Below are 72,089 nucleotides of genomic sequence, written 5' to 3' on the forward strand. Positions count from 1 at the left end.
GTGGTCTCTATTATACTGGCCAACTTCTTTTTAATGTTAAACATTTTAACAAACATCAGAAATCTTATATTGAGTAGCTTGTGTTAAATTGACAATTTACAGTTTTATATTATAACTATGAAAAATGTTTGAGGTGATCAAATTTGTCTGACTCTGTAGTGAAATGGTTACTAGCTAATATGTTTCGTGTCTGCTCCATACACCTCTCAGCTAACGATTGTTGTATTCTGTTTTTAAAAATCTTTGTTAGAACTGTTTTTTTTATTTGCTTACTGACTTATTTAATAGTAAAAATGCAAATATCAGTTTAAAAGTTATTCGGCAACATTAGACAGTACAAGCTTGATCTTTAGCCGACTTTAGATATTAGCTGTTGCTACTTTTAAATATTACATACTATGGGGGGAATTCAATTGGCTATGTTACTGATGAATGTAATGTGGCCTGCGCACTATTACTGCTAATACGGTAATCTTAATGCTGTTTTTTTTGCTCGCAGCTCAGGGAGCCGCAAGCAGAAATCAGGATTAAAATTACCGTCTTAACGGTAATAGGTTTAACGTTGTCCTACTTGTGTTAGAGGAAGATCTGTTCCATATGAACTTCTATCTATACACACAAACCCCCCCCCCCCCCCCCCCCCCGATGGTAAAATTCACAATATTTGTAGAAGCAGATTATATTTGCTCCCTGACAGCAAGTTTAGGAGTAGAGATGAGCTAAATTGCAGCAGAAGGTGGGGTAAATACAGTTTTTCAGTTCCACAGGCAAGTCTTCAAGTTGCAAATTGGTTTTGCAATTTTTCAGAAAACCATTCTGCACTGTATTTTCAAATATGTATTACACATTATTTGTCTGAATAGAGCAGTGACAACTCTACTGTATGTTATTGTAGGCCTTGGAGAACCGTTAAGGCCAATTTCCATCAGTGGAATGTGCAAAATTTCACTACCATATATGTAATAAGGCAACTATTTCTTAGAATAGTCTTAAGTAAGCTTGTCTATGAATTATTTTTATGCAGTGCCACATACAATATTGCACTTTATTTGTAACTTTATTTTAGCTTAGAGAGATGAATTGTAAAAATCTGTGGAGTTCTGTTTGAATTTCAACTTTTTGATGCAATTTTCATTTACCTAGTAGATGCCTATATTTTCTCCATTACCTCTGTTTCCTTGAGTACCAGAACATATTAGGGATAAGAAGCAGAAATTATATGGATTGCTTCCTGGTGGCTGAGAAGGTTCTGGTTTCCAGTTGGCCATAGACCACCCACTCGTGCTTCTCCTAAATCTGCTCCTGTAGGCTGCAATCTGTTATCAGGAGGTGAGAAGAACTTAAAGTGACAGTATGAAGGTAGAGGTAAAATATATGTCAAAGGGTTGCACAATCCATCAATACTTTCTTGGCAGTAAATTCCAATTCAAGAAGTTACAAAGTATGGAAAGTGCTATGAAGAGAAAAGCTACCAGATCCAACCTCCTCCACCTGAATTTGTCATGAAATTCCTGTAAGCAGGATTAGAAGGGTCTTAAGCTTCAAGATATTGAAAGCCTAGGTATTGGCTATATCAACACTGTCTAAGAAGAAATGGTCAAAACATTGTCAAACATTTCAAACCTCATATTAAACCAAAGGTGGCGCAATAGCATTGATACTACAAACTGACACAGCCCTGTTTAGAACCATTAAACACTATTAGGCTGAGGGTGCGAACACTGAAGAAAAGTACAATTTTAACCAGGATATAGAACCTACGTAACCTGAGACAATAGTCAAGAGCAAGTTAATGGTGTAAGATAGATAAAGATCACTATTTACTTGGAAAAGGAAAACAAACCCAAGAAAACCAGATGCTTTGTTCATTACATTTAGTGGATTTAAGTAAGCAGAGCCTGCCTTGAAAAGAACCATCACTTGGTGAATCACATTTCAAGAAAGTCTACATGCATAAAGCAATGTCAATAATGGCTCGCTCCCCCAGAGCTATATCACATTAAACAGATACTGGGTAAGATAGGAGTGTGGTCCTTGCTTAATACATTTGCCAAGTGCAACCATCTAGACATAAATTCACTGCAAGAACAGTCTGGCATTAAAGTCCTCTATGCAGCTTTTGTAAATAATTAGTCTGTGCAGCATACTTTCCTTAAGGTACTTACCGTTCTATATCCCATCAGTGTGCCATTGTCATGTTAAAATTACCAGTAAATGGGGAAAATCTTAATTCTTGCATCCTCTTTCCTTTTGTGTACTGGGAAAGGTGTATTTAACATCAAGGTGGAGTTAATACTTCAATGTCCTACAGTCCTGGCTCTAGTCCCATGAAGGAAAGTTACAGTCAGTATCACATTTTCCCTTAGAGCCCAGGTATCTGCTGTGTCTAAGAAGAAATGGTCTGGTAGAGGCTAATACAGTAGAGCAGTTTAAACATAAAAATATCCTTATAAAGAATAAGGGATCAAATAAGGTTTAAGGTTACAATAGGTTAATAAAACAATGGGCAGATTAGATGGACCAAGCCGTTCTTATCTGCCATCAAATTCTATGTTACTCACTGGTGTTTAAATGCTGCAAAGCATGTGTCCATACTTGTGTTTGAATGTGTTGTGTTTCTTTGGCTGCTGCTTACTTCATTTCAGTATGGTCAAAAACACTACCCCAAAACTACACAGCACATTTTTTCATGATTGTAACCCTGCTAAACAATGGTTTAAAAACTCCATTCAGCTCTATGGGAGACCATTATGAACATATCCACTAAGAAGTAACAAGAGCAGTCACTCCAGCATTATATCTCACCACCCCACTGGAACTGGGGAAAATGCAGCATATGTAGAAACCTAAGATTATTAGGTTATTGACATGAATGGAGCTGCACAGCATTGTTAATTGCTTTCCCCTATCCCCCATTAATGAATAGTCTTTTACGGACATGTGATTAACCAAATCAGATTGCAGCTAGTATGAAAAGCCACTTGTGATTGTCAGCTTGGCAACTGTTAAGGGTCCTGACTTGGTTAGAGGATCTATATTGCTTTCCTGATGTGAATTTGTATTCGCCAGTATTGGTGTGGCAAATTACCACACATTCCCCCTTTGCTGGACTCAGGCTGTCAGGCCAACGCTCCCCTGCAAGAGTTGAAACATGTACATTTTATTCCTGCCCCTTCCAATACTAGTACACTGCATTCAAAGTCAATGTAGTTTGTTTAATGCAAAAGACTTACAATAGTGATGTCCTGCCACTATTATTATTAGATCCACAGTCAATGGATCTAATGGCTGTTTACATCTAAAGCTTCTAGTAGAGCCAAATAACAGTGGAGATCTTTCAGGGCCTACCCTCAACTTTGGGGCTCTCGAAAGTGTTAAAAATATATTTTTAAATGTAAACAAAAATGTTAAAACACTTTAAAATTATTTATAATTTTTTTTTCTTTCCTAAGAACCTCCCCATCTTCTCTAGACCCTGTCCTGCATTGTATGCGAGACACTAATGCATTTTGCATCAAAATGGTGAAGGAATGAAGGTCATGGTTCAATTTTTTTCTTTCCAATAACAGATCCACCTACCATTTTTCATTTTACCTATTTTCAAATAAAATATTATAAGGCAATACCAAAAGATAGTCCTAACTGTCTTAGAGAAACAATAAATTAAAGGACATGGATTAACAAATATAAAAAAGTTACAGTGCACAATGTCAAATAGGAGATTGAAGTTGGGTGTGTGTATAAATGTATTATTATATTACTACAGTCCTTTATTGAGGGAAACATTACACACATCACCATCCTCCACTTTATTGAGATTCAGTATAAAATTACTTTATTTTGTCTTGAGCACTGCAAGAGCTATAGGAGTTACAATATGTACATTAAAACAATCGCTGTATATTTCTTTAGATAATGCTGGAAAAGTGACTTTATCAAGGAACATCGTAGCTTCTTGCTGGCACATAGAAGGGCAGGCTGTAGATACTTTAAATGACATTTAGTTCTATTTTCTCATGGAAATATAGCAAGTTCTTAGTGAAGAGAATAGAGTATGAGATCACCAGCATCAGTCAACAATTTGTTTGATGCCTGGCTGGATTTATTATGTTTCCTACTGGCACAGGATACTTTTGGTCTTGTTTTCATCAAGAACAATAGAGAATTACACTGGGCATACTATGTATCCTTCATCTTCCTTTCCTTTTTAGCTCTTGCTGCCATGAGAGAAAAGAATATTTTAGGGGCAAGAGCCCTCAGGTACACAGCCAATGTAGGTACTAGTCCAGCCACAAGAACCTCTTTACTCCTTTCCTCTACAGCACTCAAGACGATTTTTGCTACCTCTTCTGCTGTTCTGCCTTCAGCTGTGGTCTTATCCATCACTAAAGAAAAAGGGAACCAATGAATTAGAAAAATAAACCAAAAAAAGTTACACATATTCTTCAGCTTGAATATACTTTTGCCAGTTAATTGAGCTCTTTTAAAAAAGGTGCCTATTATTTAATTTTTTTGAATTTTAATTTAAAGCTGCAATGTCGGGACCCATTGCCGCTTTAAATTAAAATTCATGCAGGTCGCACTGACGTCAGACACTACTGCCGGAGAGCTGTCCATTCGGAAGGAGGTCCGGTCAGCCTTCTGCTGCCATTGGATATCTGCAGAGTCTGTTTTCAGGTAAGTGTGTATATGCCAGACGTTTTTTTTCCCTCAAATGTTTTTTTTTTTGTAGGTCTTATGTGTGTCGGATTTCTCATCATTGTTGAAGCGATTACCACCGATTATTTAGTGGGCCTTGTTCATATTACAGATAATTGCATGCGACCAGGGAGTACACTAGGCCTCATACATGAATAGTAATTTTGGACAAAGAAATTAAACACTTTACTATTTTTATGTACACTGTATTAAATTATATTTTAGAACATGCTTTTTGTGTGAGAAGATTCTGGTACATGCTTCAGCAAGGAAGATGGGCTATGATGGGGTTGGGAGCATGAGCAATGTAATCTGGCAAAAATAAATAATGACAGGTATTTATGGAACATAATGTAGACAATCATTAGGTTTAGTTCAAATACAGTGTATAAATAGTGACATCATTAGTCACCAAAGATAAGGATATTTTCCAACAGTGTAGTCATGTATTTTCACCACTTATGAAAAACAAAACAAAATTTACTTATCGGTAAATGTCTTTCTCTGATTCCATAGGGGACACTGTAAGTCTTGACAATGGGGTATAGAGTGGGTGTTCGCTTGGAGTTAGCACAATAAAGTTTTGTTTGAAGTGCTGACTATATCCTCTCTATGCCCCTCCTACAAGCCAGTGTAGTACTTTGCCCGAGGAGAGACCCTTAACCGATCTTCAGGAAAGAGATTAATAAACCTAATCCCAGATACCGTAACTGAAAGATATAGACAGAATTAGCCACACATAAGTGAAACAGGAAAAGGGGGCCCAGTGCAGGGAGGGCGTCCAGTGTCCCCTATGGGATCAGAGAAAGACATTTACCGGTAAGTAAATTTTGTTTTCTCTTTCATCCATAGGGGAAACTGGAAGTCTTGGAATGGGGACAAAGAGCAACCCTATCGGGAGGGAGAGCCCTGGGACCCCTGCAATACTGAGTGGCCTAATTGAAAGTCAGAAGCCGATAGAGTATCAAATTTGTAAAAACGCAAGCAGGTATGTCGACCCGACCAAGTGGATGCTCTACATAATTTCTCAACAGAAACCCCTCTAGCAACTGCCCAAGAAGGGCCCATAGATCGAGTGGAATGAACAGCGATAGATGGCAGAGGAGTTCTAAATCAAGCCACATAAGCCTGATGGATATTAAGACCTATCCACCATGCTAAGGTCATATAATACTAACAGCGCATCCGTATTGCGAACTGTAGCCGTTCTTTCCACATATATCTTTAGCGCCCTAACCACATCCAGAGAACGGACAGAGTGGTTCCCATCCTGGAGAATAATTCTCTATCGGCTGGTTAATGTGGAAGGCCGATACAACTTTTGGAAGGAATCCCAGCTTTGTTCTTAATTCAGCCCTGTTATTAGAAAATACTAGAATACTAAATACAGAGATCTACATGACAGGGCACTGAGATCTGATACACGCCTAGCCGACGCCAATAACATGACCACCTTCCATGATATTTCATTTCTGTTCATTCCAGAGGCTCGAACAGAAGAAAAGGACTGAAGAAAAGATAGCACCAACTCCAAATCCCATGTCATAGTTGGTGCCACAAATGGAGGTTGCAATCTCAAAACCCCCTGTAAAAAGGTTTGTACCTCCGGGAGAATAGCCAGTTTTCGTTGAAAAAATATAGATAAGGCTGATACCTGCACCTTCAAGGTTCCTAATCTTAAATCTGCCTCAAAACCTGCCTGTAAATACAAAAGAAATCTGGATGTTTTGAAGTCTGAGGAAGATTATCATCATCATCATCACCATCATTTATTTATATAGCGCCACTAATTCTGCAGCGCTGTACAGAGAACTCACGCGCATCAGTCCCTGCCCCATTGGGGCTTACAGTCTAAATTTCCTAACACACACAAAGACAGACAGACACAGACGTTTCGACCCTTGCACCATTTGATATAGGATTTCCAGATTCGATGGTAGTGCTTCGATGGGACCTCTTTTCTTGCAGCAACCATAGTTGTAATGACTGTAGACGGAAAACCTCTGCGCCTTAGGATTGCCCTTTCAGTAGCTATGCCGTCAAACACAAGCGCTGTAAATCTGGATGAACTAGCGGACCTTGCAAAAGGAGGTCTCTTCTTAGCGGCAGGGGCCAAAGAAGTCCAGAAGAAGGTACTGAATGACAGAATACCATGCTCTGCGGGCCCATACCGGCGCTATCAGGAGAATATTTACCCCTGACCTCCTGATCCTCTTGAGAAGACGAGGAAGCATGGGGAAAAGAGGGAACACATACCCGTATTGGAAGTTCCATGGGGCTGTCAACGCGTCTACCGCCACTGCCCCTGGATCCCTTGTCCAAGCGCAATACAGTGGAAGTTTGGAATTGTGTCTTGACGCCATTAGGTCTATTTGTGGCAGAACCCATCAGCTTACTAGAGACTGAGTCACCTCTGGGTTCAATTCCCATTCCCCTGGCAAAATGTCCTGGTGACTTGAAAATTTTGCCTCACAGTTTTCTATCCCTGGTATAAACACAGCTGATATCAGCTGGTCATGATTCTCTGCCCAGTGCAGAATGGGACTTACCTCGTTCATTGCACTTCTGCTGCGGGTTCCGCCCCCTCGCGATTTATATATGTGACTGCAGTCGCATTGTCTTACTGCACTTGAATAGCCCTTCCCTGAAGAAGGGACTGTGCTTTTTGAAGAGCATAAAATATTGCTCTGAGTTCCAGAGCATTTATTGGTAAAATTCTTGCCTGCCGCGACGAGCGACCCTGGAAGGTGTGACCTAGAGTCTCTGCTCCCCAACCTCTCTGACTCGCATCGGTGGTCAAGAGGGTCCAGTCTGACACACCAAAAATCCTGCCACTCAGAAGATGGCTTGACTTTAGCCACCACATCAGGGACAACCTTGTCTTTGGGGACAAGGTCACTAACAGTCCACTGACTTAATAAATCCAGCTGCAGGGTCCAGAAGTGGAACCTTCCATAAGGTATGGCCTCGAACGTGGCCAACATCCTTCCTAGCAGGCGTGTACATGTGTGGACCGACACCCTGTGGTGTTTTAGTATCTCCCCTATCATACTCCGAATGGTCACTGCCTTCTCCTGAGGGAGGAAAATCTTCTTCTGGACAGTATTCAAAATCATCCCCAGAAATTTTAGTCTCTGGGAAGGAATCAATCTTAATTTTTCGAAATTGACCACCCATCCGTGTTTTAGTAACATCTGATGAGTTGGGGAGATGTTTCTGAGCAAGATATCCCGACTGGGAGCTTTTATAAGGAGATTGTCCAGGTATGGGGTAATCGTAACCCCTTGAGTATGATATAATGCCATCATTTCTGCCATTATTTTGGTAAAAACTCTGGGACCAGAGGACAGGCCGAAGAGAAGAGCTTGGAATGGATAATGCCTGTCCTGTATCGCAAACCTTAGGTAGCTTTGGTGGGGCGGCCAAATAGGGACATGGAGATATGCATCTTTTATATCTAGAGATACCATAAACTCCCCCCTCCTCCAGGCCTACAATTACAGACTGAATAGACTCCATTCTGAATCGGATTACCTTTAGAAAAGCATTCAAATTCCTTAAATTGAGGATCGGCATAAACGACCCATTTGGTTTTGGTACCAGGAAAAGGCTGGAATAATATCCAGTGCCCCTTGAGTAATCCGGTACTGGTATTATCACACCTAAGTGTTACGAGCCGCGGCGGTACTCACAGCCGCCGTGGCTCGCTTCTGGCTCTCCCTGGCGTCATTTCCTCTTCCTGCCCGGCCGTCACCAAGGCAACTGGCGCTGCGTCCCAGCGGTAGGCGGAGCATGCGCATTACAGGCAGCCTGTGGGCTGATTTAATTAGTGGGCTGATATTACAGGCATTAGCCTGCATCTGTGTATTTCAGGGACAAGCCCTGATTGGCCCTGCTCTGTATGAGTAATTAGCCTGCAGCAGTGTATCCAACTACTGATTGGTCTGTATTGGTATTTAAGGCAATGAGGTCTGCTGCCTCATTGCCGGTTATAGCTTCTGCTACCCAGTCTGCTGACCTGCTTGTTCCTGTTCCTGTCTATTGAACTTCTACTGATCTCCCGTGTATGACCCTTGGCTTGGATTTGGACTTCGCTTGTGTATCCCGTGACCCTGACCTCTGGCCTGTTTACCCTTTCTCCTGTTTTGCCTGTGACCCTTGACCCCGGCTTGTTTACTGGAACTGCAACCTGCTGCCGGCCCTTGACCTCTGCGTGGACCTCACTCCACTGGCTTGGGTTCTCCCCAGCCGGTACACACTTCACGACCCTCTGTCAGTCTGCAGCCCAGTCTGTCCCCACCATCAGGGGCTCCAGTGAACACCTGATTGACAGAGTAGACTCCGGGTTGTGTTGTGCCGGCTGGAGGGGTTCCTAACACTAAGTCCAGAAATTGCCGAATAGCCCCCTGAAGAACTAGGCACCTTTCTATGGAAACTGGCAGCCTGGTTGAGAAAAACAGACACTGCAGAATCTCTCGGAACTCTATCTTGTATCCATGAGTGACCAGACTCGTCACCTATGCATCTGAACTGGTCTCTCTCTTAATCTGAGCAAAATCCCGAAGATGGCCTCCTACTCTGGGAGCCCCCCAGGTAGGTTTGGAGACCGTCATGCAGAGGGCTTAGTACTAGATCAACTCTCCTGCGAAGAGGATGTGGCAGCAGAACGACCTCTGCCTCTAAATCCTCTAGAAGACATGGTAGCTGCTCTGGATCTTCCCCTGTATTTGGAGGAAGTCCGAAAAGACCAAAAAGATTGTGCCGCATAGCTTCTGCGTGGAGTAGGAGTAGCTGAAAAGAGGATCTTCCCCCTGTAGCCTGGGAAATCCTTTTATCTAACTCTTCCCCAAACAACATCTTTCCGTTGTAAGGTACAGCTTCTACTCCTTTCTTAAAACCTCCATCAGCCTGTCATTGTCTAAGCCAGAGATTCCTGCGGCCCGCCACTGCCATAGCAGATACGCGGGATCCGACCATACCCACGTCTCTAGCTGCTTCACCTAGATAGGAGGCAGCCTCACTAATATGGTCTGTAAACCTTACTAAATCTTCTATTTCAGCCCCCTCAGCTATACCAGTCCTGAGCTAAGAAGCCCATTCCTCTACAGCCTTGTTGACCCATACACTAGCCATAATAGGCTGCAATTGTATTCTGGCTGCAACATATATAATTTTACCAATGGATTCAAGCTTTCTGTCGGAACCATCTCTAAAGGATGTAGCTCCAGGAACTGGTAAGGTAAATGTTTTAGATAACCTAGACACAGAAGAGTCTACTAAAGGGGGCAACTCCCAGTCCTTTCTATTATCTTTAGGGAAGGGACAGAATGCCCAAAAACTTCGGAGCACTGAGAATCTTTTATATGGCTTTTCCCAGGCTTCTGCATAATGCTCATCTAGCTCAGCAAACAATGGAAACGTTATAGCAGGCTTATACCTTTTGGTAAAGAACATCGGCTGAGAAGAACCTGGGTCAGGTTCACTAACTTTAAGGACCTGGCGAACTGCCATAATCAGAGCTTCTAACCCTTGTGACGCTAACTCCGACCCTTCCTGGATCAGGTCTGTGTCTGAATCTTGAAGAGACTCATCTTCTTCCAAAGGAGCTAGCTTCTCACCATCAGTTTCATCTGACTGTAATACGACAGGTAAAACTCTCTTTTTAGTCACTGAAGTGTCGTGGGGTCCCAAAGCTGCCGGAGCCACAGACAGTGCCAAGAGCTCAAGCCTGTGAGCTACAGACTGAGCCCATTCAGGCTCAAGTTGCGACCTAGGCTCTTCCCTTTCATGTCTAGAAGCGGCTAGCTCAGCTGTTAATGCTGACATAGACCCCGCCATCTGTGCTACCCACACCAGGGTCACCTCGATGTGAGGTGGTAACAGAAGTAACACAATCCTCACAGTATTGTACAAGATCACTCTGCCCCGAAATGAACTTAACGTTACAAGTTCTGCATACTATAGATTTTTCAGAAATCTTAGCTGCCCCCTTCCCTGCCATGTCTCATAACATACAAACACAGGGAAAACAATGAAAAAGAAAAAGCAGGAGAAGCAGATAGAGAGGATATGAGCTGCGATGCATATACCTGGTATACAACTGCGTGCACGAACGAGCAGCATCTAGACCTGTGACACCATACTCACAGTTTTTGCAACTCAATGCTCTATCCCAATTATTCAAGGGCTTTGAGGGAGTGATCCGGCTGATGTGGTGAGGAGAGACTACAGCGTGCCTCTCCGGAGCTAGCGTGCTGGAGAGGAACTTTTGAACTTCACAGCCGCGGCATTAAGCTCCGTCCCTTCCGCTTAGCGCGTCATATCCTGCCCCGTCTTGCTAACACTGATCCTCACACAACTGGAAGGAATTGGCTATACTATACCTACTGCCTGGCTTCGCCGGGTTATAGCAGCGGTAACCAGACGCAAGCTTCAGCAGCTGCAGCGCGATACCTAGAGACAGGGTGGTCTCTTTTTGCTGGGATCCCAAGCCTCAATCCACTTGTGAGATGGGCTGTGTCCCTCCCGGCAGATTCCTCGGTGCAGACAAGGTAAGCGGCAGAACAAACCTGCCTGTCCTCAAGCTTGAGCTTCTCAAAAACAAAAAAGCTATTGGAGAAACCTACCGTCCAACTCCTTGGGCACAAATTCTAAACTGGCTTGTAGGAGGGGCACAGAGAGGATATAGTCAGCACTTCAAACAAAACTTTATTGTGCCAACTCCAAGCGAACACCCACTCTATACCCCATTGTCAAGACTTCCAGTGTCCCCATGGATGAAAGAGAAAATCTATTTTATATTTATTACACACACACACACAGTATATATGTCCACTACAATGACTGTAGGATAGAATTTTCTCAGCCCTCAATTTGGTGGACATAACGGCAACGGCTATTATTAACAATCTCAAAAGCTGATCGATGCTCTTTAAGATCTTCTGTCTTTAATTTGTATGGACAAATGCTGCCTTTTGGCAGTAGAGACGTAAAAGTCAAAGGAGAGTTCAATAAATACATATGTAAATTATTATATGGTCTGTAGTTTCAACAGCTGTAGAACTACCACTGCTTATACCAATTATATAGTCTTATTCAATACAAAGAGCAACATGTAAAGTAAAGGACTACATCCTCCTACTAACAAACATCTTTTTCACGCAAACAAACCTTGACTTCTGGAAACTACTAGAAAGGGTAAAGCTATATGCCCCACAGTGGCAGCCAGTTAGCAGTAACCCCCTAGCATAGATCCCTCCCCATTGCAATGTACTCTGCAACCTTTTATACTTAGTTGGTCTGAAGCAGATCTACACAGGCAGAGTCCCAACAATGTAGTGGACTGTACTGTTTTTGCAGTTCCAAATAACGTGCAATCTGTCTAGATGGGTGCCTATGTTACATTGCTGATTATACAAACATCGCACACTATATACAACTACCAGCAATTTTTCTCTTATTTATTACTATGAAAACTTAACCACTTGTTGGCCACTGCTTCTATGCAAATATTGTTGTCAAACTTCAGTGAACTCCAGTAAAACAGCAGTCACAGCTTCCAGTTCCTCTGATGTGCCCAGGAGATATTCCATTTGTTTTCTGGGCACTCGATACACACCATACATAGCATTTATTACGACTATTGCTTTAAGCCAGTGGCAATGTTGTGATGTTTCAGAGAATAGCCTCCAACCAAGAAGAGCCAGACAAGGCCTGGAAAGAATGACTGCCACCCCAAATAACTAAAATTACGCCAAACATCTCTCCCAAGCACTTGTCTTTCTCCCATCCAAAACGAAGAATGAGCAGGGGAAATTTATATCCATGTGCAGTGGTGGTATATCATAAGGGGCATACCAAAATATATACATTAGATCCTGGGTCCTATAGCTGTGTCAAACTTCGTAGATTAAGTTTTAGATTGAATATCTGGTGATTTAATAGTTATGTCAAACAACAGGAAGAATAATGGAAAACATTTTTTTTTTCATATTGTAGCCAAATTTTCCCTATATGACTCCCAAGAAATTAAAAAAACAAAACAAAAAAACATTTATTCAACTGTACTACCAAAAGACAGACCCATCCGTTCTGTTAAAAAAAAAAATAACTTGCATAGCCTAAGACATAAAACAGTTCATATGAATGGACTTATCTGAACTTATCTAGTGAAATATTAAGCGATGTCTACCTCCATATTTGGACCCATCATCAGTCACCGCATTCAGCGACAGGTTAGTTTGAATGTATCCTGGGTTTATCAGAGTGACTGTTATGTCATGTGGTGCCATCTCTGCTCTCAGACAGTCAAAAAAAGCTTGTGTAGCATGTTTAGAGGCTGAATCTGGGAGGAGAAAATAATTATATTATCCATGAAAATCATATATCTTTACAGAAAGGACATATAGATCTGCTTATAACAAAGAATATGTTTGTGATGCAGCCAGCTAAATTAAAAGTCGTCTTAGGCATTATAGTGTAATGTGTTAAAAAATATATATAACTGCTAAATGTAGAGGTCATTTGTAAACACACCCAAACTTTCATTATTAGTATGGACACTAGGGCTATAACAAATTTAAGTGAAATGTTGATATTTTCAAAGTCTTCAGATGGCACACATATGTTAAATGGACCATAGCTCCCAAGGCACGGCAAGTATCAAGTCTTCCAGTATTTCATCTTTCATGTGGCAGAAACCAGGTCTGTGATCTTTTTATGCATAAAGGAAGCTTTTGTCCATGTCCACTTTTTCAGGTCTAATTTCATTTATCTTAACAGGCGCAACACAAACATGAAGTAATGAAATATATGAAAACATTGGTGTTGCTGGGTCCCTCCATTCACTACATGTGCTGTGGAACAGGGGTAACTTTTAAGCCTCTTGGGGGTCTCCTCATCTGTGGTGGTCCAATGTGGCCGGTCCAGACAGTGTTGGGATGCTTTCCCCACTCCAAAGGGCTGGTAGCTGTGAAAGTAGCGGCGGAAGCCCCCACAGCTGCTCTGTGCAGGGTTTGCCTGTGTTCTTGCAAACCAGATCCCTATTTGTGAACCAGACAGCCGCAGTGCCAGTCCTCATTCCAGGACAGATGATAGAATTCATTAGGAGGCCCCAGGGAGCGGAGCAGCACACACTCCCCTGTCCCCCACCATTGTGTAAAATATTAAAAATTGTGACATTGTCCATGCTGATTCTCACTGCAGGATCGGTAAATCAACCTGGACTGGTTAAAGGGAAAAGAGGTTAGATTGCCTTTTGTCAACCTGTGTGTAAAAACTGTGGGAAACTGGGGGAACTACTACAGAGCACAGTTGACACTTACAGTCAGTGAGTGTCTGATGGCCAAGTAACACCATTAGCAGCTGTCTGTAATGGCAGATACTGATGGTAAGAGGAACTATAAGACAAATCTGTAATACCCCTCTCCAAGACAGGGTGACAGAGTAAGTACATTGTGTCACAACTGGGTCACGCTGTAAGGAATGAGAGGTAACGCGTATGAGTATGATAGCGGTGTCAATTATTCTTTATCTGAAATCCTTCTGACCAGCACATCTAAAGCTTGTCAGGTTGGATCTTGTGACCATTTCCAAATACATTTTGTGGTGTAACACATTGTAGTTTAGGAGATCCTGTATATAAACCGTATTAATGTTTTCCCCGAAAACTTTTTCATTAAGGAGCACTTACAAATTAAAAATATATAAAGAAAACACCATATAAAACAGACATTTAATTTAGTAATTGGATATAGCAATATATTTCCAATGTATCTGGAGCATGCAGTTAACCATATTCTGGGCAGGTAAATATTCTTGAGAGTGTCAAGTGAGCATGCTCCTGACATAAGACCTTGTGTGTCAAACTATAAGCAGTGCCAGGTAATGCTACTGCAGGAAGAGTAAATGTTAACAGACACTGTGCCTGACTTACATAGACAAAGGGGTATACTTTCAGCTGTGCAAGTACTTTTGTATGGATTCATTTATACCAAAATTATAGCATGAAGAATGACGATATATCACTGAAGGCATCCAAAGTTAAAGAGGCTACATACATTTCAGGTAAGGGCTTAGCCAGAACCATAAATGCAGTCAGAAGCTTTCAATTGCAATTTATTAAGAGGAAAATAGCAAAACAGATCAGCTGACAATTGTTAGATGCTACTGAACAGAAATATTGCACTTGGAGTAAGTGCTGTATTTGGGTTTCAGTAACTGTTACAATTACAGAGAAGTATTTGGTGGTTATTTAACATTTTAAAGTAAACACGATAATCAGGCAACAAGTAATGCTAGCAGAAGGTATTAGCAATGTAGAGAGAGAAGTCTTGTTTCAATTGTACAGGTCTTCAATTAGATTTCTTTTTTAGTGTTCTGTGCTGGATACCTCACATTACAAAAATATATTTTTTTACTTCGGAAGATAAAAACTATTGTAGCCTAAGATAAAAAGGCACAAATCCTGACAAGTGAAGATGTCAGAAAGATCCTGAAACTCATGAAGATTCACATGTAAACAGACAAATATTCAGCACCCAATTACATGCTGGAAATGCCTCTGAATTAAAATGATAATCCAAATTAGGTCTAATAGTGCCAGTGTTTAGAGTAGCCTGTGACCCAATATGTGTCTTACAAACACCCAAACATAGCCGTCCATCTTGATATTGCGATTATGGTGCTTAATTGCCATGTTACTGAGGTACTACGAACCAAGCCAATATGTGCAGTCTAACAATTGTGATACAGAGTTCTCAATTTTGGAACATAAAACTGAAGTCACCAAATAAAAGCCACCCTATGTTTTCCTCTGGGTGCCAATACTGAAGTTAATGAAATCGCCATGTGCATAAAGCCCAAGGGTCTGGAGACACTTCTTCACAACAAGGATGCCTCATTGCTTCGATTTCTAGGCATTTGTAAAGTGAAGAAATCATGGAGAGGAGGAGATTTCATCCGATCCATGTCATGTGAAGAGAGCAAATGGATCTATATAATGAAGACTTTAGCACCACGAGGCCTAAATATTGATTTTGAGCTTAATAGTTTCCTTTAATCAATATTTGGGTTCACTATTGGCCACATCCATGATATCACTCCTACATTAATCCTTTTTACACCTTGCTACATTTCCTGTTCTCTATATAGTTTTTTTTTTGTTTTTTTTATAAACAGTTTTTATTGAAGTATACAATATCACATATGCAATTGAATGCATTATGAAATAAATACATATTTTCACATTTTTTCAAACAATTCAATAAGTCATTAACATGCCCCATCTCCCATTCTCAAATAATCCATCTTGTCTAGGACTTAACCATTAGAAGGTGAAGATAAGTCAATCGGAGGGTCCGCTGAGACCATTCTTAACCCGTACCACTCAGTATTGTGGAAGCGTTTCCAAAGTTGTGTACGTATGATACGGGGTAAGAGAGTTATAAAGCTCTCCCATGCGTCAAAGAACTGCTTTACTCGAACCTCTTTCTGCAAAGACGTCTCTATCCAATCCATTCGGAATATGTGATAGAGCTTTTCTTTAAAAAGGGAAAACATAGGAGGGGAATCCTGGGCCCAGACCTGGAGTATGCTCTTCCTGGCCGCAGCAGAAACTGCTAATAGTAGTTTATTGCATCCTTTACTAACTTTGCAAGTATTTGGAAGTATTCCGAATATCGCCCATTCCGGAGATAGAGGCGCATAATTTACCAGGTGTGTATTAGAGAATCTCCAAATCTGGGTCCAGAATAGTTTAATTGGGGGACACTCCCAAAAACAGTGTGTCAAATCCGCTCTCGGAGACCCACATTTCCGACAACAGTGTGATTCTGATAGACCTATCTGAAATCGACGAGATGGAGACAGATATGCCCTATGATAGATATTTAGGAACATTTCTGTGTAGGTCATGGCCGGTAATATTTTAATGGAATTGGTCAGTGCCTTTAAAAGAACCTCTGGTGTCAGGTGAGGAAATTGTTCCTGCCACAATGAAAGGCCAGTTTTAGAATGGTTATAGTCAAATTGGGTACGTAATAGGGAATAATGCTGTGAGATGGCTTGACGGGTCAGGGGAGGTCTCGAAAGCATAGCCTCCAAGGGATTATCCCAATCCTCCGGAGAGATTTTACTCAGTACTGTATTAATGTAATGTTGGCATTGAAATATTGCTAGATGATAAGGGGCTAGTTGTGGATAAGTAGAGCTTATTTGAGTATAGGTCATAGGTTTTCGCGTATTTGCATCAATTAATGATCTTATCTTAGTAATTCCTAATTTCGCCCAGTTAGTAAATGGAAAGGAAGCTGATCTGTCCTGAAAGTTAGGGTTGTTTAATAATGGGAGGTTCATTGAGATATAAGGGCTTAAATGGTATATGTGGCAAAGCCTATGCCAAAGTTTACGCACAGTATACAAGATTGGATTATTTATAGTTTGAATTGGAAGTTCTTTTTCATGTAGATGAATAAAGGCTAATAAGCTAAGGTTAGGAATAAAATTCTGATCTAATGTAGTATTAGTATAAGTATCCGTGTTATGCAACCAGTCCTTAAGGTGTCGCAATTGGGCCGCTTGGTTATATTTGGTAGCATTTGGTAAATTTAGCCCTCCTCTATTTTTTGACTGTTGTAATTTGATCAACCCAATACGCGGTTTTTTGGAATTCCAGATAAAACGTCTAAATTCTGTATCCAATTTCATTGCATCTGATCTGGTCAATAATAAGGGTAAAACTTGTAATGGATACAATAGTTTAGGAAATATGATCATTTTAATTATGTTTACTCTACCTCCATAGGAGAGGCATAGATGTTTCCAACCTTTCATCTCATGTTCCACTACATTTATCACCCTAGATATATTAAGGTTATATAGAGAGTGAATATCTTTTGGTAGTTGGATGCCCAGGTATGGCATGGCCGACTTTGCCCATGTAATGGGAATATCCCTTGCCCATGTTGGGACTATGACACCCTTTCCCAGATACATAGCAGTAGATTTTTCAAAATTGACAGAGAACCCAGAGACAGAACCAAACTCCACTATTCGGTCCATTAGGGATCTAAGTGAGACTTAAGGATTAGATATGTAGATCATTACATCATTAGCAAAAGCTGTAATTTTGATTTCCTGATCTCCAATCCTTATTCCCTCCAGTTGCGTCCAGTTTTGCAAGACTCTAAGCATAGGGTACAATACCAAATTAAAGAGTAATGGAGAGAGTGGACATCCCTGGCGAGTGCCTCTATACATTTCCAGTGGGGAACCTGTGATACCATTGACCAATAGAGATGTTTTAGGGGAGGTGTAGAGAAAGGCTACAAGTGCTCTAAAATCAGTGTCAAAGCGCCTACATGAGAGAATTTAGTTTAGAAAAGGCCATGCAACAGAATCGAAAGCCTTTTGAGCATCTAAACTAAGGATCATGTTTGAGGTGGAATTTACACTTGAGGCCACAATCGCTGATATGGCTGTCCTAATACCTTTGACCGAGTGGCGTCCTGCTACAAATCCCAGCTGATGGGATGTTAACAACCCAGGAAGGATACCTTGTAAACGGTCCGCCATGATCTTTGCTAAAAGTTTGTAATCTGTGTTTAAAAGAGTAATAGGGCGATAAGATCCTTCAATCATAGGGTCCTTACCTGGTTTAGGGATAAGGACTGTATGGGCTACATTAAACGATGGGTATACAGGACGTTCCCTATGTATCATTGAAAACAAATCTGCTAAAACATGAGCCAGATCTCCTTCAAGGATCTTATAATACTCTGCCGTAAAGCCATCTGGGCCTGGTGTTTTATTGAGTTTCAAATGCTTGATTGCAATCTCTACATCTCGGGAAGTGATATCTTTTGCCATAACTTCTCTCTGTTCTGGCGTTAATGAAGGCAATTTGGCCTCAGTCAAAAGTTTGGACATTAGCTGGGGATTTGGTGTAGAGCCCTTGTATAAAGGCCGAATAGTAAGCCTGGAAGGTTTCTAATATATCTTCCGATTTGGTAAGAATCTTAGAAGAATTATGGGCTTTAAGAGCAATTATGTGACTTTTACGTTTCTGAGGTTTGGTTATACTTGCAAGTAATTTGCCAGCTTTATTTCCCCATCTGAAAAATTTATTTTTTGAAAAATCAATTTGTTGTTTTGCTTGGGAAGTCAAGAAACTCTCTAAGAGTTGTCTCGCCTCACGATAAGTAGACCATGACATATCCGACTGGTTGGAAGCAAACCTGGCATATGCCTCAGCTGATAATTTGCTCAAATTATCATAAATTTCTTTAGCCTTCTTACGATGTCTAGATACATACGCAATTATGTGTCCCCTCATAACTGCCTTTGAAGCGTCCCAGAATAGAATTTTGTCATCCCATTGGTCAATGTTATCATCTAGATATTCAGCCCATCTGTGTCTTAGAAATTGTTGAAAATGATCTGAATTGTATAGGTAAGTAGGAAATCTCCAGTGCCTAGACCTCCGTCTTGAGTTCGGATTTTGGATTGTAAGAGAGATCATTGCATGGTCCGAGATAACTATATCAGCAATATCTGCCCTACGAACCCACGGCATTAGGGTGTCCGTGACTAATAAATAGTCTATCCTCGAAAAAGATCCATGTACACTAGAATAGAACGAATAGGATCTGTCTGTTGGGTTTAAGAGGCGCCACGGATCAACCACGCCACACCTGGACATCAGACCAAAAAAGCATTCCGAGGCCCTTGGGTTAGTTGTAGAAGATGCGTTTGACCTATCATATTTTGGATCAATAACGGAATTGAAGTCACCTGCTATCACAAGGTTAGGGGTGTCACGTTGTAGGACAAGTTGAATTAGAGACTGGTAGAAGTCACGTTGTGATCCATTGGGGGCATAAATATTTAAGAAGGTATATTTTTCATCATTAATTTGTAAAGAAATTAGTAGATATCGGCCCTCAGGGTCTATGACTGTATCTAAAACTGTATATTGGAGGTGTCTAGCTATTATTATGGCTACGCCTCTGGTTTTAGTTTTATATGAGGCCGAAATACAATCCCCAACCCAGCCTCTCCGCAAGATAAAACCATCATCCTTTCTCCAATGTGTTTCTTGTAGAAACGCTATATCTATATGAGCTCTTTTGAGGTGGGTAAGGACTTTTTTACGTTTAATAGGAGAATTAAGCCCACCCACATTCCAAGATGACAAATTAAGGGTCTGTAGAGTATTAGGTTCCTGGGAATCCAGCTGCGTAGGTTGCATTCCTAACCAATACCCACAATGGGGCAATTAGTCAAACCAAAGGTGTGTAGGGAGAGGTTGCAAACAAACCCCACCAAAACCATCAATAAGTAAACTTGATCCAAACCATGGGATTCACCACCCCACATTTGTAAAATGAGACATTGGATATTTAACCTTTTTGTGAAATATGAAAGCAAAGTATATAATGCATTATATTTTCTGAACCTCAAACTTTTTCTTAACATTTTCCTAACCAAATTTTGCGTGTGATCCCTGGAAGTATTACCAGAGATCACAGAACCTTCAACAATGAACATTTGTAACATAACTAAATACATACACACATACATGTGTATACATATAGAGAGAGTTCACATTATCAACATAATCAGGTATCACATAGTCACTATGTGTTTCATCAACCTTCTAACGCCATGTTATCTAGGTCTAGAATGCTATATCATTCAAGTCAGTGCATTAGAAGGGGAGCGAGCTCCAGCTGGTGACCTTGAGTGCGGAGTAGGCACTTGAAAATGACTCTTTGCCATCTCCGGATTTTCAAAAATTAGTGTACGGCCATTCTCCACTACTCTGAGCTTAGCTGGGTATAGAAGAGCGAAACTTTTGTTATTACCAGCCAAGAATTTGCAAACTGGTGCAAACTCTTTTCTCTTCTGTGACAACATAGCTGAATAGTCTTGAAATATCAGTATTCTATTACCCTCAATCTCTAATTGTTTCTTCCTCCTGAATGCTATCAATATTTTCTCCTTGTCTTTGAAGTTTAAGAACCGAGTCAAAACAGGTCGAGATCTAGTAGAGTTACCCTCTCTAATTGAGCCCAGACGGTGGGCTCGTTCTATTTGTAAATTATCTAGTTCGTCATGTAGATTGAGCAACCACTAGATCTTGGCTAAGGTAAGTGGATAAATCAGGCCCTTTCACCGATTCTGGAATACCTATAAACCTTAGGTTATTTCTTCGACTGCGGTTTTCTAGATCATCAAATTTTTCTTGCATTTGTGACCATCTGCGCGAATCTTGTTCAGATCCGTTTTGCAAGGCTAGAACATTATCCTCCACATCGCTGGTACGTTGTTCCAGCGTGTTAATTCTAGCTGTGTTTTCTGCTATTTTGGCAACAGCTGCATCAAAGGTATCCTGAATAGCTCCGAATTTTTTGTCTATAATAGGAAGGAGAATGTCTAGAATAGTCTGAGCCGTGTCTGTACTTGTAGTATCAGTGCATTTAGTAAGAGGAGTTTGGTTCCCTTCCTCCACGTCCCCCGTTGAGAGGGGCGAGGAAGGAGAGGAAGCATCTTTGCTCGCTCCAGGCTTGTTTTTGCCCGTTTTACTCTGATCCAGCTTGCTGTTTCCATGCTTGGATGAATTTTTGTTACAATATTTTTCCATTTCTAAGCAGACCAAGTACAATTATAAGGCACTAATCTAAGATTCTGACAGAGGTTGTTATATTAGAAATTCAACAATATGCGACTAAGGTTATGTTGTAAACTCTCTCTTTTTACATTAAGCTAATCACATATTAGTGGATGAAAGAAAATTAAAATAAAAGAAATATTAAAGAACAAAAGCATCAAAATTACTTTTTGATCCTGTAGTGTCGATACTATACCACAGTGTAAGGATATTTATATGAACTATTGATTTAGACGTTCACATCAATATTTCAACTCTAATAAGTAATATTTAGTAGTAAGCAACTCAATATATGTAATTATACGTAGCTAATTTCAGGAATGTTGTAATGGTTATCTGTGTTCTATAGGTCCGCTTACGTGACCGAACTCCGAGGAGAGAATGAAGAGATTTGTTAAAACGCGGTCAACTAGGTGTACCGCCCACCGGAAGTTCCTGTTGTTAGATATTTAATCAGTCATTTAGGCAGGGCGAGTTTCGAAGCTTTTAGTTGTTATCAGCCATGGAGAGAACCACTCTGTTATATATAATTTATTCAGTGGTAGTGACGTAGCTTGTACTGAGTCAGATTTGTTGTGAAATCAAAGATGATCTTTTTAGCAGTACTATAGATGACCACTAGGTGGCATAAATCGTTGGTTGTAGACTGCTACAGACAGTAAGTTGCTGTATTGTAGAGCTTTCAAGTAGAGAGGTATGACAGATCTGCTGTGTTTATTGGGTTAGGATTGAAGTGTTATCATGCATCCATAACATTTGGCCCCTTTGTTAAGTGACTGGAACTGCAATGTTATTATCACAAGCAGGTAATCGATTGGTATTTCCACAACTATTCTGCACTGCTGTAAGGTTGAATCTTCGTTACAGTGCAGCTGAACGCATGGGAATTATCAGTATCCACAGTGTGTATCATCTACACTGAATCAGCGTTGGTGCATCATCCCCAAAGTTATTGGGTAAAACATTTAGCAGTTTTGATGTTCACTGTCTCTGTTTGTTATGCAGCAATAATGTGTGGGGGCTGTTCAGGTAGAATGGAAGGGTTTAGTTCCTCCTTACCTCCGCTGTATACCTTTTTTTTTTTTCCTCTCCTCTGAGATTTCCCCTCCGCCGTCAGTCCGTCTCAGCCGTGTCTCCTCTCCGGGTAGTCTCCTTTGCCCTGTCTCAGTCTCAGTCGCTGGAGCGCTTGAGCGCTTGGCAGGTGGGCGCTTTTCCTCTCACAGGACTCAGGGCTGATTTGTGTGATTGGGGCAACCACAATCCGCCACTAAAATGTTTTTTTGGCTCTATCTGTGCGGAGCTCCGTCTAGATGTGACTGTCTCGCTCGGCTTCCAAGCCACGCCCCCCGGTCTAGTAAAATTTTAACCCTTTAACTGCTGGAATAAACAGGGATACTTGGAGACTGTTCATCAACTTATCCGTGAAACAGGGTATCAAATCCACGCTATATATATGTTATATGTATGTCTCTTCACTCAGTAATTCAGTGTGACTAGAGAGGATAAGAGATACCACAACTATACTTCACAATGGTCTCCTAGATGTGAACCAGGCTCGCAACCAAACAGCTGCCGTGTGGTACTTACAAATTGCACTCCACTCTTGTGATATTAACTGGCTAACCTCTGGCTTGGGTATCCGTCCGTTACCAAAACAGGCTGATACTGAAGGTAATTATATGCGAACCCCGCCACCTCCAGGAATCCACTAGGAGCGTGCTCACGCGGTCTCACACCAGCGTCTTCCTCCCTCTGGTGCTGAGGCCAATACCACCTCAACCCAGGAGAACAAGGCCACTCTGCGATGCCACCAGATGGAAGCCAGCTGTTAATTGGAAGTCTGCCTGGCTCCGAGTGCCGGGACTTGAAGTTGTGCAGGCCGTGTGAGCGGCTATTTCCGATTTCGCGCCGAAACTGTTAGTCAATCTAGCGTTGGTAAAGTTGGGTTTCCAAGTGCCAGGTTGTTCTCCGATCCATGCGTGGGGGATCTGCTGGCCGATCAGGTAATGCTCGGGTGTCAGCTGCGAGGCTAAAGATGTTTAAACCCCGATTTATGTTCACGATGGCAGGAGCTAGCAAAATCTGTGTCCGGTCATTATGTCTGCTAGGCCACGCCCCCCCCATATCGTTTTTTAACATATAATGTTGTATAGATTGATACATATTCTTTTAACTGTTCTCTCAGATGAGGCATTTTCTATTCAAGCCTACACATACTGAGAAAGATTTGCTGCTACTATTGAGCCTATTTATTAGTACATCTGGTCTATTAAGACCTCCCATTGGTCAAACTCCGTTTTTAAGACTATAAAAGGAGGCTAAGTTGCCCTTTCATCCCATACATCCCTGAGGAAGCCCTTCATTGGGTGAAACGCGTAGGTTACCTATTCTAAACGGATTTACTGACAATCAGCAGCATCTATACTTTTCACTGACAAGCCGGCTTCACGCTAACACAGACCGGACACAAACTACCGCATGCGCATGCGCGAACAATCAACTTTCACTTGGCAGCTGGATGTATAACAGCGCGGACGGAGACTCGCACAGCGGCTTCCCCGAACGGACACCTGTGGAGCAGATCCTGCAGAAGCGGGGCGAGTTAACTCCTCTCTCTGTTCCTTATCCCCAATGTGGTGTACCGGAGTTGCTAGCATCCTTGGAGTTATTTGTCAATCTATATTGACTTTATATTGTGCTATCTGGACGGAAACCCGTTGTTTACAGCCGATGAGACTACAATACCCATTGTTGTTTGGGCTTTATGCACATGGTGATTTCATTATTGTTTTCAGACTTGGCAACCACTTTCTATTAGAAGGAAATTAAACAGACGGCTGTCTGTTTCTGAGACTTTTTACATACCAGCAAGATTGCTGAATGTTTATTGTGCTTGTTTTAATATTATCGCAGCATAAGAAGGTGGAAGTTTATGCCTTCATTTCACCACCGTGTTTATGTTCAAATAAATACTCATTTATTTATCCACCTTCACTGTTTTTGTGTACAGGCGCCTGGGGCCTACCCCAAGTTTTCTTGGGGTCTTTTTACAGTTTAACCAGGGGGTAGGGGTCTCCCCCGTTTACACTGTCCCCATTTTGGCAGCCATCACCTATCTATACTGGTGTTTGTGCAGATATTTATTTTTCCGTACTGAAGTTAATACTGTTTGTAATTCAATTCACAGGACTATCAGACTACAGTACCCAAGGATGTTAAGTACAATTTTGTGTACTTACATGCAGATCGGAAAGGGATGCTTATTTTTCCTTGAACACTACTGATTGCAACAATATGTCCTCTTTTATTCTTGATCATGGATGGTAAAAGAGCTTAAAAAACAAAAAAGAAAACAATTTCATCAACAGCTAAAATTGTTGCCTGGTTACCCAGTAAGAAATTATATATGGTTTCATTTTACTTCTATACATTTGTTGTTTTTATAACATTGTGCCTACATGCTATTATTTAAGTGTGCAAGATAGTTGTAGTGCATTTTTAAAAATGAGATATCCACCAAAATACATTATTTAATATTAAATACCACTCGAAAAGTATCAGATCGGCAGGGGTCTGCAGTCCTGGATACATGCTGTCAGGGACACTCTCTAAAGGCTAGCTCTTTAGTTGCCATGGGCAGAAGACCTCATGTGCACCTGCACATAGAGGCTTGTCTGGTGTATACATATATATTTATAAAAACCATATAGCATATATCTGGCAGCAGCTCAAAGACTGTGGCAGACTAATTGATATGTATGTGCAATATCGCAGGCTATAGGCGAGTATGCGCAATGCACTAACAATGATATCTGTGGTCTAGTCTAGAATGATCATAATGCCATAAAAACAAATGGAATCTGTGGCACAAAACCGGTTTACTCACCTTTAGTTAAAGCCACTGGTCCAAAATAATTTGTATCCATAAGCATTCTGTCCACACTAACTTTTGTGTTCAGAATAGTGCCACGATAACTGATTCCTGCATTGTTAATGAGAATGTCTACATTTCCCACAAGATGAAGAATCTCCTTAGCTGCGCTGGTTACAGTGTCTACATCCGAGAGGTCAAATATCACCATATGTGGCTTATGCAGCTATAGAACAAAACAAAATAGTTTACAATTAGTAGAAGGTGCTCTCCTCAAAGTACATTTACACAGTCGGTTATACTGCAGAGTCAATATTTTAGAGAGAGGGTTTGTTTTGGGCATAAATCCCCCATTTAGGCATATCCTGTATGGTGAAGTCCACCTCAACAAAGGCAAATAAGTAAGGCACACCTCATACCCCATTATGCTATTTCAGCATGTTAAGTTACCAGATTACCCAGTCATTCCGTGGAAATATTTCCAAGGGAAAGAACCAAAGATATTGCTACAGATACAATATTTGGGGCATTTGTGAATACTGCTTTTATTTTGTAAACCGACAGAACTGGATAAGTTGCCATGGTAATCACCTAATTTTCTTCACTGTTACCTGTAGAACAGTTTTCATAAAGGTGGATGGTACATTAGCAAGTGACTACTTTGCATACCACTAGCTTATACAAATTGGAAATGGAGCATTATTTTGTCCCCGAATAACTGAAAAACAAAACGTTTACACGTAATCAAGTTCTAAGCGGGAGTGTGGTTAAATGGGTTTCTGAACAGCCTGTGGACAGCATAATAGGCTTTATTGGACACTGGTTATGTAAATCTTTAAAGATATGTATCAACTTTTATTTTACTAAAATACATGATAGTAGTTTAAAAAAAACGAGAGATTGGTACAAACACCTAACTACAATAATAAAGTTACTTATCCTTTCTGAAATACCAGAAGCTGAGGACCTTGTGTGCATCTGCGAGTTATCCAAATGATGCCCTTTTGTTATGTGAATATCTGTAATTCGATTTCTATTGTCTTATGAACCAAGCTAAGAGAGACTTTAGAAACAGGGCAACATCATTTTTTTGCCTCAAAGATCTCTGCGCAACCTGGCTGTGCGGTCAATATAGCACGTAAGGGCCCTGACCACGTCCAGAAGCAACAAAAACTGTTCTAGTGACCTAGAACTTTGAGAAAAAGCAGGAACAACAATTTCCTGATTTAAATAAAAGTGGGAAACAACCTTAGGGAAAAAGGGCTTGGTGTGAAGCACAGTCAAGTCTTTGTGAAAAAACAAAAAAAAAAAAGAGGGGACGGGGACGGGGACACAAGATAAAGCTCGGAGACCCGGCATGTTGAAGACACCGCCAGAAGAAACGTCACCTTCCAAGTAAGGTAACAAAGCTCCACAGACTGTAAAGGCTCAAATGGTTCTTTAATCAAAGCCTGGAGAACCAAGTTCAAGTCCCACAGCTTGACAGGATGTGTGAATGGAGGCAAGATATGAAGCGCCCCCCTGTATGAAGGTGTGAACTTCCGATGATTGAGGTACACTAATGCCGTTGCATTGTCCGACTGGTCTCCGACTGGCTTTCCGTGCAGAAACACTTGAGCCTGTACCTGCACCCTGTATTTAGCTCGTAGCTCCAACACGTCAATGTGCAGAGATGACTCCAGCGGGTCCCACCAACCCTGGAATCTGAGGGTTGAAATAAATTCCCCCCCAACCTGACAGACTTGCGTCTTTGGTGACGATCGTCTATTCCCATGTCTGAAAGGATCGTCCCTTGAAGAGATGTGACCTATGCAGCCACCAAGCGAAGGACAGTCGGACCTGAGATGATAGAATGATCATCTGCTTGTCCAGATGTGAGTGAGAGCCTGAACATTTGCGCAGGATTTCCCACTGAAGAGCTCGCAAATGGAACGGAGCATAAGGCACTGCTTCGAAGACTGGCACCAGCAGTGACACCAGAGGTCTCTGATCTTTGGCTGGACCAATAGTGTCTGGTCTTCCGACAGGAACACTGACACCTGGGGGTTAATGTATCAAGCTGAGAGTTTTCCAGCGGGTTTGAAAAACCAATCAGATTCTAGCTATCATTTATTTAGTACATTCTACAAAATGATAGCTAGCATCTGAATGGTTGCTATAGGCAACATCTCCACTTTTAAACCCGCCGGAAAACTCTCAGCTTGATATATTTACCCCCTGGTGACAAAATCTAACCCTAGAAAACGCATCTTCTGCGATAGAATTAGACATGACTTTGGCAGGTTGATTACTCAACCATGCTCCTTCAGGAAGGATCTGGTCAACGTAATGGGCGGTGACAGTATCTGAGCAGACAGAGCCTTCAAGAAAAGGTCATCCAAATAAGGAATTATTTGGAATGGAGCAGGGCCTCCATTACTGCCATCACCTTTGTAAAGACCCTTGGGGCGGTCGCTAGACCGAAGTGTAATGCCTTGAATTGGAAACGATTTTCCTTTACTGTAAAACGTAGTAAGCATTGATGGCCCTGCCAAATGGAAATCTGCAAGTAAGTGTCCTTTATATCCAGGGAAGCTAAAAACTCTCCCTGTTCCATGGCCGCTTTTACTGACCTGAGAGATTCCATCCTGAATCCCTTGACTCTGGCTTGCAAGTTCAGGGTCTTTAAATTTAATATTGGTCTGAAAGAGCTGCCCGACTTTGAGACGAAAAAAAAAGATTTGAGTAAAACCCAAACCTCTCTCTGGTGGCGGAACTGGAATGATGACTCCCATGTCCCAATAAGTTTTGAATTGCTATCTGCATTGCTTTGCGCCCCGTGGTGAAACAACAGTAACGAGGAAACCGAGGTAAGTCTATGACATACCCCCTTGTGACAATGCCAGTGAACCATGGGTCCAACGATGATTCCAGCCACCTGTCCCAAAAAAGCAGAAGACGTGCCCCCTCTACAGCTCTGTGTATGGAGGTCACGTCATCCTGAGGCCGACACGGTCGGTTTGAGATATCCACTGCGTTAAGGCCCCTATAGAAACCACCCCTAGCGGGAGCATTTGGCTGGCCCCTTGGCAGCGGATCCTCTGGGTCTGTGGAAGGGCCAAAAGAACCAAAACCTAGTCTGAGTGACAGGCGAAAATTAGCTTTTACCTCCCGTAATTTACGAAATTAGCTGGTCTAACCTGGCTCTAAAGAGTGAAATGCCGTCAAAAGGTACAGGGTCCAAGGTGCAATCGGAATCCGCATCCGTGGACTATGAGCGCAACCATAAGGAACGTTAGACAGCTATGACTAATACAGAGAGCTTAGCCATGACAAAATTAACATCCAATAATGCCTGCCCTACAAACTTCAACGCCTCTCTAATATGATCGGAAAGTGTCATTAATTTGTCGCAAGGGGCTCCATCCCGGAGACCTGTGGACAACTGCTTTGCCCATACTTGTATAGCCTTGTTGACCCAGGCCGTGGACATGGCCAGCCTGAAAATACTATCAGCTGCTTCGTAAGTCGACCGGAGCAAAATATCACATTTCTTTTCCGTGGCATCCTTGAGAGAAATAGCCCCGTCAACAGGTAAAGTGATTGTTCTAGTCAACCAGGCTATGGGGATGTCCATTTTTGGAAGAGCTGGTCTGCTAAAACGCTGATCGGGTTTTTTCCAGGCGTCTGAAATTATTTCCATTAATTGAGGCAATCTGGAAAAGAAAATAAGTTGTTTCATCTGCCTTTTAAACAGAGAAAAAACAGCTTCCCAGGATACCTCTTGGTTAGTGAAGCCTAATGTTTGGTGCACTGCCAGCACCAGGTCCTCTAGACCCTGCACTGTGGATGAATCTTCGACACTGGCCGAATCCTCTTCCCCAGATACTCTGTGAACCTCACCTTCTTCCTCTGATGAAACATCTGAAGTGGACATTAAATCCCTAGCTTCCCGAGAAGCCTGACGCTTATGAGATTGTCTCTTAGCAGCGTTCAATAAGCCTTCCAGTGAGGAAGTAGCCGCTACTAAACACTGGGCCGAGATCGCAAGAGTCTGTGCTAAAGAGGATTCTACATGGGACGCCCCTGAAGTGGACAGTCAGGACTGTGTATCTGACTGATGTAGTGCAGAAGCAGAAGTAGGTTGACCTACCTCAAGGTGAGATATTACCCTTGTGAGCTCTGCTAAAGTCGAAGTTAAAGGACGCAGCCAAGCAGGTTCAGCCACGGACATGGACGCAGACTGGGTCTGGCTGTGATCCCGGATCTCCACAGGGCCTCCGGGCTAGACTGTCCACACGACAGCTTTGCGTTACATTTGGCATAATTGTTATGCATAACAGACCCTGCTGCAGTCCCTTTCTTAGAGGTTCCCTTGTCATTCATGGTGAATATATACCTATGTATGTACAGGGATGTATCACCAATGCCATCTGAATGACCACTATACAATATATACACCCTCCCTCACAGAGAATATACAAATTATGTGGATAAAAATTGCAGAAATATATTATAATAAATACTCAGTGAGCCACATACATATAAATATATATATCAAAATTGTAAGGCTTAACCTTTACTTAACTTTGTTAATTACCCATCTCTTGTCACAGTGAATATAGAAGTATTTTCCTCACATTGTTTATGAATGAACGTTCAGTTCATTTAAATTTCCTTTTTTGTTTGTGTTTCCCTTAATTAGTAGAGGTAAAATAAATTATTGTTGATGCTCCAGGGAATCTAGTTAACTAATGACTCTCTTATGATGGTGAATTACAAGGTAAGTGCTACACACATGTATTGCTTTCAAAATGTATCCTGTGTGACAATAATGAATTGAGTATGAGCATCACACATTTCTGCAAAAGGAAAATGAATTCAGTCACCAAAAATGCTTGTCTTTACACCACTTTCCATATTTTCCACATTCCCAGTTTATGCATACCTTGCCGTTTAGTCACAGACCATGACCAGAACAAAATTAACTGTATTTGAAAACTGAAAAAAATATAACAATTGTGTCTCCCATGCATTCTCTTTTTAACTTTAACAGCGAAAGGATATATAAAAAGATGCATTAACATATTGAATTATCAATATATAGTTAAATGACAACTACTACATAATCAACTACTAAATAACTAAAAAAATATATATGACAAGACGTGACATCGCATGCAGGATGCTTTTAATAACAGTGGCTGTTAATTATCACTTACAACGGTCACTTCAGGAACTCTCAAAATGATGTTGAAAACTTTAAATGTTTAAAAAGTTTTGCATAAACGTGGTATCATAGCATTCCACTCTTCTACCATCAGTGGACAAGAAAAAATATTGATTGATTGATTAGGAAAAATACATCCACAAAGATGTAGCAAAAAAAGGTCCAAGTTGTATAATGTTAATTGTCCACTTAAAAGCCTAAGTCCTTTAACAACTTACTTTTTTGTTTTCCAAAAATAGGCACAGGTCGATTTTGCAAAGAAAAACCAAAACCATCCTATAAGTAACAATTCGCTCAATATACACAGTGTATATAGAACTTACCTCTTCAGCCATCTTTGGCGGGTTAGCTTTACGGAGTCCTCTACCTGCGACTGGCCTCCGTCATATTACCTGATATCACCAGATTTCAACTGAGTAGCACAAGTTAATTTTTACATTACTCTGTTCAAAGCAGATTATGCCATCAAAGTAACATGGAGGTAAGGGCCAGACATAGACAGAGAGCTCTGCCAAGGCTGCTCTCATGTCATAAAAGCATCAGAGGAAAAAACACCTCGGAGAAATTCAGGCACCAAATATAACTACAATAAAAAAACAACAATATACTGTTAATAAAATAATAATTATGCTGCCTGCTGCTCTCCAAAAGCAAAAATACAAATTTCCCAAGTATGTGGAACCAAAAGAAAAAGTAGAGCGCAGAGCATTAAATATTAAAACTTTTAATACAAACTTTTTACATATACTTAAATGATATAACCAAAATACACACATACAGTGTATGTACTTTTCTGGAAGGCAGTTAATGGGATAGAGGATGTCCAGCGAACACAATTCCAATGAGAAAGTTAAAGCTTCTGGATCCTGTCCCTGGCTGACATAACTACTCATGCGCGTTCCTAAATCCACACATGCACCAATAACTCGGCAGGGGGAGGGATCCCACTCCCCAGTGAATTGTAGTACAACGCGATTAGACTTCACCAACAGATTACAAGCTCAGAAAAGCTAAGTTTTACAGAGTTTGGTAAATTGACTCCAGTTTGCTGTCCCCATAGAAAATTATGGGAATGGCGAAATTCAGCGCTAGTTTGATTAAAGCAAGAGATTTCTGCAATGTCACCTGCTTATATATATCCTGCTTTAGCCTATGGTTAAATAGCCTAGACAGTAATAATTGCATTAATAATGTGGAAACAACTGTTTCCACATGATTTAGGACAAATAAATGTTTGATATATATAGGCCCCTTAAAGTTTACAAAAATATTTTATGCATGAGGTCACCCATGTAAGTGATCATTTACATACATCGTGTCATTAAAAAACAGTTAATCTCTGTACACAGTGTTTGCTACATTTACCTTTACTTTTAATGATAAATGTGAACAAAGACAATTAATTTTGGCCCTTTGGGTAATGCAATTGAAAATGTAATGCTTTGAAGCAGATTAAATATAAACTAAAATAAATACTTGGTGATATGTATATGTGATGAGTTAGCAATTACCTGAACTACTGAGCAAGAGAATGTCTGAGATAATGTTCTGCACATACCTGAGTGGATCCTTTCCGCATCTGGCTTAGTTCATTGATCAGATCGTTCAGTCTTTCTTCACTGCGCCCACATAACACAAGTCGGGCACCAGCTTTATAAAATACTTTTGCGCATTCTGAGTGGAACAGGAGAAAAGTGAAATGTATAACAATTTTATAAATAAAATTAAAGAAATTAAAAATGGAGGGTCAACATTCCTTACTAATAAAAACATATTAGATAGTTACCAAGAACTATGTTGAAATTGACTGAATTCATTTTTAAAGGGCAATTCCCATCGAAAACTATTTTTTTTCCCTTTCCCATAGGCTTTAAAATTTGAAATAGAAATAACTTTGTTGCTATTATAGGAATATCCTTATTGATTTACCCTATTCAGGGCTGGCAGTGATGTGAAGTACCAGGAATGGTGCAGGCCTTCCAGCTCTCCTCTGCATTATGATAGGACTTTTCTGAACACTCATGTTTTAAGGGTGCTGCCTGCCTGTCTCTGTATTATGTGCTATATATCAACATCATCAACATTTATTTATATAGTGACAGCAAATTCCATAGCGCTTTACAATTGGGAACAAACATTAATAAAACAATACTGGGTAATACATAAAGACAGAGAGGTAAGAGAACCCTGCTCGCAAGCTTACAGTCTATGACAGCACATCAAGGTATAGTACAGTGCTGCCACATATAGCACATAACAACAAGGTAGGGACACAGCAAGCCAGCACCTTGAAAAACTAAATGTCTAGATCAGTCACATTGCTGTTAGGCAGAGAAGAGCCAGATGTCCTACTATTTCACATTGTGTCCAGAACTTAATAAGACTGACAGTTAAGCACAAGGGCACAGTGAATTCTGTAATAGCAATGTACTATGAAGACTATGGGGGCAAGAGAAATAGGATTCTGATCAGAGTATCCATTTTTGGATTACTGAAACTACCATCTACCAAATAATACATACGTCACTGACAATGCTTTGATACAAATAAAGACTTTTTAAACCTATATTGCATGGGACAAGACTGTATGTTCTTTTACATATTGCTAAGCAAGAGCTCAAAGAATAAATTAGTTTGTAACGGGTGGTCACACCTTTATTACAGTCCTGCTTAGTATGAGTGCACAACACACCCTGTATTGATTGTTTACCTTTGCCTAGACCAGATGTAGCACCTGTTAGGACCACTACAGCATCCTGAATGTAAGCACTGCTACGTAACTTTTGTAAGACTTTGAACAGGCTGTAGATGCCAACACTGCCAAGGAGGAAAGGAAGGATGACCCATGATGTCAAGTCCATCAGCTTAGTCTTGGAGTAGATGTTCTTCCTGATGAAGAGAAAAACAAAATATAATTTGCTCAAAAGTCTTATGCTTTGTGCAATTGCGATTTGAAGGCAAACTTTTAGAACATCTGACTTTACCGATATGTTCTGTACACAAACAGATCTTACACTGTGTGAACAACCTATGTGTATTCAACTGGGAGTCAATATTCACTATACTATACCGGCGGTTCCCAAACTGTGCGCCGCGGCTCCCAGGGGTGCCGCGGCGCTGTCACTGGGGTGCCGCAGGCCAGACCTAGAAAAAAGAAAGAAAACAGGAACTTACCAATCCGCCGGGCGCCGGGACCCAGCAGCCTCCTCTCTCCCGCAGCTGTCACTGAATATCGACGTCAGTGACAGCTGCGGGAGAGAGGAGGCTGCTGGGTCCCGGCGCCCGGCGGCTTGGTAAGTTCCTGTTTTCTTTCTTCTTTCCATGGCTGGCGCCTGGCGCGGGGAGGAGTTTGAGAGGGATCGTAGCAGAGGAGGGGGACAGAATGATGGCAGAGTAGGGGGACACAATGATGGCAGAGGAGGGGGACAGAATGATGGCAGAGGAGGGGGACAGAATGATGGCAGAGGAGGGGGACAGAATGATGGCAGAGGAGGGGGACAGAATGATAGCAGAGGAGGGGGACAGAATGATGGCAGAGGAGGGGGACAGAATGATGGCAGAGGAGGAGGACAGAGGGCAGAGAAGGGGGACAGAATGATGGCAGAGGAGGGGGACAGAATGATGGCAGAGGAGAAGGACAGAGGGCAGAGGAGAAGGACAGAATGATGGCAGAGGAGGGGGACAGATGGCAGAGGAGGGGGACAGAATGATGGCAGAGGAGGGGGACAGAATGATGGCAGAGGAGGGAGACAGAATGATGGCAGAGGAGGGAGACAGAATGATGGCAGAGGAGGGGGACAGAATGATGGCAGATGAGGGGGACAGATGGTGGCAAAGGAGGGGGACAGAATGATTGCAGAGGAGGAGGACAGAGGGCAGAGAAGGGGGACAGAATGATGGCAGAGGAGGGGGACAGAATGATGGCAGAGGAGAAGGACAGAGGGCAGAGGAGGAGGACAGAATGATGGCAGAGGAGGAGGACAGAATGATGGCAGAGGAGGGGGACAGAATGATGGCAGAGGAGGGGGACAGAATGATGGCAGAGGAGGGGGACAGAATGATGGCAGAGGAGGGGGACAGAATGATGGCAGAGGAGGGGGACAGAGTGATGGCAGAGGAGGGGGACAGAATGATGGCAGAGGAGGGGGACAGAATGATGGCAGAGGAGGGGGACAGAATGATGGCAGAGGAGGGGGACAGAATGATGGCAGAGGAGGGGGACAGAATGATGGCAGAGGAGGGGGACAGAATGATGGCAGAGGAGGGAGACAGAATGATGGCAGAGGAGGGAGACAGAATGATGGCAGAGGAGGGAGACAGAATGATGGCAGAGGAGGGGGACAGAATGATGGCAGAGGAGGGGGACAGATGGTGGCAAAGGAGGGGGACAGAATGATGGCAGAGGAGGGGGACAGAATGATGGCAGAGGAGGGGGACAGATGGATGGCAAAGGAGGGGGACAGAATGGTGGCAGAGGAGGGGGGCAGAATGATGGCAGAGGAGGGGGGCAGAATGATGGAAGAGGAAGGGGACAGAATGATGGCAGAGGAGGGGGACAGAATGATGGCAGAGGAGGGGGACAGAGGGCAGAGGAGGGGGACAGACGACAGAGGAGGGGGACAGACGACAGAGGAGGGGGACAGAGGGCAGAGGAGGGGGACAGCATGAGAGAGGGCAGAGGAGGGGGACAGAATGATGGCAGAGGAGGGGGGCAGAGGAGGGGGACAATGATGGCAGAGGAGGGGGACAGCATGAGAGAGGGCAGAGGAGGGGGACAGAATGATGGCAGAGGAGGGGGACAGCGTGAGAGAGGAGGGGGACAGCGTGAGAGAGGGCAGAGGAGGGGGACAGCATGAGAGACGGCAGAGGAGGGGGACAGCGTGAGAGAGGGCAGAGGGGGCAACGTGAGAGAGGGCAATGTGCCTGGATGCAGAGGGGGCAGTGTGCCTGGATGCAGAGGGGGCAGTGTGCCTGGATGCAGAGGGGGCAGTGTGCCTGGATGCAGAGTGGGCAGAGTATCTGGATGCAGAGGGGCATTTTTGCATACAACTAAATAAGTATTTCTGTCGTGACCTAAATACTTATTACAATTTTTTGACCCAACTACTTCTAAAACAGGACTGCTCAGTAATTATTTTGGAGGGGTGCCTTGAAAAAATTTGGAGACTCTAAGGGTGCCGCGAACTGAAAAAGTTTGGGAACCACTGTACTATACTATACTACACTATAAGGGGTAAGGCATTGGAGCACTAGGGATGTGCTTGTGCAAAATACACAAGTCTGCACAAACCCCAAGTCCTTGTAACACTTCTGTAACGCTGACATTTATCTGTATTCTTCTAAAGTTCAGGTTTCCAGGACAAAATATGCACCTTCAAGAGGGTCTAAATTAAGATCTGTAAGGCAGAATCCAGACATCTCTTGCTAATCCACCTCACGATGTAGCCAAGTGTCCTTACCTACTGCTCTACTACATGATACTACTACATTATGCAGAAGTCTACCCTGTTACAGATCATTCAGTCATTGGTAAGAACACACATTTGCCTTGCAAGTGTTCCATCGCCCTGGTTTCAACTACAGCACATTAACGAATATGATTTTTGTATAGTATATTATATTTTACATGCAACATTAGAAAATAGTATATTGGCTAATACACTGCACTGTAATATGATGTAGTCTCTTTAAATATTAAATACTGTTAGTATTCTACAAAAGCCTGTTAGTGAAACAGTGTTTACTTTACCACTTCTGTCAACTCTTCAACTGGGGAGTCTCACAAGATTCAAATCAAGGAAGCCCTTTCTACTGATTCCTACACACAGACTTCAGATAAGAAAATGACAGCAAGACAGCCAGGAACACAGCATATTTAAGTCAAAAAGATCACAGCAGCAAAGTCCATTAAGAATGATAACGTACGTCAAGTTTATTCCCTTCGCCTGAGTGCTAAACCGCAGACTGTCTACCACTTTCAATGATCTCTAAACAAGGACATAGTAATTTAAAATAGAAAATGGCTGTGTGCCAAAAGGCACAGTCTCCACAAAGGCCTCCAACTACATAGCAGTGATAATCACTGACCTAAAGGATAAAGAACTCAAATAAGAACACATTTCAGACTTCATATTATGAAGTACAGTATAAAAATCTGAATGCTTTTCACATACAAATTTATGTAATTGATTTCATATTATGTATTGTTGCAAAATGAGACATTGTGCATTATATGAATGCATAGAACACTGAGCTCACACCAGAATCTCTCTTCTGAACAGACACCAACAGGTGAACAAACCACAGACTAATTCAAGAACAATATGCAAGGTCTAAAAGGAGGATTTGCTTTTATGTATGAATGCTTAGTAAAACTCCTGCACAGAGTTATATAACTAGGAGCAGCATCCTGAAATGACTTAACATGCTGAAACTCTAACAGAACAGCGCCACATACTGACCAAATTATCATTAGCAATACAATACTTAAATAGTATTACATAATAAACCAAAGTGACATAGACTGGGCCTGATTCATCTTCGGACGCAAGTCAATTTTTGCGACGTATCCTGCGTGAAATAGCTAAACGCATGCATCAGAACAGGACTTGCAACAATAAACGCAACTACATGCAACTCATGTCCGCACGCAAGTGTCATGACTGCCTATGATTTGAAGGGTGGAACAGAGAGGGAAGGGGCAGATGGCTGTAGGCAACGTACAGTAAGGGCATGACAACAAAGATGAGGCCAATTCAAGTTCTGGGATTCCCTTAAGTATGTCTTTTTAGCTGTATCATATGCACCAGCTACAGGGCAGGTGTACGTGCCGACTGATCGTGATGACTATCACAGCATCATCTTTGTATAAAATACTACATGTATGCATGCCACTATAGCACAGAACAGGTGTTTGCAAGTAAGAGAAACTATAAAAATGGATTGTATGTACAGTACGCATTAAGAACATTTTTTTTATTTAAAGTGCATTATATTAGTATAAACAGTCAATATTATGCAAAAGAAAATACTTTCCAATGATTATGTCTATCATTTCTGTCAAGCAATTGGTGCCACCCAAAAATTGTATCAGATACTTCTTATTTTTAGGGATATGCCACATACATGTACCGTTACATATAGTTGTAAAGGATCCTGACCCAAAGTGTACATTGCTCATTTTTGATTTCTTAAGCATACATAATAAAAACATATTGTGATCTCTAAATATCTATATCTGATATATACACACTTACTAGAGCTTAACGAGTTAAAGGAGAATGAGATAGGTCTCAAATATTTTAGATTCTGTGTAAGTTCCTGTACTAGCCCCTTTAAAGATTCAATGGAAATACAAAAAGTAGATAAATTTTGCTTTTGCATACTATTTTATCACAGGTGAGTATTATTTGGTATAGGACATCAGAGGGCAACATATGGTTTTATATTAATATATAGCAGCAAAATGAGTGGTGGGAGAGCAAAGCTATGATTATAACGAAGATAGTCTGTGGGGAAGGATAGGAAGTACTATTTTTTCTCTTATTGTAGGTAACATGGATGTTAATGTCAAGTATCACCAATTCCCAGAGACAGTCCCATTTTCTTAAGAGATTTTTCATCGTTATTTATTTTAATATCCTTCTTCTATATTGACTAACTCCATAGTAAATGCTGATTTGCTCTGTATAAAAGTATTTGTTTTACATATCTGCCAAAGTCACAGTAGCAGTTCTCTAAGCTACGTACTATTTTATTTATTCTATAAACTGGATGATTTTCTCAGGAAGCATTCTTATCATAAAACACATGTATGGAGAACTACACAATAGACCGTACTATAATTAATGCTATTTCAGCAGAACCTTTGTGACATTATTTTGTTGTTAAAATAAAAATAAAAAAAAAACAGTAGAATTTCCAATTTTCCAAGAAGTATGAGTGGTGCCATTTTAAGATCTGGTGCACCGTAATTATGCCCTGGGCCCCGACAGAAACACTTTGGGAAGGTATTCTAGGGGTTGGCTAAAGAGGCCGGTATTTCGAATGTATTATTTTAAAAATGTTATAGAGCACCATTTCACTTAAATGTTCTATAGTGCTCTTGGTGAAGGGTTGTGGTAAATAAACTTAAGCATTCTTTATTCCGAAGTTTGAAATTTTCATGGATTGACACAAATTAACTAGGAAACTTGCCCTAAGGAAATGCTTCAAAAACTTTTAAACAAACAGTATTACATCAGAGAAGCCAAAAATATACTTCAACTTTTAAAAACATTCCTGCCCCTATACAGAGACATGACACAGAAATTTACAGAAACAGCATTACTCAAACAAGGATTTGAGAAAGGAATCCTTTTGAACAAAAGAATAAAAGTTCCTAAATATAACAGACCAGACAAATCCAGTCTTCTACCATTCCAAAAAAAAAATTATATATATATATATATATATATATATATATATATATATATATATATATATATATATATATATATATATATATAAATCCCAAAATTCTTCAGAATTCCCAGGGCAGACTAATCATTTTAGGCATCAATTCACTCACATTCAAACTAACTCAATATATAGATTTGTCTTCTACAGACATACATCAGACAACAAAAATCCCACACACAAGACAAAACCCAAATTTTGCAGATCCCTCAAGATGTAACCTAGACATACAAATTCTGCCTTGGAACACACACACATAAGGTGAAGAGAGCAAATAATATTTGGAACGTGACACAGATTTAGATCAAATACAAACTGACTTCATTTAGAATAGCATTAATTTTATTTTAAAACAACTTCTTTAGGTTCAAGTGCAAATTCTATGTTCAGACCAGAGGCACAGCCATGGGGACCGGGGTTGACTCTGAGTTCCCATGGCTGTGCCTCTGATCTGAAGGTAGAATTGACACCCAAACCAAAATAAATAGTTTTTTTTAAATCTCCAATATGTGGGCTGAACAATCAGACCCTAAAGACCCGAATTTGAGGTAAAAAGCTGTTTGTACTAAGTATGATCAAGGTCCCCAGTACCAACCAGAGATCCATTAGACGTTCCCACTTTTGAACACTAAACACCTAAGACACCTATAGTCATAGCATCCTGAAAATGACCAACATCTGACCTTGGAAGCGATACAGGGTTGGGCTAGGAAAGTACCAGATTTTGTAGAACTCAGGAATACTTGATGCTGTAAGTCTACTGTCACGGAACTGCAGAGATGGCCGCTAACCGGTATTAGCGCAACTGAACAAGGAGGGGCAGAGTCTAACGTACCCCGATATACACCAGGGGCACCCGCAAGGGAATGTGGGCTTAGTTGAAGAGGGTACGCAGGTCGCGGTTCTCCAAGACAGTCGCCGATGTAGCGACAGTAGTAGACAGGCGTAGTCAGACGTTACAGGTCAAAGCCAAACGAGCAGAGCGGCACACAGGGAGGATCAAGAGAGTAGTCAGGTAAAGCCAAATAATCAAACCAGCTGATCAACAAGGTACCAATTCGTAACACAGGAGAGTAGTAGGAGGAGGCAAGCCTAGTCAGAACCGAAGAATACTGGATCAGAAGTTCAGGAGACGCTGGAGGAGGGTGTGAAACAATACTATGGCACCCTAATGGTGTCAGAGGACGTTACATAAAAAGTAAGGTGCACACTGATTGGGTGGAGATTCGGCGGTCAAACATGCTGACCGGCGACAGGTGAGTGGGGATAGCATCCCATTGCCTAGCAACGGCACGCAAATGAACAGAACATGCGCCCGCATGGCGTACAAGGAAACAAGGGAGCGTCCCATTGCTAAGCAACGGGCCGCGGCTGTCGGGAAGGTGCATGAGCCCGTCTCCTGCACCAAGTGTCAGAGCGGAGATGGTGACTAACATCTACTATATGTAATGCATGCCAAGAGTACTCATTTGCCATCAAGTGCTTCATATATTTAGAGAGTACCTGAGCCCCAGACATGCCTCATATTCACTTACACTAAATCTCTGGACCACCACAATTTGGACAAAGCCACTGCACTGACATTACTGCATTTATAGAACATAATCATTGTTTGCTAGTACACAACTGCGGAGAGATGCTTGCCACTATGTGAATGTGCTTATGACACAACACGAGGGATCAAAGGAAAGCAATTAAATTAACATTTACGGAGGGACGCTTGTTACTATGCAACCGTATTGAATTACCCACCCTGGCATCTATTTGTCAGGTGCTGTACCTGCTTACCTTCTCTGCTGCAGGGATGGACCCCTTACATGTTTGGTGCCGGCAGTGCACGTCCATAGCCTAGCAATGGCACACAACTTCCAGGTGCCCCATCGGCTGGTCTGCACACGCGGGTGGGTTGCTAAGGCGATTTTCGGGTTCCCTATTGACAGTCAGCCATCCGGTGACATCACGGATGCTGGAATGCTTATTGGACTGCCTATATAAGGAAGACTCTGGCACCACACCGGTGCCAGAGTATTGGGTCTCACAGCTTCAGACTGGTCCCTGTTCCTGTGTGCTACAGTTCTAGTTCCTTCCTGGCGCCAATCATTCTTAATATTCTGGTTCTGACTTCTGAATATTCCCGACTACTATTCTGCCTCCCGTTTTGGTCAGATCTTCTGGTTCTGACCTCGGCTAGCCTGACTACTCTTCTGTCTCATGCTCTGGTTCTGTTTGGCTCTCCCAGTTCTGACCTCAGCTACCCAGGCTACTCTCTGCTTGTGTTACAGTTGCCTCTCATAGAGGACAGCAACGTGCATGTTTCATGCAGTGAAGACTAAACTCCTTGCAGGGTCCCTGTTGAACACTGGGGCATGTTAGACTCCGCACCTCTTTGCTCAATAGCACCAACTGCTGGCAAGTATATATCCGTTAATTTCCCAGCGAGATTGTGACACTGTTTTGCGTGTGCATTCCAGGTTTGATCGAGTGTGCATACCTTGCTTCTCACGACACAAAAAAATTATAGAAAAGACTTCAAAATCATTGGATATCAAGTTTATTGGAATAACTGTCATTTGCTACAGAAGGAACTGTGTTCTTAAGATCTCCACACTGGAACAGGAGACTTATTCCACAGTGCATAAACTTTAATTTTGGATAAATGTAAGAGATTTATCGTTTTTTGGTTAGAAAATCATCAGCACTGTGAGGGAGAAATGATAACCACTGTGCCATCATGCTGCCCTACATTTAACTTCTAAGACACAAAGTTGTTCTAATAGATTTTTGACCTCAAACACACTTGATTTACTGTTATAATGTAAGATCCAGATATCCCTGTTGATTTTGAACTATAAATGTGTCAGGGCAATAGGGTTTCTGGGATTCGTCTCGGGACCCCTGGGGCTAGCTGTGGCAGGAGTGTAGTGGAGACAGGGAGGTCGGATGAATGCCTTGCCCATAGAGCATGCGCAAACCTGTATACTAGAAGTTAGGAGGAGGAATGCTGGACTGGACTCTGTAGTGAAATAAATGCCTAGAATCTGGAGCCGATGGACTAGAACCTGGAGGAAGGACTGAACCCACAACCAGAAACTCAGTACCTCCAAGAACTCAGAGACTCAGGCAAGTATAGTACCACAACTGGGACTGGAAAAAGACTCAGAACTCAGGCAGAGGATATACAGGGGTGGCAACCTCCTGAACAGACAGCCTGGAACTGGCAGTGGACAACTCAGAACTCATAACCTGGTTTAGGCCTGGAACTTGAAATCGGTACCCCGGGACACAGAAATGGCTCCAGAAGGTGGATGACTCAGAACAACAACCTACTACCCCAGATAGCCAGTAGGAGAGACAGGAATAGATTGATGAGAGGAGGATCCACACAGAAGATAACAGCTGGAATCTGTACACAAGCTGATAGAATGAAGGTGAATCCACACGAGGAATAAATAACCAAAGTATTTATTTCAGGAGGCAGAATGAAGCTGAATTCACACAAAGGGTTAATGGTTTGCAGTTCACATAACAGCATACACGATGAAGCTGAACTCACTCAGAGTTAATGGTAGAATCCAAAGAACAGCAAACAGGGTGAAGCTGAATTCACACGAAGGATGGTGGTTGAGATCTGTATACAGCAGACAGGATTGAAGCAGCAACCAACACCAATGTGGGAGTCTGGAACCACAGGAAGTGTTGCAGTGGCAATTTGCTGAGTGTAGGAAGAGACTCTTATAGTCTGCAGAGGAAGCCAAATGGTGGATAAGATCAGGTGTTCAGACTCAGTAGGATGTAAAGCAAATGTCTCACCCAAAATGGAAGCCTCCAGTACTGCAGACAGAAGTCACACTTGTCCCAGAATAGAATGCTGCTTCGACCAAAAGGGAGATGTATGATGATATGGTACTGCCGAGTGGTGTAAACAGGACGAAGACCCCGATTTGTGACAAAAATGCAGTTATCTAAAGTATCATAAGGCAGAGCATTGATTGGTTAATATCTTGTACCCCATTTTTGGGATCATTGCACTGAACATTTGTACAATCTAGAATACACATCTGTACAAAGGCATCACACTATTCTATTACATAACAAAATAATCTTTAAAAGTACAACAATGCTAACATATAGCTCTGGATCAATCTACTTCTATTTATATTCCAAAGGCTTGGATACCTTTAGTTCTCAGCAGTTGTATACCATATTGAATCTATACTAACATTCTCTAATCCTAGAGAACCTAACCTATGCACTGCATACCACTTATCCTTATTCATATATTTGATTTTGTGTTTTTTTTGTATAATTTCCATGGTACTGGAGGTAGGTGATTATTAGTCTAGCGAGTACTGGCTTGGTAAGAGAGTTGCTGCAAGTTAACTCCGGGTACACTTATCACCAGTCGGTGCGGGCAAATAGCCTGTGGGATTCTCATTTATTGGCATCAAGAAGAAAATCTAGTTTCCCTACTCCTCCCTGCTGAGAGCAGTTGCAATGGAGATGGAAAGTTTCAAGACACATTTTAAATACTTTCAAGAAAACTACTATACTATTTAGTAGATTCCTTATCAATGTGTGCTAGAAACTGTATGAGGGCCAGTTACAATACAGCATATGTAGGCAATATAGTGTTTAACATACAGTGACTCGTGCCAGAGATGGAACTAGCGAGCTGTGGGCTCTGATGCAGGGAAGCGGGGAGGTAGGGACAGAGACCCACAGCTTGTTAGGTCTCCATGCAGCAAGCCCCATAATCTCCATGGGCCCTGGTGCACCACACCTGCTGCACCAATGGTAGTTCCGGCACTGGCTAGGGCCAAAAATTGGTTAGCATACAGGGAGATCCCATATAATGTAAAACATTAACAGTGGGCCACATATACAGTGACTAGGACCTGTCTAACATAGTAAAAGGTTGCAATTGTGCTTACCAGGAAGGGAGAGAGTTTAGTAAAACCTCCACCACTATCACTTCTGGGGCTTGAAGAAAAATGATGGTGAGGAAGTGATCCATGAGAACTTAAAGAGCATGGTGAGGGAGTGGGGTTCGCTACTACAACTGAGGGAATACATCTTTACATAGGGGATTAAAATAAAAATAAAAAAAAACAAAAAAACCTCCACCCTATACTTTCAATAGACCTTCCACTGGACCACGAGAGGACCGTTTCAAGAAAAAAAAACGGAGCGTTAAAAATGGAATTGTATCGCAGGTAAAGTTAACCCACTCGGAAATGAGAAAAAAACAGAGTTAAAATGAATTAACGCGGTGTTAAAAAATATCTTGCAGTCAATTGAATCCCCCCCCAAGATGATGTACATGGAACAAAGAAATTGAAAAACGCTTGAGACAAACAGATGTCTGTCCTGCAAAAACACCATTAATAAGTTAAATTGGTGAATTACATTACTAATTGATCCTTATCAGACATCAACACAATACATTTCTTTGTGAAAAATGTTTTATTTACCACTTCATCTGCCATAAAAAAACAATAATCAAGCCACTTATTTAGCTTTATCAGAGACTTATAGAGGAGAATTCAATTTGGTGCAAAGTGCCGCGATGTGTCTGTTTCTGAGACACATTACGGTACAGGGTTTTTGTTTTTCAAATCTCCACTCATTTTCCTTCGCGTCACCATATTGGCTGGCAATGTGCACAGGCCGACATTACAGTTTTGTAAGGTGGAACATCACCAGCAATTGTATTCCCACCAAATAGTCAGTCATTTCCCAGCCATATTCTGATCGGCACCAATTATTCATCAATTAATTTAAATGTTACTTATACTGTATTAAAAAACAACAAAACATCAATTACAAAGTAAATAATACACAAGAAGCAGAGTTATTCTAAACGTAACTATATTGCAGTGTCCTTAGCAGTCACTGCCGTATAACAAAATGAACTGAGAGCACAATTTTTCTGTGCTTGTAAAAACAGACAACCAACAGGATTGCACAAGCACTAGTAAATGTGGCTCAAACAAATAACCCAAATAAAAAAAAATTTAATTAATTTAAATTAAACAAAACAAACGTATTGCATATTTTATAGAGGCATGGCTTATATTATTTATACCTACATTTTTTTTTTAAAGTAATAATTTGTAAATGTGACATTATTAGGCAAAGTATAGCATTTTATACATGGTAATAACAGGGTTATTTTCTTCCAGAGTGACACAATCTTAGAAAAATAATCAAAAAAAATAATGAAATAACTATTAAAAAATAATAAACAATACATCCTCTATACTGCTGAAGTGGTAATGCAAATAATCTTATCTAATCTACTTATTGTATCAAAACAAATGGTAGAAAACTCTTCTTGGGCTTATGACCTGGTGGGTATATCTAATGTACGTCTTATGTAAATCTCGCGCATAAGCACCTACTGCAGAGATGAATGCATTTTGAGATACCGCCAACTCCGCATATGGGAGTAAATATGCTATTTTTACATGCATTTGTTTTGAGCCTTCTTATTTTAAACGCATATGTCCAACTCAGCATCAGGTCCTAAAGTCATAGCCAAAAGTTTTGAGCATGACCCAAGTATTGGTTTTCAGAAATTTTGCTGATTCAGTGTTTTTTGACCTTTTTGTCAGATGTTGCATAGTGTCAAAGGCTTTTATTCACAATTACATTAAGTTTATGCAAAGAGTCAATATTTTCTGTGTTGACCCTTCCTTTTGAAGACCTCTGAAGTTCGCCCTGGCATGTTGTCAATCAACTTCTGGGCCACATACTGACTGATGGCCACCCATTCTTGCCTAAACAATGCTTGGATTTTGTAACAATTTGGGGATTTTTGTTTTCCCACCCGCCTCTTGAGAATTGACCACATGTTCTCAATGGGATTAAGGTCTGGGGAGTTTCCTGGCCATGGACCCACAATTTTGATGTTTTGATCCCCGAGCAACTTAGTTTTCACTTTTGCCTTATGGCAAGGTCCTGCATCATGCTGGAAAAGGCATTGTTCGTCACTAAACTATTCTTGGATGGTTGGGAGAAGTTGCTCTTGGAGGGTGTTTTGGTACCATTCTTATTCATGGTTGTGTTCTTAGGCAAAATTGTGAGTCCACTCCATTGGCTGAGAAGCAACCCACACATGAATGGTCTTTAGGATGCTTTGCTGTTGGCATGACACAGGACTAATGGTAGCGTTCACCTTTCCTTTTTCGGACAAGCATTTTTCCAGATGCCCCAAACAATCTGAAAGGGGATTCATCAGACAAAATGACTTTAACCCAGTCCTCAGCAGTCCAATTCCTGTATCTTTTGCAGAATATCAGTCTGTCCCTAATGTTTTTCCTGGAGAAGTGGCTTCTTTGCTGGCCTTCTTGACACCAGGCCATCCTCCAAAGCCCTTCGCCTCACTGTGCGTGCAGATGCACTCACACCTGCCTGCTGCCATTCCTGAGCAAGCTCTGCACTGGTGGTGCTCTGATCCCGCAGCTGAATCAACTTTAGGAGACGGTCCTGGTGCTTGCTGGACGTTCTTGAGCGCCATGAAGCTTTATTCACTATTAAAGCCAACTCCTTGAAGTTCTTGATGATCTAATAAATGGTTGATTTAGGTGAAATCTTACTAGCAGCAACAACCTTGCATGTGAAGCCCTTTATGTGCAAAGCAATGATGACTGCATGTGTTTCCTTGCAGATAACCATGGTTAACAGAGGAATAACAATGATTTCAAGCACCACCCTCCTTTTAAAGCTTCCAGTCTGTTATTCTAACTGAATCACCATGACAGAGAGATCTCTAGCCTTGTTCTCGTCAACATTCTCAACTGTGTTAACAAGAGAATCACTGACCTGATGTCAACTTGTCCTTTTGTGGCAGGGCTGTAATGCAGTGGAAATGTTTTTGGGATAAAGTTCATTGTCATGGCAAAGAGGGACTTTGAAATTGATTGCAATATATCTGATCGCTCTTCATGACATTCTGGAGTATATGGAATTTGCCATCATAAAAACTGAGGCAGCAGTCTTTGTGTAAAATAATAGTGTCATTCTCAAAACCTTTGGCCATGACTGTATGTGTCTGTAGCAGTTTCAAGAGGTTAAGCCTGTGTTTCAGGAGTCTAGTGTTTAGAGTCGGAGTTGTGCATCTAATATAGTGGATTCCACTTGCATTCCATAACACCACTCTGTTCCCTTGAATTGAATACTATAAAAAAAAAAAAAAAAAAAATGCTATGGCTCAAATCCCCATCAACAAACACCAGTTACAGGTGAGAAAAATATACACTATCGCATTTTCCATGCTCCTGGACACAAAGTGGATATACAACCTGATCAGAAAAATAATATATTAAAACTATTATATAAAATAGCATTTCAAGTTACTTTTCCTTAGCAACAATAATTATGTAACATAGTTAGTTATCTTTAAATATTGTTAAATTAGTAAAAATCATTTCTCAATAAAGTATAATAAATTACTAAGATTCACAAATACACATTAACAGTCCTTGGCATGTATGTTCCTATCCCACTACCAATGACAAAATGATACACTTGCAACTTGGACGTGGGACTCTAATTTCATTGCCCAACTCCATATATAGAATACTGTGGGTCACAGAATGAAATCTAAGCCAAATCTTCAATATATAGAAATTTTTTTTATGTCTTTTCATCAAAACAATGTTGTACTGTTATGCCTCGTTAGTTTGAGGAGTTAACTCTTTCATTCAACTATGATTCTGAACAACCAAATTTATTACCAAAGGCTATACTGTCTAATTTGTCTGATTCTCCTAAAACAATGTGTTTCATATATATTATGCTAGCGGCTTAAAAGTTGGTGATCCAAACTGAAATAGAGAGCGGATACATTTTAATTTCAGTGGTTCCAATATGAATACAAATAAATGTCTGTATTTGACCTGTAAAATAGATAGTTATAACAATAGCCATTCTGCTACGAGACTTGGTACGGTTAAGGCCCCTAAAGGGCCCATGTAAATTAGGCAAGGGAATTCTGTACTTTTACACTGAATTTACCTGCATATAGCAGGCTAAGTTCCTGACACATAACTACTGCATTGCCTTGTGAACGTTGTCAACAGTCAGTGTTCATGTGTCAGGAACTTAAATCTTACAATGCCTATTTATATTTTTAAATAATTTACATTTTTTTCTAAGCTGTATATTTCTAATGACTGACGTCTGTTTAAACAATGTTATCAATGTGTCAATCAATTATTTGTATAAACTATACACCAAGTAAAATAGCAACTATATGTGTTATACCTTTGAAATATCCACATATCCCATTGCATGTAAAGAAGAGCAATTCCAGGATTTCTTCAGTTATAATACACAGCACCAAGTTTTCCATGTTTTAAACAGCCCATATAATATTTCTTGTCACTTGCATCCAGTGACCAGTCACTTGCCCATGGTCTTTCTACAATAACATAGTTATTACGTTTACTTTCCCATGCAAGGTCGTAATAAAACAGGCTAATAAGACTGAAGATACATTACTAAGCTGACACATTAAATTATCAGATGTGGAAGATAGACATATTGACTCAGTCACTCTGACTTTGCTCTTCTCAGTAGTTTAGCTGTCTACTCTTGTAGCTCCTGTTCTCCTAATGTCATAGACAGAGAAGGTTCATGTGACATTGCAAGAATAGAAGCTTAGAAAGCTAAGTCCTTGAAGCCAATATTCTATGAAGGGTAACCCCAGCTCTTCTGCTTCCTGTGCATATATAGATCAAAACTATGCAAGTCAACGCATCAGTGAAGAGAAGCAACAAACTCAATAGTTTTTATCAATTACTTATCTTGTACATAAGCACCACAAAGTGTATGCAAAACACTACATGTTCACTTGATTTCATAAGGATTACCTATATAGGGATAATGGTTATTCTAAACTCAATCACATAGCTTTTGTTGACCAAGGACTGCACTGATGATTCCATTAACCAGTGGACACTAATGTGCATGAGGAGAACAAAGAAAAGTCATAACAGAAAAGTTGTTGCAAATTTTTAAAATTGTAATATTTAAACAAGTACAGCAGGTAAAAACAATCTGCTGTAACATACATTATTGCTTACCTTTTATTGATACAAATCAGTGATTTGTGATACAAGAAAGACATTTTAGACTTTCACAGAAATATAGCAGTGGCCTATTAGAAACTTCTGAATGATTTTCCAAGTAAAGAGCTTCTCTGACATGTGATATAGTACAGAAAAGTGATAGCATCAGTTGATTCAGCACTACAGTATGTCAAATCATGTTTTCATGATATACTATATCAACGGCTGCACCCCCTAGTGGCAAGTTACTGTTCTAGTAACCAGGGTATTAACACTACATTGCTTCTCTTCTCTCTCAAGACAGTATTAACCATTTCATTCCTATAGAATACATGGACTTAAAAAACATGAACACAAAATAATATATGAACGTTTTACAACAGTTCCAGTCCAATATTAGAAAACAAATACAGTTTGCAAACATGAGATATTCTAGGTTCTTCACTAAGGAGGGATGTCACAAAGAAGTTGCTGAAAATCTCTACTATAAGTATACCAAACATCAAAAATATATTTTCACACCTATATATTATTCTGTTTCACACTAATTCTGGAATTACGTGGGGTAGGTCCTATTAACCGATGCTACAAGTTACCTAACTCAACCCATGTCATTGCAAGTGTAAAAAAAACAGAAGAATAGTACCTCCCTGCGAGAGTCAGATTGGCAAGCATTAGGGCGAATCATAGAATGCTAGGAGCATATATACACATAATGTAAGTATGTATTACGGCCACCGTACACCGGGCACACACTGATCAGAACACAAGCTGTACAGGGCGTACTATGGACTGATCCAACCTTGAATAAAGAGACTTGTATGACATTCTAACACTAGTTATTACAGTGGAATGACTCACTTGTTTACTGTAAGTACCATTCATGCAATTGCTCGGAAGGTGCGGGCAGGCTGTGTGGTGAAGTGGCTGCAGGTTCCTATGTAGATAAGAGGTAAACGCTCCTAGCGAGGACGCGTGATGATATCACGGTCATGTGACCAAGTTTTACGATCAAGTACCATGTGACACGTCATAGTGACAGGCGGGAGAATTGGATACAGAATGGAGATAACTAGTGATGGGAAATCTAGTTAATTTTGGAGATTAGTTAATTCTGATCTAGTTCACACAAAAGGTTAGTTCATTTGGCTCATTTGACTCAGTAGTTCATTTTGCTCATTTAGTTCATTTTGCTCATTTAGTTCATTTGACTCAGTTTATTTGGCTAATTTAGTTCAGTTAGGGGCATATTTAATAAAGCACGATAGTGCTTTTAACGGATAATTAAGGTCCCACAGTGTCCTCCGCAAATTTATTAAGGGTTTTCGCAGCAGATATCATGGATATCTGCTGCTTTGCACTCCTCTTCGTTTTTGGGAGCAGTCACCATTCAACAGAATGGTGACTGCTTCTGGCCACAATCTAACAAGTCCCGAAAAAACATTTTTTTCGGGAACTTGTCATGTTAATGTACGCCAGCTGCAGCTCCGGAGAGCAGAGCTGGACAGCGCATGTGTGGAGGGATCACATGATCCCTCCCTGTCACTCACAGCTCTCTCTCTGCAACTATCGTTGCAGAGACAGAGAGGGGATCTGTGTGCGCATGTCCAGTTCTTGGAACTGGACATGCGCAATTGAAGAGTAAGGAGAAGACCCGAAGACAGCGCTTCCGAAGAGGCAGGTAAGTATGATTTTTTTTTCCACAGAAACAGCAGATTATCGGGACTGCTGTTTCTGTACTCCGGTTTTGATAAATTTGAGAAATGAATCAATACTTATCCGTCCGATAAGGATTGATAACCATTTCTCTATTTCAACGTTAAATGATAAATGTGCCCATTAGATCACTAACTCTGGAACACTGCTGAGAGAAGTGATTGGAGACATAGATCTAGTCTATTACACATACTGTAGGCATATCTACTACTACCTCATTAGATGAGTTATAGTCATGTTAAAATGATGAGATCATTTTAATATGTCAGATAATTTTTAATATTTTAAAAAGGGCAATCACTTATACTAGGGGTTCCCAAACTTTTGCAGTTTGTGGCACCCTTAGAGTCTCCATAATTTTTTCAAGGCACCCCTCCAAAATAATTACTGAGCAGTCCCCTGTTTTAGAAGTAGTTGGGTCAAAAAAAACGTAATAAGTATTTAGGTCAGGACAGAAATACTTATTTAGTTGTATGCAAAAATAATACACATAAATCCAAGGAAAAAATAATATTTTTATATAGTTTTTTCAAATATATTTCTGTCAAAGAATAATAGAGCGCTAACTCACACTTCATCTCCACACACTCTGCCCCCTCTTCAGTCATGCTGCCCCCGCTGAATCCAGTCACGCTGCCTCCTCTCTCACTGCCCTCTCTCACGCTGCCCCCTCTGCCATCTCTCACGCTGCCTTCTTTCACTCTGCCCCCTCTCATGCTGCCCCCTCACATCTCTCACGCTGCCTCCTCTCACTCTGCCCTCTCTCACACTCCCTCCTCTCACTCTGCCCTCTCACGCTGCCTCCTCTGCCCTCTCTTATGCTGCCCCCTCTCACATTGTCCATACTGCCCCATCCCCCTCTGGCCACTCTCTCTGCCACTCTCTCACTCTGCCCCCTCTCACACTCTGGCCCCTCTCTCTGCTACTCTGGCCCCTCACTCTGGACCTCTGCCACTTACTCACTCTTCCCCCTCTTTCTGCCACTCTCTCACTCTGCCCCCTCTCTCTGCCACTCTGGCCACTCTCTCACTCTGGCCCCTCTCTCTGCTACTCTGGCCCCTCACTCTGGCCCTCTGCCACTTTCTCACTCTGCCCCCTCTCTCTGCCACTCTCTCACTCTGCCCCCTCTCACTCTGGCCCCTCTCTCTGCCACTCTGGCCCCTCTCTCACTCTGGCCACTCTCTTTGCCCACTCCTCTCACTTTGCCGCCACTCTCCCCCTCTGTCCTCCCATTCTGTCCCCTCCGCCGCGGCCAGCCAGAAAAAACCCCAAAAAACGTACCAATCTGCGTGGCACCCGGGTCCCAGCATCCTCCTCTCTCCCGCAGCTTGTCACTGAATGTCGGGTGCGCTGCGGGAGAGAGGAAGATGCTGGGACCCGGGCGCCGCGCGGATTGGTAAGGTTTTTTTTGTTTTTTTCTCTGGCTGGTAGCGGCACCCACTTTGGGAACCGCTGACTTATACAAAAACTAGTAGTGACATGTTGAGCTCTACAAAGTTAATTACATTTTCATTATTATTTTGTACTTCCATAATATGCAAATGAAAAAGACCCAAATTCAGAGTATTATAAAGTGTCACTTTTTTGTTTTTCAAATACAGTGATTAGATAAAAAACTTACCTTTGACCTAATCTTATATTTCTAATTTCAACCATTAATGTCACTGAATGCACGCTGTAAAAAGACCCAAAACAGGCATCACGTCACTGGGGGCGGGGCTAAAATAGCGCAATTCACAAAGCACCGCCCCCTCCACCCATACCCCGCTTTAGAAACTCCCAGACGTAACCAACATAATGTTGGCAATTATGACTAATCAGCTTCTGTCATTTATCTAGCAGAGTCTATAAAATGGCAGAAAATGATTGGTTGCTATAGGCAACGTTTCCACTTTGTACTGCACATGACACTTTTACTGTAGTGCTGTAATTTTTTAATCTTGTTTGGGGTTTTTTTTGCAAGTATTGGGGTCGTTTATCATAAGTGGACTTTCCTAATTTATATATTCGTATTATGATTTTTTTTAAATTACATTTTATTAACAACAATGGTCATTTATACATAAGCAAGAGAAACATTTTTTTAAATAATTAGATGTCCTATCCTTTCAATCAGACTTTTTTGTTTGATTTTTTTACAATGTGAGTAAGTAATAGTATCCAAATACACGTATTAAAGATAGTCCTCAGGATGATGTCCTGAAGCAGAGCAGATGACTCCATCCGTAGCTCCGTCAAGCATGTAGCAATCCTGATTTTATGGGGGGGGAATTCAATTCTAAAAAAATTCAGAAGGAGGTGCCTCCAGAATGGCCGCAAGACACCTTACGCAGATTTTTTTTTACAGAAATAGCGCTCCTTTTTGCTTGTTAGAGGTGCGAGCAAAAAAGAGCAATATTTTTACCGTAGTAACGTTAAAAATGCGTGGGCACGGACAATTGTATCTGGACCACAGACCTTAATATTGACTAGGTTGAAGTTGTGATTTGGCATAGTCTCAGTTCAAGCTGGGTATGACCGGCAAATGAAAAAAAATTAGATAAAACCACTACAGTGGCAGCCAATTTGCTGGTGACCAACAATCTAAGGCAAATTAACTTACATATGACCTCCAGTAATGAAGAACTCATCCTCACACCATCTATCAGCAGTCTGGGGCCATCAGTCTATGATGGCCATGTGTACAGTGGTGTCCCAGCACCCCCCCCCCAAACACACACACCTTTGAGGCCCCCTGCTCTGCTCTCAAAAAAACGGCAGATCTGGGGGGGGGGGGGGTGGCGATTGGGCCAATCGTTCCCCCCCCCCCTGAAGGGGCATGCTGTCTGAGGCCGTACACCATGTGCAGGTCTGTTCGGCAGACATAAGCAGACAGAGATTCCTGCCCAGCCATTCTGATTGTGTTTTAAACACAATCAGAGCAGCCAGGCAGCATACTCAGTTGCTGTTCAGTGCTAGTTATCCTCAGATATCTCCTTCTCAAGTCTGTTTACCTCTCTGCGGTTTTCTCGCTGCAGAGTTTCTTCTACTCCTGTGTTCTCCATACAGGTCTCGTCTAACGCTCTCCATGAGGGCCGTGACCTGCACAGCCCATACCTCCTTTCAGGGGTTTCTGGTGAAGACAACCTGTCCCGTTAGACTCCGCACCTCTGGGTAGGGTAGTGCCAAGTTAGACAAACCTGGGGATCCTATATTTCGGAGTGTGACACATATTGTGCCCTCCCCCTTCATCACAGTGTGCCAACTCCTTCATCACAGTGTGCCCTCCCCCTTCATCACAGTGTACCCTCCCCATTCATCAAAGTGTGCCCCTCTACTTCATTACATTGTTGCCCGACAGGCTGTAACACCCAGACATGACAGGAGATGGGAGCGTCTATCCTTATCCACGTGGGAAAAGGCAGCAGTGTGACCATTGATTGACCAAGTAGGTCACACTGATGTGGTGTTGGTGCTCTGCCCAGCCCCCACTGATGACACTTCGTGTGTCTGCCTCTTCACTGTGTATTTCTGTTGAGTCCCCTCCCCCTGCACTCGCACGATCACGGACCCTACCCAATGTATCCTCACGCCACTTCCCGACCACAGAAAAACAAATCACACATGAACGCCGGATCAAACGATCGGTGAGACAGAGCATTCAAGAAAAATACATGCTTGCAGATCAGGAACAGTGCAAATTTAGAAGTATGACATACTGTCTCATACGGGCACACTTCGAGCATGTCACCGAATTAAAGTACTGAAGGTTACCTGTTGGTATTGGCGCTGCTCAGGAGAAAGGCAGGGCCACGAGGAGGGTGGATGGGTACTAATTACCCGGGCATGCCAGGGTCCTGGCCTCACTGCCGGCTGTTTCTTTTTTCACTTTTTTTTTTTTTTTTAAAACAGCTATTTTTTTTTCTTTTTTTTATTTGTCCTGGGGGGCAGGGGGAGCAGGATAGTAAGAAAAAAAAATACTTACATGAACGCAGCGCTTCGAAAGCGTAAGGCGAAACGTACATTGGGCATGATGACGTCAGTTGTGATGTCACAGACCCGGAAGTACTAGCCGCAAGTGGCTGTAATGCCGCTGATCTAGGTATCGATATGTGATAATACCATAGTTTATTCCTAACAATGTGAGGGCGATTTATCTACATCTGTGTGAGGGAAATGTAGGTCTATTGATCACTTACCAGGAATCGCCAGAGTAGCTATACGTAGATCAATGCTACTTTTATTAGTTTGGCTATATGGGTGCGATCACTCACCATGAATTGCCAGAGTAGACATACATAGACCAGCGCTACTCATATTACAATAATGGCTATATGGTTGTGATATTATAAGATCCATTATCATAAGCATTTGTCCAATAACAATTGGGACTACTATATGTATAATTGATTCTATATAATAGAAGGGGCAAATACAGTCTTGCCTCCTGACATCACCGTGCTTATATTACTATCCTAACATTACTACAGTTTAAGATCTTACACATAATGAAATTGTAGAGAGAATATCTCTTCAATTCTATGATACTCAGATAGATACAACCATTATCCATTGGATCATATAAATCCATTGGAATCTGATTTCTTTATAGATACCAATCCATTATTGTCAAAGAGCTATATATAGGTCAATCATAGGGGAATACTTATATCCCTTTATTGACTTTTGGATTAATCCATTAATTTTCAAAGACATATGGTATAATAACAATGTGAAAGATGTATATGATGGTTATCTTTTCAACAATAATTGTTTTTGAATGTAAAATGATCTATTAACATTAGTGACTCAAAGACAAATTGGCTTACTGTGCTACAACCGTATGTATCAACTCAACATATTATATATAATATATCATACAAAAATTTATATATCCTCTTGTCGCATACCCTATATGAGTATCATTGTGATCTATTAACATAGTAACGTTTTTTCCTACCAATTCCCCCTCTCTCTTTTTGCTAGGTGTCACGCCTATTGTGATAACAATTTCAGGCCTCTATCACATATCCAATAATTAATTGGGTTATTAAATTGATATGAGAGATATGGATTATACATTTGGATATGAGAGATTGGATTATGCATTTAAGCGTATCATATTATATTGAATGCCTCACTCCTTTGTTACACTACATCCCTATTGGCTAGTACTTCCAAAGGTCCTAATACCATTTTAATCTATTTTTTTCCTTATTCCCCCTCATTTTTTAACATTTTTGTTTTCAATATTTCACCTATATATGATCCTATTAATAAAGGCTTATTGCCCAATGATGGGAATCTGTGTATTCAATTTTTAACTATCATATGTATACATGAATTATTGTCAGAGAATTTTCTGACCATCGGAGAACTGGAGTGCCTTTTGTTCACACACTTATACCATTCTTTGGGTACTTGTTTAAGATAAAAGAGAGAAAAACAGTGGATTTGTGAATATGGAAGTTGTGAGAGAATTCAGCCCAGGGATGAAGATGATACCAATTGGATTGGTTTTCAGACGAAAAACAGCACACAAAAGTTTCAAGGTCTTGATTTACACATTCAGTCTGACCATTAGTTTGTGTGTGGGAGCCAGAAGAAAACTTCAAATCCACACCCAGATTTTTAAAAAAAGCTCTCCAAAAATCATCTACTGGGGCAACCATGAAGTCTGAAAATTTCTTTGATGAAAATGAGCACTATTTGAGCAGCAGAAGGTAAGCCATGCAGGGTAACAAAATGAGCCATCTTGAAGAATCTGTCGACGACTACCCAGATAGTGTTACAGCCAACACTCAGAAGATTGGTAATAAAGTCCATGAAAGGAGATCAGAGTTGTCAAATGAGCGTGATAAGGCCTCCGCTCTACCATTCTTAGCCCCAGGACGGAAGGTGAGTACTATATCGAATCAGGAGAAAAAGGGTGCCCAGCTGGAGAGACCTCGGGAGGGATTAAGGCAGCGAGCGTCACGGATAAAGATGAGATTTCTATGATTGGTGAAAACTGTAACGGGGTGAATAGCAGATGATGTCATTCCTCAAGAGCAGATTTTACAGCTAACTGTTCCTTATCTTCGATTCCATAATTGCTTTCTCAGAGAGAAAATCTCCTTGAGAAGACGCCTCAGGGAGATTGAGAGCCAGTAAAAGTCTTTTGAAATAGAACTGCTCCAATATGCACAGAAGAGGCATCAACTTCAAAGAAAAAAGTTTGTAGCTGATCTGGTTGTGAGAGGACAAGAGCAGAAGAGATTGCCTCTTTCAAAGTATGGAAGGCTGCCACAGCCTCAGGAGTCCTGTCACGAGTTGAGAGGTAGCTACTAGCCAGTATTTGCGCTGCTGAGCAGGGAGGTGTGGAGTCTAGCGCACCCCTGTGGTTCACCAGGGACCCCCGCAACAGAGTTTGGGCTTCACGGCAGTAGGGTGCGCAGGTTGCGGTTCTCTGAGTCAACCACCAGCGTAGAGAGAGAGCGTAGTCAATCAATCCGGGTCGGAACCAATCGTGCAGCGAGGAACAAGGAGATATCCGCAGGAGGGTCAAAGGCAAGCCAGAAATCAGGAAATTAAATCTAAAGGAAGGTCAGACAACAGGAGCAGATTCTAGATACTTGCAAGGTGCTGGAGCAGGGTGGAACCAATACTCTGGCACCCTAGTGGTGCCAAGGACTGCTTTAAATACATATCCGAGGGCCCTGATTGGTTGTGGGGGTGTCGGCGATCAGAGGCGCTGACCGCCGACAGATGAGGCGTCGCGATGCCTCTCTGTGCATGCGTGAACCTGGAAGCATCCTGTTGCTAGGCAACAGGACGCAGAGATCGAGGTGAGGCAGGCTGCCATCTCCGGCACTTAGTGACAGTGTGGAGACGGCGCCTGACAAGGCCAAATCTTGGAATTAACCAATCTCCAGATGAGGGCTATGTAGAGTGCAATAATGGTGGAGAATCCTTTAGTAAATTGACGGTAATAATTGACAAAGCATATAAATCTTTGAATTGCCTTGAGACTTTGGGGTTGTGGCCAATTAGTAATGGCAGAGACCTTGGCTGGGTCCATCTGTAGTCCTTTACCAGAGACAAGGAAACAGAGGAAAGAAAGAGAAGTAGTACCTCGAAGATAAATTTCTCAAGTCAAAATATCGTCAAGATACACGACTACAGAGATATACAACAAAACCTGAAATATTTAGTTCACAAATGATTGGAAAACTGCTGGGGTATTACATAAGCTAAAAGGCATCAAGAGATACTCGTAATGCCCATCTCGTGTATTGAAAGCAGTTTTCCACTCATGTTCTTCACGAATACATAATAAGTTGTAAGCCTTGCGAAGATCAACTTTGGTAAAGATCTGGGCACCGCTGATCCTGTCAGGAGGTAGCAATCCTTGATGGTTATGCTGTTAAGCAGACAGTAATCTATGCAGGGTCGGAGAGAATTGTCCTTCACAAAGAAAAAGCTCCAGCTCAAGAGGAGGATTTCCTAATAAAGCCACGCTGCAGATTCTTAGAGATATATTGAGACATTGCCTGGGTCTCGGGTATAGAGGCGTCCTTTAGGAACATGCCTGCCAGGAATTAAACCAATGGTACAGTGTTATGGCAACCAGTGCGGCATAAACATATAGAACTTTAGTAGAAGAGGTCTTCACCTTTAGCAGCCGCCTTTCCCGTAGAGACTGGTTATGCTCACAGGTACTCGGATGCCCCCAGGACTTATGCTCAGTGTAATACAAGATTATGCTCACCCGGCGACGCACAGGTACAGGAGGTAATACACGGAGTGGAGACAGGCCAGAGATCTGCAGACTGGACAGAGCACCGATGGAGATGTCAGGTACCAGCAGGGGCAGGGTCACAAGCAATGGTTCGGAATTCGGGTATAGGCAGAAGGTCAGGGTCACAGACAATGGCTCAGAGTCCGGGTACAGGTAGAAGGTCAGGGTCACAGGCAATGGTTCAGAATCCAGGAACAGGCAGAAGTCATACACAGAGAAAGCAATCCAAGGTTACACCAATAAAGCACAGGAGCAGGCAGCAGTACTGGGACAGAACTCTATAACTGGCAGTGAGGCTCAGTCCTCACTGCCTTAAATAATACAAAGGGCCAATTAGGACAAAGCCCAGCAAGTGCTTGCATAATTAGTTACTGGCATGCAGCCAGTAAAAGCATAGAGAGACCAGGAGAGTTCTACCCTAATCAGCCACCATTGGCTGAGACTGAATAGTCCTGCGCGCACGCGCCCAGCTGTTAGACAGCTGGCCGGGTGCGGCTGCAGGTAGGTGCAGGCATCCCAGTTGTTGCATCATAGGCAACCGGGACATGGAGACCGGAAGTGACGTCCCGGTCATCATAGCGACGATTGGGATGCCAGAGAGCAGGGGCGCGGCGGTGCCCGCGGCCGCTGCGGCTCCTGACATACAGTCCCACGGACAATGCAGAGGCAAAACTTCAGATTCGGCCTTGCTGAACACATCCAAAAAGAAGCAGTATACTGCAGGTAAAGTTGATTTCAGGGGAGATATTTAGGCAGGATACACAAGATGACATGGGAATGACCTTAGAAAGACAACATGGATGACACTGGGAACCCCAGGAAATGATTTGAGCTAGACCCCAGTCAAACTGGGGGGATGAGTGTGAAGCCAGGGCAACCCCAGGATAAGGGAATTAATATATTGAGGCAAAACTAGAAACTGGAACCATTCTCAATGTAACGCCCCTGCCATCAGCCAAATGGGTGTGGTAATACAGAACATGGAACCGTTGATTTTCTAGAGGTAATTGGAGCTGAGCAACAAGACTGGCTGAGATAAAGTTTCCGGATGAACCAGAATCAATGAAAGCCTTAGTCACCAGGTTCTTTAAGAAAATCCAACATTACCGACATTAGGAATTCAGAGTCGGATGTAGAATAGGGAGCAAGTAAGGGATCTCCTAAAATGGCCTCCCATTTACCGACTAGGAGAGAGAGTTTCCCGGCCTTTCCGCAATAATACAAAGTCTCTGTTTAAAGCGCCTCTCACGTTCTTCGGGAGATAACCGGGAACGACTGATCTGCATCGGCTCCTCTGGAGGAGAAACTATTCTGAATTCTGAAACTGTGGAGCCAAGTGGTAAGTAAAATGTTGGGTGGAAGGTTTCTCCTGTGTCCGTTCCTGGATACGAAGGTGAATCCCGACACAAAATAAAACTAGGTTATCCAGATCGGAAGGAAGTTCCCTTGAGATGAATTTGTCCTTAATGCGATCAATAAGGCCTTGCCGAAAGGTTGCAACTAGAGCTTCATTTTTCCATTTTAGTTCTGATGCCAGCTTGCGGAAATGGACCACATATTGGCCGACAGTAGGAGAACCTTGGCGGAGGCCAAAACCTGGCCACAAGAAGGGCACTTTTGTTCCTTCTGTAGAAAAGGCAGCCGGGTTACATTTAAACTGAATGGCGCACTGATTCAAGAAGCCCCTGCATCTCTTTCGATCTCCATCAAATTTTTCAGGTGCAGGAATGCGGAGAACAGAGGAAACAGTAAAAGTGGTAACCGTGGGAGAACCAATGGTCGCGGAGGAAGCTGCAGTTACCCCAGGAGTAGCCGCCAAAGAATTCTGAATGGTGTCCAGATGGGTTACAACTCGCTGTACAGATTGTAGAAGTTGTGCCTGTGTCGTACTGCAGCAGAGCTCTCTCCCCTGAGGCTCCTAAATAACATCTTTTGGGACTCATACACGACCTACCGGTAGCTGTCTTCCACTGTAAGACTCTCAGGCATTGCTGTAGCCAAAACGTGTGTGCAGCCGGCTCAAATTGATTTCTCCCCTTGTGTGGTCTGGCTGTTCCCCTACAGCTGACCACCACTGTGGTTTCCCTCATACATTCCCCTGTACTGAGTGGGTGGCAACTTCTGCTTTCCATCTAGTCACTTCTGGTTCACAGACGCAGGGAGCGGCGCTCTGGGCTACTAACACTGTGGGCTTATCTCTTCACATAATCTGCCTCTGATCCGTACAGGCCTAATTACAGCCACTCTACCCGATTGCAGGCTTCTGAGGACAGACCCTCATATATACTGAACCTCCTCCAGAAAGAGGTGAGAGCCCTGTGCATCTACAGCATCCACACCACTTAGGCTATACAGAAGCCTCATGGCCATCTTCACTCACAACCTCTGCCGGGATATAGCATTCAGGGCTGTCTGACTCCTACAAATTGGCGGCCATCTTCACTGCCCAACCCCTGCCAAGGTATACCATTAAGGGCTGTCTGTCTCCTATAAATTGGTGACCTTCTACAGCTGCATTGATTGCTTATTCACAACTTTCACCACTACACAGGTCCAGGGGGTAAACCCTCTCCACATTTGCCTGTCTACACCCATGAACCAGAACGCTTAATGTAATGGGGGAAACCCTTCTGCACCCACGTGACTCTGTCCTCCATGTAACTGCGCCCTATGCAAGGGCTGATACACCGCTCACCGTTAATCTAACTCAGATATGACCACAGGGTTTATAGACTACCATCTTCATTTTCATCTCTGCCCTATCTTCACCATGGCCCCCAAACAGAATAAACCTACAACATCAACCTCAGCTGTTCAGTTTTTTAAACCCCAACTTTCATCTAGATCGGGTGCTATCCCTAAAACTAAAGGACCAGCAGAGAACCAGAGTGCTCTACGTCTGTCCCCCTTATTTTAACACCTCCTGCTGACTCACTCTCACAAGTTGACCGTGACAGTTCGATCACCATCAAGACCATGCAACTTAAGTTCTCGTCGTTCACGCAGACCTCATGGCTGAGATGCGGTCCTCTATCCGTGAAATCAATGCGAAACTCACTGAGCTGGATGGTCGAACCTCACACAGTGAGGATAAAATGGAAGAGCTGGTGATGTCAGACAACGAGCTTATTACCTCCTACAATCAGCTCGAGGCCCAGGTTCTCTCCATGACCGACAACCTAGCAGACCATGAAGACCATTCCAGACGAAACAATATAAAAATCTGTGGCATTCCGAAACCTGATCTATCTAATTTTGTCCAGGAACTCTTTCATAAACTCTTTCAGATTCTGCAGGGTTTTGCAACTTTTTCCTGACTTCTCTCCAGCTATTATTGCCAGGAGATGGTCCTTTCAACCTATCACTAGAGCACTACAGGATCAAGAGATTTCATACCACTGGGGTTTCCCAATGAAATTTATCATACAGCATAACAACTCCATCCATTACATTGCCTCTCCAGAGGATGGACTGCAACTTCTACTATCCTGGTGTCACGGTATCAACGAGGGACAACTGGATCCTGGTAGTTCACCGGAATTGACGTGACTTCAGCTAGGGGCGCGGAGTCTAACAAGCGAAAGGTTTTCGCCATCGATTCCCAATGTCACAGTATCAACGAGGGACAACTGGATCCTGGTAGTTCACCGGAATTGACGTGACTTCAGCTAGGGGCGAGGAGTCTAACAAGCGAAAGGTGTTCGCCAGTGATTCCCGCAAGGGAATATGGACTTCGCGGCTTCCACTTGCAGGTCGCGGCCCCCTAGGACGTTCCCAGTGAGCCACAAGAGAGAGAGCGTAGAGTAGACAGATGTAGGTAGTATTCATTGCAACTGGCGAGGAGATGAGCCAAGGAATGTTGCTAGGAGCGGGTAGGTAGTATTCATTGCTACTGGCAACTGGCGAGGAGATGAGCCAAGTAATGTTGTTAGGAGCGAGTAGGTAGTATTCGTTGCTACTGGCAACTGGCGAAGAGATGAGCCAAGGAATGTTGCTAGGAGCGAATCTTCCGGATAGCCTGTCGCGTTGCCACTGGAGGTGGTAGTGAAAGTAATGCGATGAAGTCACCAGGAGAGAATAGTGAAATAGCCTGCAGCGTAGGAGCCCGGAGGAGCAGAGACTCGGAAAGGCAGAGTAGGAATCCCCGGGAGCTTGGAACGACACAGGAGCTGTATTCAATACGGAAGTCAGAGACAGACTGACTGAAAGAACCAGCACAGGTCAGAAGGTATTTTATAGTGTAGTTCCAATTAGGCAGCCAATAGAGGGCAGTAGGAATACAGAAAAGAGTTAGGACGTTCTGCGCATGCGCAGAACCAGGAAGCGCAGAGCCAGGAAGGAGAGAGGCAGCGCTGGACCCAGGTAAGTAAAAACAGAGAAGTCAGGCGAGGACCCAGTGGAAGGCATCGGGTACACATGCCGGCTCCCGCGGGGAGACAGCAGGAGTGCGGCGTGTGACACCTGGGATATACAAATATCCTCCATCGGTTCTCCGCCGAAGACAAGAGTCCAACACTACTGGTCGCATGTGTCAGGATACTGACTACTGAACTCTCCGACTCTTCTTATTCAAGCTACTACTACCCCAGAGTAATAACGCCTCACTGAACCCAATGGATCCTCTGGTCTTTGATTCGAGAAGTTAATTTAATTTCTTCTTTATTGACTAGCAGGTATCCCTCTCCTGGACCAGGGTGTGGGTCTCCGGATGGTAAGCAGGACTGTGTTTAACAGCTCTTTTCTCACATAGTCAGTCTGTTACATTTGTTTATAACATTGACTTCCATAACCTCCATTGTTACCTGAGCGTTTAATCCATGGGATAATTCTGAGAATTCATCTGTTATTGATGTTAGAATGTGACAATGTATATAATTGTGTATGCATATCTTTTCTCCTGTCAACCATTGTAGGCAGATATTGTAATCATTATTGTTACTGTTTACATTTTCGAAGTGGGTGCAGGTGGAACTCTCCCCTGCATATCATGGTCCCCATGCTGACTAGTCCCCCTTCCGACAGCCACACTAACCCCAAGTCTGGGTTTGGTTATGTATGTTCTTTTTTAACCCCATACCACCACCCCCACCCAGGGAACATACATAGACATTTGTTGGTCCTTCTTCGATCTCTTTGTGCAGCCGCGCCTTCTGCTTACTTCTTTAGATGGTCAAGTCTCTCTTGCTTAATGTGAGGGGCCTGAACTCACTCAACAAATGCTGCTTAACGCTTACCTTTTTACACTAAGAGCGGGTGGATGTCATGGCTGTATAGGAGACCCACTTTCTAGCTAAAGCGCCCTGTGTTTTAAGAACATAGGTTTCCGACTTGCTATGCTGCCAATGCCCCATTTCAATGCAATGGTGTAGCTCTCTTGTTTAGTGCAAAATCTAATTTTACTTATTCCTCTAGTGTAGCAGATAAAAATGGTTGCTATTGATTGTAGCCGGGTTTCTGGATGTCGAGGTGGTGACGATAGTATCCCTTTATGCACCCAATTCACGCCAGTTTCCTTTTCTTAAATCTGCCTTTTGAGAAATTGAAACCCACAAAGTGGGAATCCTGATTGTTATGGGTGATTTTAATATAGTTGCTGACCCAAATTTGGGACACATCCTGCTCCTCCCCCTGTCCCCCCATGCTCAGAGGACATTTTAACTGGCCCATCCACAGCATTCTCTAGGCTCCTGGTGGAGTTTAGCCTCTATGATGTCTGGAGGGTCCAGGCCCCATTATACTTATCATGCAACACATATTGCTGCATTGACTTAATCCTGACAAATAAATGGTCGCTGCAGAATACTAAATCAGCCAGGATCCTCCCAATATCATGGTCTGACCATGCCCCTGTAGTCTGGTCATGGCGATTTCCCAAACCACTTATTCCCCCGGGTTCCTGGCATCTGTCCCTGTATCTCTTCACTTCACTGAAAGCTAGGAATGCCCTAAACCATTTGCTAGATTCCTACACAGTGTCACATGCCAGCCTCCTGGGACCACTACTCGAGGATCGGAGCGCCTGTCCTCATCCTGATTCTCCCTATCTAGCCTGCTGTCCTGTCGGTGGCAGTTTGCACCTGTGCAGACCACCTCACCTGTGTTACCTGCCCTGTCATTCCATTGGTTGGCACTCCTTTATAGGGCTCCTTCCCTTACCTCTCATTGCTGGTTCTTCGTGTCTACACCTGGCCTGGAAGCAGCTCCCGTATCCTCGCTGTGGATCAACACCCGATATCTATCCTATATGCACCGCTGACCTGTTCCACTCTCTAGTGGTAATAGCTGTGGTTCATTGTCTGCTGTCTATCCTGTGCACCGCTGATCTCTGCTTACCTGTTCCACTCGTTAGTGGTAATCGCTGTTATCAACGCCCGCTATCCATCCTGTATGCACCACTGACCTCCGCTGACCCGTTCCACTCCCTAGTGGTAATAGCTGTGGTTCATCGTCTGCTGTCTATCCTGTGCACTGCTGATCTCTGCTTACCTGTTCCACTCATTAGTGGTAATCGCTGTGATCAACGCCCGCTATCTATCCTGCATGCACCGCTGACCTCCGCTGATCCGTTCCACTCCCTAGTGGTAATAGCTGTGGTTCATTGTCTGCTGTCTATCCTGTGCACCGCTGATCTCTGCTTACCTGTTCCACTCGTTATTGATAATTGCTGGGGATCAACGCCCGCTATCTATCCTGTATGCACCGCTGACCTCCGTTGACCCGCTCCACTCCTTAGTGGTAATAGTTGTGGTTCATTGCCTGCTGTCCTGTGCACCGCTGATCTCTGCTTACCTGTTCCACTTGTTGATGGCACTACATTGGATCAACGCCTCCTCTTCTCCAGTGTACTGCTACAGTCTCCTGTTCTCTACACTTAAAAGTTTCTCATCTCTCAGCCTCATCCCATTCTGCCTCTATTTGGGGATCTCCCTCATCTCTTGAGCCACGTCTTTGTCCTGTCTCACTGGGAACTTCCCTAGAGGGCCGCGATCTGCAGGGAGAAAACCTTCCGCTCTGTTAGGCTCCGCGCCTCTAGGTGGACTCAAGCCAATCCCAGCCGAGACAGCAGTATCTCAATCATCCTCGTGGATGCCTGACACACAGCAACTATTTTCCTGGAGTGCACCTCCGTCTTCACCTTCTGGTGCACCCTTAAGGCAGTAGTCCGGAGTTCTGCTATTCAATCGACTGCGAGAATTAAACACAAGTCCCTACACCACCAGAGAGAGCTGGAGATGGAGCTGTTCTCCCTTGAGTTCCTTAATAAAACAAAGCTCTTCACAAATCTTACATCATGAATTGCCCTTATAAATTCTCAGCTACAGAAATTACTCTACATTCACACCCAACAAGCCATTACTAGATTGAAACCAAAGTTCTATGTGGTGGGCAATAGGGTAATTAGACTGCTAGTTAGGAAACTGAGGGGACAGTGAGCACAAAATCGTATTAAATACTTAACAACCGCGTCAAGGGCCAAAACTTCTAATCCTAGAGATATTGCCAATGCATTTGCGGCCTACTATTTCAAACTATATAAATTACAGGAATACAGTCTTACACCCCAACCGACCCCCTCCCTGATAGCGGATTTCTTGAAAGAAGTACATTTCCCAAAAATCTCTGAGGAAGTTGTCACTCAATGCTCCATGGACACAAGACGAGAACCTGACTAATCAAATCAATGCCTACAGACAAGACCTAGACGACTTTATAAAGAACTTCTACTCCACCCACTTTCCAAACCGAACTTACTTTAATTTTAGATTGCTTGTTAACGAAGGTATGCGTCAAGGGCTAAGATTTTGTAATCTCGCATAGTGACCATATCCAAGACCTATAGCCCTTCTCATCTCAGACATTAAAATTTATGCCAAATTAATAGCAAATAGACTGAACCCCCTTAACCCGACTCTTGTTCACCCCGACCAGGTGGGATTTGTCTTGGGCAGGAAGGACCCTGATAATACACGCAGAACAATTATGTCACACACCAGGCTCTGAGGTCCTGTCACTTACCTATCCGCTCTTTTTCCAAGCCGTCCCTGCGGTCCTCAGGTTCTGCTGGTTTCAGATCTCTCTGCAAGATGCTACCCAGTCTGTCTCCACTCCAGAGATCCTTCCAGAATCAGGGTATGGGCGCTGCCATCTTAGATTCGGTCACATGATTCCTCCCAGCCAATCAGGGGTTTGCAGCATCCACTTCAGGTTTACCTCCAAAACCAGTTCTTGGGAGCTGCCATCTTGGATATGGTCACCTGATCCATCCCAGCAAATCAGAGTGCTGCTTCTGCCCAGCTGACCGCAGTCCAATAAGGAATCAACTACTACAAAAGGACTACCTGGAGCCCTTACCTGTTGCCAGTGCGACGTTGTTATTTGAAACGCCAACTTGGTTCCCAGCAGCCTGCAATCCTTTCTGTTGTTCCAGTTCAGACAGTGCAGTCTGCTTTCCGGGTCCAGTCCGGTTCCAGCATTACCAGTTCCACTCCAGCTTCATTCCAGTTCCAGCATTAGTAGTTCCATTCCAGTTCTATTCCAGTTCCAGCATTTCAGTTCTGTTCCTGTTCTGTCATCCAGCATTCCAGTTCCAGCATTTCAGTTCCATTCCGGGTTCAGCAATTCAGTTCCTATCTGGACTTTTCTGCTAGTTTATCACCACCTGTTCCTGTCCTTTCACCTACATGCAAAGGAACATAATCAGGCCACCCAGCTTTGTGTATCAAGTCACCAGCCTAACTCCAGAGACACCACCCAGTCTGGGTACAGGCAGATCCGCAGACGTGACAGTTTGCACTGGCCTAATGAATTACGCTGGTAATCTGTTCCAAGAAGCGGGCTCAATGCAAAGCCTAGTGAATTGGCTCGTGAGTCAAGAAACTGCACAGGGACAAATCATGCAGTTTCTTCAAGAATTGTCCTCACGTCTGGATATCATTCAAACTACTCTCAGTTCAGATGACTCTTCTGTTCTTGCACAATGTCCAACTGTTCAAGTTCTTGCCGCATTCTCATCTTCATCTGTCAACTCCTGTCAAATTCGATGGTGATTCCAAGACTGTGCAGAGGGTTTCTGTACCAATGTGTGATCCATTTTGAGCTACTGCCAAGCAATTTCCCTGCGGAAAAAGCAAAAGCTGCATTCATTATCTCCCTCCTATCGGGACAATCATTAGTCTGGGCATCTCTATTGTGGGAAAAAGCAGATCCCCTGCTTTTCTCATGTTCTGGATACACAGCAGCCTTCCGTCTGATCTTTGACGAGCCTGGCAGTACCACTTCAGCATCCTTAGATATTCTATGCTTTCGACAAGGCTCTCGTCCTGTGAGCCAATACCTGGTTCAGTTCCAAATATTGGCTTCTGAGTTGAAGTGGAATGATGAAGCCCTGACCGCAGCCTTCTGGAGTGGCTTGTCAAATAAAATTAAGGATGAACTATCAGATATGCCTTCTACATTTGATGAACTAATTTGCCTGTGTGTTAAAGTTGATTTACGCTTTCGGGAAAGTGCCCTGGAGAAAGGAAGTGGTGAAAGTTTTAGCCATATCACCAACTTGGGTCCCGGCAGTGCTCACTGCCAAGCGATGAGCCCATGCAGGTGAACCACTCTTGTTTAACCAAAGAGGAGTGTCAGAGATGCCGACTGAAGAACTTATGCCTTTACTGTGCAGCTCCAGGACACTTACTTGATTTCTGCCCCAAGCATCCGGGAATCTCGCTCCTAACTGGTAAAGGAGAAGCTAGGTTAGGAGTAGTCAATTCTTCTCCACAAAAATCTAATTGTATGCTAACAATCACCCTTGAACATGCTCAGTGAACCAAGAACCTCTCAGCTCTTCTTGATTCTGGTGCCTCTGGAAACTTCATTACTGCCACAGCGGTTCAAGAATTGCAGTTATCCTCAGAGCTGTTACCTCAACATTTCTGCATCACAGTAGTGGATAAAAGTCACATCTCAAATAGTATTATCACCCACCAAACTCATCCTCTCAAGATTAGAGTGGGGGTTCTGTACTTAGATTTGCTTAATCTTATCATTCCCATAGCTTCACACTCCTTAGTCCTAGGTTTACCATGGCTCCGGTTATATAACCCCAGATTGATTACACTATGTCTCAGATTGCATTCTGGGATGTATCTTGTAAGGAGTCCTGCCTCCAGTGTGTTATACCACTTCAGACCACAGTCTCTTCTGGTCAAGAGCTTCCAACCTTACCTTACAGAGACTTCTCTGATATCTTTATTAAAACTGGTGCTGACTCCTTACCACCACATTGAGAGCGGGATTGTCCTATAGATTTGATCCCAGGAAAAACACCTTCTAGGGGGAGTATCTACTCACTCTTTCTCCCTGAGACTAAGTCAATGTCTGAATATATCCAGGAGAACCATGAGAAGGGGTTTGTCCGTCCATCTTCCTCACCTGCTATTATTATTATTATTATTATTATTATTATTATTATTAATTTTTATTTATAAGGCGCCACAAGGTGTCCGTAGCGCCGTACAGGGACAAACAAATTACAATACAATGGGAGACAGCACAGTACAGTAAACAGTAAGCACAGTAACTCAATAAGCTCAATGCACAGCTAGAGAGGGCGGGGAAGGGGGAGGGAGGATCCGCAAATGACAGGGCCCAAGAAGGAGGGCGCGGAAGACAGGGAGACCCCCAGAGGGGAGGAGGGAGCGAGAGTGGACGTGGGGTGGAGGACCCTCAAGGAGGAGGGCTAAGTAGCTGGAGAGCAGAGTTAGAAGTGGTGGAAACAGGAGGAGAGATGGCCCTGCTCATAGGAGCGTACAATCTAATGGCTAGAGCAGGTTTCTTTTTTGTGAAGAAAAAAATATGTCGGTCTTCGCCCCCTGCATTGACTATAAAGGTTTGAATGATATTACCATTAAAAATCCTAATCCTTTGCCCCTTATCACAGAACTGTTTGATCGTGTCAGAGGTGTCACCATCTTTACCAAACTAGATTTAAGAGGGGCTTACAAATTAATTTGAATTTGTAAAGGGGAAAAATGGAAGACCGCTTTTAACACTCATGACGGGCACTAAGAGTACCTTGTCATGCCATTCGGATTGAGTAATATCCCACTGGTATTCCAGCATTATGTCAATGAAATTTTCTGGGGCCTCTACAAAACAGTTGTCTACTTGGACGACATTCTTATCTTCTCCAATAATCTGGAATCACATTGTGCCCATATCAAAGAGGTTCTTTCACGACTCGGTACCAACCAGCTCTTTTGTAAATTGGAGAAATGCACCTTCGAAGTACCATCTATCTCTTTTTTAGGTTACATTATTTCTGGTACTGACTTACAGATGGACGCAGAGAAGTTCAAGGCGATTCTCAACTGCCCTCTTCCAACCACTCTCAAGGCGGTTCAATGCTCTCTGGGTTTTGCAAACTATTACAGGAAATTTATTAGAAATTTCTCCACTCATGTGACTCCCATCACAGCCCTTACTAAAAAGGGGTCTGATCACTCCAATTGGTCCAAGGAAGCTAAACAACATTCCATTGCATCAAACAACTTTTCATTTCTGCTCCAGTTCTTTTCCACCTGATTTATCCCAGCCTTTTATGCTGGAAGTGGATGCCTCTGAAGTAGGTGTAGGTGTTGTTTTATCCCAGTGTTTCGAAGGTACATATCTTCATCCCTCTGGCTATTCTTCACTCAAATTTCTGCTGGCAGAGAAAAACTATTCTATAGGAGACCAAGAATTAATAGCCATTAAGGTGGCATTGGAGGAATGGAGACATTTGTTGGAAGGTGACAAATATCCCATCTCTGTCGTCACAGATCATAAAAACCTTCTGTATCTTAAGTCAGCCCAGTATCTCAATCCTAGAAAAGCTAGATGGTCCTTGTTCTTTTCCAGGTTTTACTTCAAGTTATCCTACTGGCCAGGATCCCAGAATTGTAAGGCCGATGCTGTTTCTCGTTTCATGGTTCAAGATGGGCATCTTTGCCTTACCTACAAATGTCCCATCATCGATCCTGTGTCCTTTTCTACAACTGGACAACTAACCAACAAAATACAAAATAAATACAATAATATAAGCTCATATACTACCTTAATGCGTGTCCTTTGTATACTTATTTGTTTAGATGATGGTGGGAAGTGTAACATAACATGCAAAGGCTCGTGTTATGCTCAACACAGTAATATCCAGAATACTGATTTGTGGGTTTCATTTATATTTTGGTTTTTGGAGTGTTGGCCGTGGTGGAATTTCTGATAAATTGATACTAGTGCCATCATGTATTAAACCCGTGGATTGCCTAACGGCTAGGTGGAAAGACAATTCCACATCTAAATGCCACAGATTTGGGAAAATACACTGGAATGCTGGTCCAACTCTTTAAATCTATACAATATTTTTTTTGGGGGGGTAACAAATAGCCCCACTCCGGATAGCAATATTGTGAAACATCACACATAGAGCTATGATGTCACATACTTTATTAGGCCCATACATGAGTGCACCACCAAACCGGTCCAGGCATCTAAAACGTGTCTTTAAAAGGCCAAAGGTTGTCTGTATGGGCCGAGTTGTACGCAACATCACGCTCTGTCTGTGGGTTCAACATTGTAGTTAGGAGCCAAGGTCGTTATCTCTTAAGTAGGGTGAGAAGAAAGACAAAATAAATAAACGTTAATATACTCTTGGACAAAGAAATGCCCCCACCCCTCCAAATGGACTCATTATATGATTTAACTAGTACATGATACAAAATTCAAATTGGCTGGTAAGTCTTGAATATTTGCAACAATGAACAAAACATTATTGTAAAAAATACAAATTTAGAAAAACAAAATCCATATGGGACTGAAGGCTTGTTACAATGTGTTTTATACGTGATATTTGAGGGAGGTCATGGGCAATATATAATTGTCATTTATTGAATAGTTTTAAACTAACCACACCAATAAAAATTTAACAAATCTAAATATTAAATTTAATTAGGATAATACACACATTTCCCAACACCTTGACTTACGCACATGCCCTTGGAGAGTTTACTAACTTTAAAGTGTGTATAAAATTAGGACCTTCCGTTAAATCATTTTACATTAAATGTGATTTACGTGTTTTGTAAATCATGGAACATTAACAAGAGTATCTGTAAACCTGGTCAAAAAAACCCATAAAAACAATAGCTTAGTTACATGCACTATTTCACCCAATGTGGAAAATTAATACATAAATCAATACCAAGAATCCATGCCTCTCCATGTGACTTTGCATCCTCTTGCCTCTCTTGCAATCTGCGCCACATCCCTGATTGCAGAAATGCAAAAGAGTCATGGGTACTCCCACCCCATTTGTCAACCAGGTCTCAAATTTGGAAGACAAGTTACATATAGCCTGGACATTTACCGAGTGGAATGCTTCCTGTTGAAATACAGAGAAGCATCTCCACTCGTCGGGACCAAGGTCACATGTGTCCCATCTACTGCCCCTATGACGTGTGGAAAGCCGGCTATGGTGACAAACTGCCACTTAATGCGCATAAGGGACTCCTCATCGAGTGGCAGATGTATAAACTGCACAAGCCGTGACAGGAATGCCCTTGGCACAACCTTCAGAACACGACTGAAGGTGGCCTGGGAAATACCTGCCG

The 72,089-nt window shown here is 42.3% G+C and overlaps 1 protein-coding gene across 3 annotated transcripts; it reads right to left on the minus strand.

Moving 5' to 3' along the window:
• Nucleotides 1-3,818: 3,818 nt before the first annotated feature.
• Nucleotides 3,819-49,963, minus strand: DHRS7B (dehydrogenase/reductase 7B). Of its 3 annotated transcripts, none has more exons than XM_075179904.1 (7): nt 49,839-49,963; nt 33,158-33,336; nt 32,006-32,121; nt 25,254-25,464; nt 24,607-24,699; nt 12,890-13,042; nt 3,819-4,385 (listed from the first exon to the last, which is right to left on the minus strand). In XM_075179904.1, exons 1-7 carry the CDS (start codon nt 49,856-49,858, stop codon nt 4,180-4,182), a joined length of 978 nt encoding a protein of 325 aa, XP_075036005.1. In that variant the 5' UTR covers nt 49,859-49,963; the 3' UTR covers nt 3,819-4,179. The 3 variants fall into 3 exon arrangements, with proteins under 3 accessions (XP_075036005.1, XP_075036006.1, XP_075036007.1); XM_075179905.1 differs by lacking the exon at nt 49,839-49,963 and adding an exon at nt 36,373-36,429; XM_075179906.1 differs by lacking the exon at nt 49,839-49,963 and adding an exon at nt 36,197-36,248.
• Between the last annotated feature and the right edge of the window lie 22,126 nt (nt 49,964-72,089).

This window comes from Mixophyes fleayi, chromosome 7 (genome assembly GCF_038048845.1).
Source record: "Mixophyes fleayi isolate aMixFle1 chromosome 7, aMixFle1.hap1, whole genome shotgun sequence".
NCBI lineage: Eukaryota > Metazoa > Chordata > Amphibia > Anura > Limnodynastidae > Mixophyes > Mixophyes fleayi.

What these genes read in the sequence shown, in the direction of transcription:
- DHRS7B (XM_075179904.1), bottom strand. Translation starts at nt 49,858, where the DNA reads ATGGTACTTACAGTAAACAA. An exon ending in CATCCCTTTCCGATCTGCAT is followed by an intron (nt 13,043 to 24,606) that starts GTAAGTACACAA and finishes TTCTCCTCCCAG; the next exon opens with ATTCAGCCTCTAAACATGCT. An exon ending in TGATGGGTCCAAATATGGAG is followed by an intron (nt 4,386 to 12,889) that starts GTAGACATCGCT and finishes CTTTTTCTTTAG; the next exon opens with TGATGGATAAGACCACAGCT.